This window comes from Cibotium barometz, chromosome 18 (assembly GCF_041138505.1).
Source record: "Cibotium barometz isolate CiBa-2024 chromosome 18, ASM4113850v1, whole genome shotgun sequence".
In the NCBI taxonomy this organism is placed as follows: Eukaryota; Viridiplantae; Streptophyta; class Polypodiopsida; order Cyatheales; family Cibotiaceae; genus Cibotium; species Cibotium barometz.
Window position 1 is genome coordinate 42,585,104 of NC_141063.1, and position 72,089 is coordinate 42,657,192.

Here is a 72,089-nt window from a genome sequence, read left to right on the forward strand (position 1 = left end):
TTGGTGCAGACTTTTCGCTATGAGCTTGTGAGATCAGCTCACTTTTCATTTCCCAACTTGATGACACTTCTGGTATGGTTTCTAATGTTGGCTTAAGAGAGGTTGGGCCCCGAGGGATAGGTGGAGGTGGACCCTCAAGTATTGATTGAGCTTCCCTAATGAGTTGCTGATGTACAGCTAGATTGATCTTCTCCTCACGAGGGTTTGGGTATTCTTGAAGCTTCTTGGGTAGCTCAGATAAAGCTGCAATGCGACTTCTATGAGCATCAATGATGGCATCTAGAGTCTCGTTCACCTTATCCACAAAAACAGAACCCCCAGAACTATCCTCGGTCGTACTAGCCTCATCTTGTTTAGCACTAGGCCCAGGTTGAGGTTGATGCTCCTCATGCACTTCTAGGGATGTAAAGGCTTGATCCCTCATGTTTTGTTTAGAGACTTCTTGAGAACTAGATGCACTCTTAGTTCCCTTTTTGCGGTTCTTTTTCCTCCTAGTTGTCCTTTTTCTATTGGAATGTAGGGTCTTGTCCACTAGATTTGCCTTTGCATCCCTAGTTCGAGGTGTCTCATCAGTTTGCATTTCGGCATTTTGTGTCTGTGATCTAGTCATGACTCTAAGTGGCACGACATCCTCATTCTCTGATGAAGGTGGCGATGGAACTGCCTCTACAAAGTTGAGTGAAACCTTTGGTTGAGAGGTGCCTTCCTCATGTAGTTTCAGTAAACAATCCTTTGGAAAGTGTTCTACATAACACCCTAGACAATATCTTTCAATTGGTGGAAACTGTGGTACTGTTGTATTGGATCGAGCTGCTTGCCTTGGGCGATGTGGACAATCACGAGCCCAATGGGATTCTCCGCACTCATAACAGGGGCCCATTAGTTTGGCTTCTACTTTCCTTTACTGCCATTGACCTGAGGGGCTTGGAGTCCTAGGTTGGTAGCCGCCTAGCAACATCAAAGAATTTTGTTCCCCTGGTTGAGCCTCCAGTGCTTGGCTTGGATATGTGGGACTTTCAAAGAGATTTTCCTTGGATGAATATGATGCATATTCCTCCTCCACATAGCCTGGGTTTACCAAGTCTCTACATATATTTGAATTGTCGTAGTCAACAACCCTCACAGGAGTAGTCCCAGGAGCAGAAGGTTGAGCTCCAAGTACAGGTCGTGCTTGCTCTTGTGCCATCGGTGGCTTACATTCAAAATTAGTATACTGTTGATGCATTTGTGGAGCCACTCTACCCCTTTGCTACTCACGCTCCTGTCTCATTCTTGCAATGCGAGTACACAAGCTTCTCGACTACCACTACAAGTGCTAGAGGAAGATCTAGCTCTGGCGATCTAGTTGTGGCATAATATCCTTCTAAAGAGTCCTTATAGACCTCTTGAAGTGGGTCATCCTGAAATATCTTTGTCACTGGAATTTGTCGTACAAACTCCCATTGGTTCTCAGCCCCCTGATCCATTTTGCTCTTGCCTTTCCTGTCCCTTTCCAAATTTAGATCTACAAAAAGTAAATCATCTATGGATGGCTTTAAGGACTGGGCATTGGATGGTCCAGGCATGTCTGGCTCAATGAGCCAATCATCTCTAGACTCCCTTGCTCTGGAAGGCTTTGATAAGTCTAAGAACTCACTTTTAGAGAGCTCCCCTAATTTGTCCACATTCTCAAGATGATAGGTGAATTCATAGCGAACACCATCTCCACCCATGTACATGTTACCCTGGTCATTGACTAGAGGTGCTCTATCAAGCTCTGAGAAAAAGTCTGCGATCTTAACGAGATACCGTTGTTGTGGATCCCTAAAAATCTCAGCTCCTTGAGCATTTGTGTAGACATATTGAAGTCTCACATTGAGTGGTAACCCCATGGTGTTAGCTTCAAATGGATTAAAAGATCTTGTGGGTGTCCTATTTGGGGCTAAGGGATGACTATTTGACGGCCCTAGATTGTCCATAGACAATGAGCTAGTTGTCCTGGAAAGGGTATCAGATTGGGATTCGAAAAAGGTTTCAGCAATATCTATCAAATTTCCTATCGATTGGGTCCCACTTTCCTGCGTAGGTACTCTAGAAGGTGCCCTAGGCCTAGTGTCTATATGACGTCCCGACCGCAAGTGCATAAGGTCAAATTTTAATGTTTTATTTTTTTCCAAAAAAATCCAAAAATTTTCAAGTTGGCTCAAACTTTGCCAGAACCCATTTTGAACCCCCTCGAACACATTAGGCCAAAAAAATGGCGTATTTTTTTGAATCGAAAATCGCCTAAAATTTACCAGTTTCCCATACTGAGTCACTATGGGAAAATGGGTTCGGGACCAAAATTTCGATGATGGGTGTCGTCTAACTCCTCTCGAAAAGTTAGATAACCTCCCAAATTTTTGCGACAGAAAATGAAAAATTTTCCAGACTCTTTTTTTTTGCACCCCCTTATTCGGTGCGGTGGCGGTCTTTATGGTGCAGTGTATGGGTCTCTCCGCGCGGTCTGCTGTTCACACACAACTGCCTTCTTCTTCTTTTTTTGGAAGTGCGTGTGCAGTGAACTAAATGCGTGTACAGCTGTGAGATTTGCAGCGAATTCAATGCGTGTTCAGTGAACTAAATGCATGTGCAGCAAATTCGAAATGTTCAATCTTCATGTGTGTGTGCAGATTTCAGTTTCTCTACAGGTGCAGGTTTAACAGAGAACTAAAATGCACAAAATTAATGATGCAGAAAACTAAACTAAGCTAAGAACAGAAAATAAAACGAACATGCAGAAAACTGAAACTGTAAAAATTTTCCTCAAACAGAATGACAGAAATGCAAAAACAGGCCTCTCTTTTTCACACACAAATTGAAATTTGCAGGTTTAGCACCTACCTCCAATCCTTCCCGTGTGTTGAATCCTTGTCTTGACCTCGAGGGAGAAGTGTAGCAAGACAAATAAAGAGAATTTAACAACAGATTAGTCTTAAATAAGTACCAAAATTAGTCCCAAAGCCTGCTCTCCTATCCAACAATTTTGCAACCGATTGGAGCTTAATAAGGAGTGGTAGTGTGTGTACGGTGCTTAACTAATGTAGGCACTCGCTCCCCGGCAGCGGCGCCATTGTAGAGCGGTTCTCTCTACCGTGCAATATAGTGCTCATAGAGTACTACCGATCAACAAATGTGTTAAGAAACACAATGTCAATCCCCGAGGACTCGACCCGATTAGTGCATGAAGGCTTATCCCATGAGGGAGAGTTCACATACACAAACCACCACTTGACGATTCAACCATTCAACACCTCAATCAATCTCTCAATCCCTTAAATCCACTACACTAATCAAGACAATAAGCAATGCATAGCAATCTCTTAATCCTATTCAAACATTGATTAAATCTTAGCTTTCCCTAATGCCTGCAAATCCATAAGCGTGCATCTACTAACCCACAAGCTTAAGCAAGCAGAGAATGTAACATTCACAAACCCACAAGCTCATAGAGAGAGTCTATCCATGAATAACTCATTGCCAAAGAAGTGGGCAAGAGCTTGCATCAATGGAGACTACACACACACTACAAGCATGCAGCATACACAAGAGAAAGAAAGAAGCATTCAACTAATCATAGATTAATCTACTTCAATGATGCTAAAACAGATTAAGAGAATGAAGTGGAGCTATACTCATTGGAGCTTCATGCTCATTAGAGTACAATAGAGATAGAGTTAGAGAGCTGCCATAGCTTGAGAGCTCAAGAGCTTCACTCAATAGCTTATGGGAATGGCAAAAAACGTCCTCTTTCTTTAGATAACATCTCTTTTGTAGAGATGCCACTAACCCTAACCCTAGGCCTCTTTCACATATGGGCGTACAACCCCATAAGTGAGCCTTGCTTAATACACTTAGAACTCTCATTTAGAACCCACATTGGCCTAAAACTGCACTTTGACACAAAAATATGAAAAAATTATGTGCGTCTTTATGTTCCCATGGCTACAATCCCGCTCTCTCGCATTAATTGCTTCCGGCCTCCTTCCATAATCCGTGTTCCCGTGAGTGCCGTGTTCCTGTGGAACAATCTCAAGGAACAGTTGATCTCTACAGGTGAGATTATTCCTGATCATTCTCTTGTGCAAACTATTCTTGATGCTTTACCTGAGTCATATCAGACTTTTGCTTCCATGTGGAGACTTATTACTGAGGACAGACCTGATATTGTCAAGTATGATACTTTAGTCAACAAGCTTTTGCAAGAAGCATAGTCCAGGCAAAACAGGGCTAGATAGCGTGCAGTTGATCAGGCATTTGTTGCTGCCCAACAAAGAAGAAGTGGTAAGGTAGTCCCTTCCACTGTTTCTTCTCCTATTAGTAGGTCTGTAACTTCTTCTCCTTCCACAGGTAGCAACGATAGGTCTGAGAAGGCTCTTGATAAAGGTAAGAAAAAAATCAGGTGCAACTATTATAAGACAACTGAACATGTCATTAAAAATTGCACTAAGCTAAAGGCTAAAGAGGCAAAGAAGAAAGAGTCAAATGCAGCCACAATAGCGGATGCTTCTACAAATGCAGATTCTGCAAATGTTGTGCAGGATACAGAATGGGCGTTTAGCGTGTATTGCCAGTATGACCCATCTAGACATGATGCATGTTTGGCAGTTTCTGTTGACTCTGACGTATGGTATTTTGACAGTGGTGCTACAAAGCACATTACCTCGCATCGTGATATGTTCACTTGTCTTGAGGCTATCCCTAATGGGAATACTGTCACATGTGCCAATAATGCTTCTTTACCCAGTGAAGGGCATTTGTAAAATTATGCTTACTGCTGCAAATGGCAACGCTTTCACACTTTCAGATGCTTTGTATGTGCCAGGGATAAAGAAGAATCTATTGTCTATCTCTGCGCTTGCTAGACTTGGATTTGTAGTCAAATTTGTGAATGACAGATGTATTGTTCATGATTTGACTTCTGGTGATACGATTATTGCATCTGGCACCTTGTTTCGTGGGCTGTATAGGCTCAACTCTTATGACAAGTGTGTGGAAGATTCAGCAAATGCAGTTTCTGATGAAAAGGCAGTTTCAGATGCAAAACTATGGCATGCTTGTTTTGGTCATCTGAACTATGCTAGTTTGCTGCATTTGCAGAAATTTGATATGGTTGCTTCATTGCCCCCTCTTGAGGCGCCATTGAAACATGTTTGTGAAGGCTGTATTTTGGGCAAAATGCAGTGTTTTGCGTTTCCAAAGGATGGTTCTGTGCGGGCCACTCGCAAATTGCAACTTGTACATAGTGATGTATGTGAGCCTATGCAAACTCCGTCATTTGGTAAACACTTGTACTTCGTGACTTTCATTGATGATTACTCAAGGCATGCATGGGTATCCACTGAAGGCAAAGTCCGAAGTGTTTTTGTGCTTCAAATAGTTTTTGCTTATGGTTGAAAATGTATCCAATTGTACTGTGGTGGGCACCCTCCGTTCTGATCGAGGGGGGGAGTACATGTCTAAAGAGTTTGATGCATTTCTGGCTAGTCTCGTGGGATGAAACACCAATGTACAGTGCCGTATACCCCTCAGCAAAATGGTGTTGCTGAGAGGAAAAACAGGTCACTTATGGAGATGGCACGATGTATGGTCAAGAGCCAAGCTTTGCCACATGCGTTTTCGCTTGAGGCTGTCATGTGTGCTGCATATGTACTCAACAGGTGTCCCACTAAGGCCTTGCAATCTATTACTCCATACGAAGCTTGGCATGGCAGGAAGTCTTCTATTGGTCACTTGCGTGTCTTTGGTTGCTTGGCCTATGCTTTAGTGCCTGTGCAACAACGTAGAAAATTGGATGATAAGGTTGTCAAATGTATTTTTGTTGGTTACAGTGCTGAGAGCAAGGGTTATAGATTATATCATCCGTCAGTCAAAGCGTATCTTGATTAGTCGAGATGTTGTTTTTGTGGAAGATGCTGTGCAGCCTTTGTTATCATGTACGAAAGAGATAGGTGTGATATCACGGGATGTATTTGATATGTTGTTGCCTCTATTTACAGGTGGGAATTCAAATGTAAGTCCTAATGAGGCAAATATTCAGCCTATGCAGATTTCAAACGATATCATAGATCAGCCTATTTCTGATGCAGATTTACAAGATGTAATTTATGAGGATAGGGCTGAAAATGAGCACGCTAGAGGTAAGCCTAAATGGCTGGTGCAAACCTTGCGTGATAGTAAAATTGATGCACCTATGTCTAGTCGTACTCGTTCAGGTTTTTAGCATGCCTCTTATGCATCAGATTGTTATGCTTTGGTTGTGTCTAGTATGTGTGAAGAGGAAGAACCTCTTTCATTTGATGAGGCACAAAAATTAGAAAATTGGTTGGCTGCAATGCAAAGTGAATATGATGCTATAATGAAGAATGGTACATGGTCTTTGTGTGATTTGCCTATTGGTAAAAAGGTCATTGCATGTAAGTGGGTTTTTAAGTTGAAACAAAAGCTAGATGGCAGCGTTGATCGCTATAAGGCTAGACTTGTTGCAAAGGGTTATGCTCAAGAAAAGGGCATTGATTTTGATGAGACCTTTGCTCCCACTTTGTCGTATGACTACCATTGGTGGTATTTGTGCATTGGCAGCTCATAATGGTTGGAATGTACATCAATTGGACATAAAGACTGCGTTCTTGAATGGAGATTTGCATGAGGAGGCGTATGTATCGCAGCCTCGTGGTTTTGTTCAAAGAGGGCAAGAAAACAAAGTGTGCAGGTTGAAAAAGGCTTTATATGGTTTAAAGAAAGCTCCACGAGCTTGGTATGAAAAGATACATGCATATTTGATTGCACATGGTTTTCAGAATAGTCCAACAGAAAGCACTTTGTATGTTAAACGCGTGGATGATGTACATCTAATCATTGCTCTCTATGTCAATGACATGCTACTCACACGACCAAATGAGAGTCATATTGCTGATTTTAAGGTTGATTTGAATGCCTCTTTTGAGATGTCAGATTTGGGGCATTTGCATCATTATTTGGGGATACAATTTAAGCAGTGTGATGGAGGTGTTGCTTTGTGTCAGACAAAGTATATTGAGACATTGTTGCGGAGATTTGGCCTTGAAGACTACAAGCCTATTGCTACTCCAATGGAGATAGGTTTGAAGTTGAGTCTTCATGATGCTGGAGATCACTTTAATGTCACACTCTATCAGACAGCTGTTGGTTGCCTCATTTATGTATGCATTACGAGGCGGGACATTCAGTTTTTTGCAGTCTCACATGTGAGTAGGTTTATGCATAGCCCAGGGTCTCAGCATTGGAAGGCAGTTAAACGCATCTTTCGCTACTTAAGTGGCACCATACATCTTGGGTTGTTTTATCCCAAGGGAGAATTGTTGCCGCCAGATTTACATGCTTTTTCGGACTCAGATTGGGCTGGTTGCTATGACACAAGAGTGTCCACAAGTGGTTTTTGTTTCATGCTCGATAGCTCATGCATATCTTGGTTGAGCAAGAAGCAACCTACTATGGCCACTTCTAGTTGTGAAGCTGAGAACAGGGTAGCTTTCATAGCTACGGTTAAGTGTGTGTGGCTCAGACGGCTTATGGTGGCTGACTTGGGTGTTGGACAGGAGTCTGCCACCTCTATCTACATTGATAGTCAAAGCGCATTGGCAGTTGCGAGAAACCCAGTTTTTCATACTCGCACAACGCACATTGAGGTGCATTATCACTATGTCAGGGGAGAGACTCTCAGCGGGAGAGATCAGCTTGGCCTATGTGCCAACACAGGACAACCTCGCTGATCTTTTCACAAAGGCGCTTCCTCGTGAGAAGTTCGAAGCTTTCCGCAAAGCTTTGGGCTTGCTCCCCTTTGTGAACTGATCTACTTCGGGCATGGCACTTCCCTATACATGAGTGCTAGCTCTCGTTCACACCATCACTCCTAGGGGGGGATTTGTTGCCATATATATAGGCAGTGATGTGTGTGAACACACTTAGGACCGCCGGGGCACTTTTTCTCTCTTTCGGAGGTTTTTTCCCCTGGCTTGTATATACGCCCAATATTCTAGGGCTAACTTATCTTTGTACATTGACACAATCTAATACATTGTGTGTTGTGTGCATTCTTGCTTCTTCTTCTCCAAGCTTTGTGTGCTTTCCTGCAACCCTAATTCCAACACACTAAACAAAGATACACTTTGGCATAGAGGTGATTAAGGAGTCATTATTTTGGCTAATCATATGTTTAGTGATTCTAAACTCATGTTAACACAGTGCTCTAGTTGCCTCTTAAAGCTTTTTTAAAGAAGATTTGTGAAAGGGATTCAATTTCACACACCAAGTTGACCTCTTCTTTTTATTGCAAATAGTTAATTATCTCTACTAATCAATGATTAATTAACATTAATCCTAGTATTTATGGACCATTGAGGGTTCAACCCTACCATTGGGGACTTGCTACAACTTGCCAAAGCTTCATCTTGAATAAGCCCCTTGATTTTCCCCTCCAACGGTGCTCTACAAATCAAGGTGCTCTACCATTAAGGGTTCAACGCTACCATTGGGGATTTGCTACAGCTTGCCAAAGTTTCATCTTAAAAAAGCCCCTTGATTTTCCCCTCTAACGATGCTTTATAGATCAGGGTATCCTCTGCATAGATATTAAAAAATTACTTTCACTAATATCTTAGTTGGTGCTAATCATTTGAGGTTTTTAGGACCATTAATGGGTTATATCTCACATTCAAGTGTTGCTAAACCTTTGTAAAGCATCAAATCAGATTTTGCCCTTGATTTGAGTGATCAATTTGTTAATCCAAAATTAAGTATAAATCTCTCTTAGCATTGTTCACGAGACAATGGGATTTTTGAGCTTTAATGTTTCATGTAAGTCATCTAAGATACTTATAAATCAATTGTACAAGGGCAAGACACTGGCCATTGATAAGGCTAAGATCCACTTAAGCATATTTAATGCATTATTATCTGAAAGTGATATGCATCATCATCATGTTAGGCTTCATGAACACATTGATAAAATCATCCATCTTTACTTACAAGGATTTCATTACAAATGAAATCAAGGATGAAGAAGACCGAGAGCTATCTAGATTAGGATCTACATTGACATCAAGAAGATCTTCATCCACATTTTAGTCATCGAGGGGGATTCTCCTTTATTTCTAATCCAGTTTATATGTTGAGTTAAGGGTTCTCTTTGAGGATTTTAGATTTTTTAAGGGTTTTTCTTAATGTTTTTTGGGTTTTTAAACATGACAGGGGTGCTTGAAACACTCCAATGTCATGATTTTTAACATGATAGGGGTGCTTGAAACACTCCAATGTCATGATTTTAAACATGATAGGGGTGCTTGAAACACTCTAATGTCATGATTTTTAACATGATAGGGGTGCTTAGAAATAGGGAATTTTTGCGAGCTTTTCAACGTGAGCTTTTCAGAGCATCTAGAAAGCTTTTGAGGAAGGCCTCATGTTTTTCTTCCAAATATTTTAGTAGGATACCTCGATTCAAGAAACGTAATTTAACACCATGGCACCTTTGAAGTGAATATATTTTTGCATATTGAAAAAACATGGCAATGGCAATTGGATATCTAGATCTACATAATACAAAACCTAATAACAAGGCTTATGTTATCCAAAAAATTATTAATACCATGGTACATTTGAAGTAAATATAAGATTTTTGTATTGAAAAAACATGGCAGTGGCAAGTGGATAGATCTACATAATCAAAAACATAATAACAAGGCTTATGTTATCCAAAAAAATATTCAGCTATATAAGTGTCTTAATATCAGCTCTACATTATCCAAAAAAACTGTGTAATCATAAGTGCCAAAAAATTATCCAACCAGAAGCGCAAGTGTCATGAGTAGATTTTCTCTTTTCCACCAAGCACAAAATCATGGACCACTGGGACGCGATAGAGTCATGACCCAAGAGCCATATCATGGATATGCCCCTGGATGCAATAGAGTCATGAGACCAAAGAGCCATATCATGGATAGGTCCATGGACAGGAGAGAGCCTCCCTCACATTATGATTGGGTATCTTTGGTTGGTGTATAAACATGTTTTCAAGCCCCAAAACTCGCATAAATATGTTTGTGTGCCACATAAGACATTTTCCCTTGTACACGTCTTTTAAAATATGGGCATATACACTAATGTTCCTATCTAGTCCATTTGCTTCACAAGACTGTATATGTACTTCACAAGACTTCCTATCTAGTCCATTTGCTTCTATCTTAAATATCTCATACTCATGCCAATTAACAACCTTTTCAATTAGTACTACAAGCTCCATTATTAATGTAGAATCTATTCTCTTTTCTACTTTTCTTGCAATGCATGTTTGCCATTTCATGCAAACTCCACATTAACGACATGAGATGGCCTTCTTTTACAATACATAGTTTCCATATCATCTTCTAATACTTGAATATCTTGATACACTGGAGTTGCTCCTTCCACAAGCCAAGCCACTTCGATTGCACAAGGAATATTCCTATTAGAAATCCTAGCCATCAATGTCTCTAGATTATGTCCAAATCCTACATGCCTTCCCAACATATGAGCATGCTTCTTTGCACTTTGTAATAAAGAGTCAGCCATGTATGTATGTATGCATGTATCATATAATGCTATCTTTTTCTTGTGACCACCCTCTCCTACCATCCAACTCCCATCTTTAGACTGCAAGATTTGTCCTTGACGTGTTTGCGAGCTCCTCAGTAGTAGAGAAAACCTAAAGTTTTGACATGTGTAAGTATTTCCCCCCAATGTCACCCTTCTTCTCTCTCTTTCTTTCTCTCTATCTCTTCCCCCACTTTGCCATTTCTCTTTCTTTCTCTAAACCCTAAACTTTTCCATCGCTTGTCCCTATAAACCCTAAAGTTACCGTCACCTGCCTCTCACTTTGATCTCCATCGCACTCCATTCACTGCACCACTATCAAACGTTGTGCTCCTTGTGATAACAAAGAGGTTAGTTGGAGTTCCACCAACTCCTCCTTCCACAAGCCAGAGCCACTTCGAGTGCACGAGGAACATTCCTAATAGCAATCCTAGCCATCAATGTCTCTAGATTATGTCCAAATCCTACATGCTTTCCCAACATGTATGCATGCTTCTTTGCACTTTGCAATAGAGAGTTGGCCATGTCTGATACGCATGCATCATATAATGCTATCTTTCTCTTATGACCCTCTCTTACCATCTAGCTCCCATCTTTAGAGTCTGCAAGATTTGTCCTTGGCGTGTTTGTGAGCTCCTCGGCAGAGACAACCTAAAGTTTTGACATGTGCAAGTATTAAGCTTTACTTGACATGAAAGACATTATGGTAAATCAATTCCCCCCAATCACCCTTCTTCTCTCTCTCTCTTTCTCTCTATCTCTTCCCTTGCTTTGCCATTTCTATTTCTTTCTCTAAACCCTAAACTTTACCATTGCTTGCCTCTGTAAACCCTAAAGTTACCATCACCTACCCCTCGCTTTGAACTCCATTGATCTCCGTTGCACTCCATTCACTATGCCACTATCAAATGGCATGCTCTTGGTGATAACAAAGAGGTTAGTCATCACACACAAATGTACAAGCTCAACTCTATGAAATGGTATGGTGTGTAGCAACTCACCATACAAGCTTCTCTTATCTAATCATCACACACAAAAGTTAAACTGGTTCTTATCACACACAAAAGATAAACTTGCTAGCAAGTTTCCATACAACACAAGGAAAAAAGAAGGGGTAGACTGTGCTTTGGAGGTGCAAACTGTGCTTTGGAAGCCAGCGCATGCACTAGCTTCCAAAGAGTAGTCTACCCTTTTTTAACCTTATGTTGTATGGTGCGTTTTAATTAGTACTAGATGATGGGTTTCTCAAGCAAATTTAAAGCAAAATGTTGGGGTTTTTTCTTAGCACTAGATGATGGATAGCATAAGAGTAAGGTTTGTTGGTTGCTTATGATCAAGGAAGTTGTGATGAAGAAGCTGCTATTATTATTGAATTTTTTAGTTATGTAGATGAATCTAACTTGCATGGGCCATAGTTTTATTGTGTGATGGTGGTTCCTAATTATTTGCTTGAAGAGGGAGTTTTTCAAGACTTCTTATGTAATGTAAAGATTGATTTGTAATGCATAGATTCATTCCATCTTTGATGCAATGGCCATGAGCTAGGTGTTAAAATAAAAATAATGGCTATGTATGATGCACATGGACTTGAATGTGAGATGGGTTTATATGTGGAAATACACTTTCGTGGCTTTGTAGAAGCTCATGTAGATTCACCGGATAATATAGGATGACATTATTTGGCACAAGTCAAAGATTCCACCCTATGCTTTGAGATGGTTAGATAATGAAGCGAACCTTTTGTAGGGATCATGCTAATGTTAAGCATGGGAAGCTTTGATGTATGTTTATTTATATTTTTTATTGGATAGTGTGGGGTGTAGCAAGTTTCCATACAACACAAGGCTATCAGAGCATAGTTTACCCCCTTTTTTTGCCTTGTGTTGTATGGGCAACACTCAAATGGATGGCTTTGATAGTAGGCATCATGGGGCTTCAAAGTCTTGTGTTTCAAAGTATTTAAAGGGTGTAGCAAAAACTGCCTTGGAGGATGTTTTAAAAAAATGCATCGTAAGGAAGCAATATGAAACATTCTATGGTTGACGAATCAACAATAGTCCCCATCCCTAACACTTCACAAGTGAAATTAGCAATAGTCCCTACCACTTCTCAAGTGCAAGAAGATGTGGTGGAGCTAAGACAAAAGAGACAAAGACCAAGAGCAAGCACCTCTCATTCTTCATGGGCTCGAGGCACAGATGTAGCTTGGCCTTCTTCAAGACTGCTTGTCAAAGTTCTACGTTACGATGGAGAGCGATCCACCTCTAATTTCATTGTGTCATTTGTTTGTGAATGAAGCTGTTAGGACATCACAAGTGGATGTGACCGTTCTTGTGGATAGATTTGATAGAGCCGGCCATATTGAGGCTAATGTACCATTTCTTGTTGGTTTTAAAAGGCTTGGGGAGGGCTTTATTCAAGTGAACGATGATGATATGCAACAGTGGGTCCAATGTGGACAAGAATCAACACTGTGTTTGAAGAAGAGCTCCCTAATGAGTGGTCAAATTTGAGAGGAAAAAAGTTTTTGGTATGGGATGGTAATCATCACCTCAAATCTTAGTTGTCTTGTATGAAATGAGGGTAAGTGTTAAGGTCTTCATTCTATGAACTACAAAGTACAATTTCTTGATACTATTTATCCTCAATTTTTTATAACATTAATGGATTGTGTGGAGCTTATGCAAATGAGATATCAAGATACGTAAGATTTAGGTGCAAGTTTTTGGATGTGGCCCGTGGTCAAGAGGGAGAGCTGTTACTCGCACTCATGCACCTTCCACTCTTAGGCATGAGATCTATATGTTCCAAAAGTTTGGATTAGCAAATAAAGAGAGTATAATGGTAGCTCTCCCACCAAAGACACGATCAATAATTGAAAGAGAAATGATTCTAGAGATAAGAAATACACATGTCAAGCCTTAGTGTAACAATCTGGCTTGCATGATGGCCCAATTATTCTTCAAGGTATGAGTTTAGTTGCTCGGGACGAGGTGACTCACCAAGCTTGTTCTGCTTTGTGTAACCAAAGATTTTCATGAGGACTTAATGGCTAAAACTTATGTGCTTAATCAATAAGTACTTGGAGATGAAGAATATGAAAAGCAGAACACACTTGCTTTAAGAGCAATGGAAAAGGTATGTATAGCAATATCAGCTTTCGATTATGTAAGTGAAAAACTCTAAGAGGTTGGATAAGATTTTACGTGATTAGTGCAGAGATTCATCAGTATGGCATACAAAATTGCTACTATTACTAATCCAAATAATGGCCCCGGTTTCTTTTGAGTCTTGTTTAACATTGGTTGGATTAATAACAAGGCAGTGAAGAAGGAAAACTTGCAATGGATAACGGCTTCAACAATTAGTCCTATAAGGTATATGTCTTATACTTTCACATAGTTTCTTATCCTTGTTTTTGCCTTTCTTTATTGTAGTGCATGTAAAAAAACTTTGAGTGTGTAGGAAAAAGGATATATTACAAATCTTATCAGGGCCTAAAGAAGTGTGAGATAGTTGGGGAATGCCAACTGATAATATGCCTTATGAAGAAGGAGACATATTTGTACTGTGCTTGTATGAGGGCTTTAGAGATTATCCGAGATCTAGACATTGGGGTGGTGAGCCATTGTAAGAGGGTGCTAAGGCATACTTCAAGGACATGAGGATGGGTCATTTCCAACAAGCCTTTGCATACTAAAGAATGGTGGGCTTATGGTGGGGACAAATAGCTAGAAACTCCCATCAATGTGATTGGTGTCCATTGACCTAGATTAATTGGGGATGGAACTTTAGGCAATAAACGTACAAGCCCAATCTTCCAACTTGTAGGAATGATACCTATATTCCACACTTCCTAAAAAATAGAAGTGAGAGGGACCTTCAACTCATCAACATACTTCATGAAAAGCCATTGGGGAGCCCATCCCATCCTGGACTTTTCCCTTTAGGCAAAAGCTTCAACAGGTCTTCCACCTCATCCATAGAAATATCTATTTCCAATTCATTTGCAAAAACATCTGATACCTGGTGACGAACCAAGTGAAACAAAGACTCTCTAGCTGCAATGGCATCAGGAGATATGACCTCATGCGGACTCAACACTGTGGTGATAAAAGTCCATACACATAATTAGAACACAAGTAGAATCAATAATTAATACTCCTTACCTATCTTGCATCTTGACAATATTCTCACGTGCATGCTTTTGCTGCAAACGAGCAAAGAACGTATGTGATTGACAATTAGAATCCATTGGAGCCATAAGCTTCTATCTCACATATTGATTCTCGTGCAATGCTACAACCTGATGGGATAACCAATCAATAGCTATCTCAATGTTATGGCAATAACCATCCTCTCAAACCACCTGGTTCAAATCAACCAACAACAATTCTAGGTTCCGCAACATCTTCCTAAAATATGATGCATTATGAATCCCATACTAGCGAGTAAGCTTTTGAATATTGAACATACAACACTCCCAAGCTAACACCCAAATAGAGATTACATGGCCTCTAAAGTTTTGTAACACCTGCCACATAAACTAATGGAAAACAATATGCTCCAAGAAAGTCTGGTTAACCTTAAGAGGAGCCTTTCCCACCAACAATGGCCTATAAGAATCCACAGAATGGCTATGCATCTCCAATACCAAAGAGAAATGATTTGATAAAATAATATTATATTCCGCCTGCATGGACAATATCTCTAGCAGAAACAAATCATGCTAGCAAATATACATTCGGTCCAAACGAGCTCTTGTACCCACGAACTATTGAGAGGCATATGTAAATCCTCTCTCATGTGGGTGTAGCCATGACCGCATATCTTGTTTCAAAACTTGATTGGCAAACACATTCTAGCTGAGCCTCTCCGGACCATCCATAATAGAGTGAGGTGTAGAAGCATGCTCCGGAAATTCACATACATTAAAATTGCCAACACAAAGCTAGGATTAGCGTTGCACAAACACAATAAATTTTTCCATAACTGATGATGATGTGCAACACCATTAAGCTCATATAGCCCCACAAGCCATAATGTTTCATCTATAAACTCCACTTCCACAACAATGAACTGCCCCGAACATCCTGCATAACCAATGATGGCTTAAATTGAGATTTCACTGCAATCATGAACCCTGATTGTGTAGTGGGGTGCCCACTATAGAACACACGAAATTCCTTATAATCATACACTTGTCCAGCCATGGAATGTTGTTTATGCTCCATAGCATAAAACATATCCCATTGACCTTGAAACACAGTAAGCCACATGCGATATTTCTTGGACGGTGAACACATACCTTTTACATTCCAAAGAGTAATCTTCATAATCCATAAAACAGAAAGCCAATCAATGAGAGATACCACCATTGCCCTGCTTCCTTACAATATTGTGTAGGATCCTCAATGCCTTCTCTCTCTAGCAAAACATCCACCCATTCTTTCTCACCTAAAGTATGGGCATCATTAGTGATGTATTCTATGTCCACTTGACATCTGCATACTTCTTGTCCCATGTTGAGATCATATCCCCTTTTTTATCAAATAGATAAGGAAAATTTACCTGATTTTCTTTCGTAACTCGAGGTCTCAGATTATACCGATAGTGTGCTACCCTACCTTGGTTATCTTTCTCTTGAGTCTATCTTGTGGCACTAGGACGAAATGATGAAGAGGCACCATGACCAACACCCACATTTTGATTACCACCAGAAGTAGCTGTCTCGCGAGCACCTCTCTTTGCCACCGCAAGCCAAGGTCTATCTTCTGTAAGCTGCCAAAACTTACCTTTATCTACCACTTGCTCACTTTATTTTGCTACCTTTTTTTATCTTCTCTATATTCAAACCAGATGGCAAAACAAGAGCTAATTTATCCTTATAAGTCGGACCCTAGGACACATTCGGTTGTGGCTGAGCATTCACCTCCTCTGGACACTCTGAAATGAAGTGACCCATCTCCCCACAACGGAAGCAAATGGCTTGCAAACGATCCCCACTTTAATTCGAAATACAAAGAGTCAAATCCATTCACGCATCACCTCAATTATCGAGGTCGGGGCTTCCCAGTATCCCAGAACATGCAAACCCTGATTTTATTCTCGAACGACATTATGGGCTCCACCAACACCTCCCCAATAGTCCACATGGCCAATGGTAACAATTCCCACATAGTTGATAAAAAGTCTACAACCTTAACCCAAATGAGGCATGCCTGGCGTAACATATCTCTATACTCTACCATAGGGCACCAGGGTACAACATGCACCAACAATCCATCTAGAAATAACGGGACTTTCTGCATAACCAAATCTCGAACTTCTTTGGATAGAATAGGACCTCATAGAATCCTCTGGGAAAGTTGAAGATCTTCTCCACAAAATTACCATCTAATAAATCATGTAATCAATTTGTAATCCTATTGAAGAATGGAATTCGTCTAGTAAAAAAGAAAATTGTAGCCTTGTTATATGAAAGGATTCCACTTGTGCCACAATCGCCATGTTTCCACTTGGGCATCTACCACTTCCTCTATTGGAACCTTGGTAGCCCTAACATGATTTTCCATCACATATGACTGCAAAATCTGATTAGCTTATGTAACTCGAAAGTCAAAAGCCACCTCATGGTTCTCTTCTTGAGGTGCATCAAGAAGCAAGGTATCCTAAAGCATCCGACCAGCCTCCTTCCCTCCATATTCACCTCTAATCAATCTCTGCCTTTTAGCCTAATCTTCAGGCTCAAGCTCAGGCTCTAGCCCTCCACCCTCAAACTTCTCTGCATCTTTTGTTGAGACCTGTGCCTCTACAAAATCCATATCTATGGTTCCTTGACTTATTTCCAGTACTCAACACTGAAAATCAATGCTTTACTTTCACTAAAAGAAGAAGAAGAGTTATGTTTTAGCCTTGCAAACAAAGAGGAGAAGATCCACTGCCTGGATGGAAAATCTATCTACACGAATGGCTTCAAAAGACTGGTAAAACTCTAGCATAGCTACTGGAACTGCTTCAGGCTCACCCACAGAGAAATTAGGGCAAACACAAACACTATGCATCTGTAAATCTACGCACGGCTGCGATCGTGAATTCTCCACTGCCCAGATGGAAAATTTATCTGCAACGAATGGCTCTGAAAGGGGGGTAGAATGCCAGCAAAGCTTAACATAGCTAGAGGAACCGATTCAGGCTCACCCACAGAGAAATTAGGGCAAACAAAAACACTCTCTCTCTCTCTCTATATGTGTGTGTGTGTGTGTGTGTGTGTGTGTGCACTACCACACAACATGGATATCTTTCATCCTCCAAAGCTGCTTGCCCCTAATCTACCCTACATGGTATCAAAGCTAGGCTTTCAGGCTCACCCACAGAGAAATTAGGGCAAACACAAACACTATGCATGCTATAAATCTACGCGTGGCTGCGATTGCGAATTCTCCACTGCCGAGATGGAAAATTTATCTACACAAATGGCTCTAAAAGGAGGGTAGAATGCGAGCAGAGCTTAGCATAGCTAGAGGAACCGCTTTAGGCTCACCCACAAAGAAATTAGGGCAAACAAAAACACACACACACACACACACACTCTCTCTCTATATATATATGTGTGTGTGTGTGTGTGTGTGTGTATATACATGTGTGTCTCTGAGCTAGCTACCACTATCTTATTTCGTTACTGCCCATAGGTTATTGCCTAATGATTCAAAACCCGGAGCCACTAGGAGTTGCCTACCTAGAGTCGCCGGCCATCACCAATTTTGGGCAATGCCAGTGCACCATTGCTACTCAGCCCAACGACAGTGCCGTGCTCACAAATTTCACCTTGCCAAACTTGGTTGATGCGATTGTGGAGAGATCTACCGCCTCTGCTCAGCTCCCCACCGTACCACCATGCCATGCTTCTTCACCCTCTTTGCCGCACCATCGCTTCTTTGCCCTGTTTGCCGCTTCTCCACCCTATCTATCCTCACTGCAAAGATGGGTTTCTTGAGCACAAAGAGTCAGCAGACAACCCTCTGCACATAACTTTGCCCATGGCTAGGTGATGGTCTTAGCTTTGGAGCTAGATCTCTTTCAGCAAGGCGATGATCTTAGCTTTGGAGCTAACTTTTAACACAGGAGGCGAATGGCTTTATAACCTTCCGTGAGACCATGCACAGGCTCCACATGATGATGAACATGTGTGGTGCATGTGTACGGGCACTGTGCACAGGCACTGTATGGCACAGGTACATGCACAGGCACTGTATGATGAATATGCCACATGTGTTCTCAGGTGTAAGAGTTTAAGGCCATGATGAAGAAAAATTTGATGATTGTAGATGTGAGGCCGTGCGCAGGCATCACATGATGAACATGCGGTATCTGATGTAATAGTCGATTCATCATGATGATGAAGAAAAATCTAATGACTACATGTAGGCTACAAGAGTTTTTGTCTGGAGACGGTGGTGATATTGAAGATGAAGATGTCTAGAGACAATGGGTGATATTGAAGATGAAGATGAAGATGTCTAAAGATAGTAGGTGATATATTGAAGATAAAGCTAAAGACTTTGGCCTGCACTAGAAGCCAGGCTTTTGATGTGAGATATCTCTACCCTGACACAGGCCTTAAAGCTTTCATCTTAGGGTTTTTAGAAAGTGAAGACAATGTGACTAGATCCTTCCCTACATCAAGAGCTGTTGTAGAAGCCATGCCCACCACCACGAGCCAACTCAATATGAATAGCTTTGAGTCTAAGGACATTTGGTGTGCTATCTGTAAGGAGGTTTTCTTGGCCCGTTAGTTGCAGCAAGCACGAGTCTCCCTTAGTGAGGATGGACATTCCACTTGTGTTTATAAATTTGTGTGTCGTGGATTCTCTATGTGGGGAGTCTCCATGAAATTTGAGTTAAATAATCATGTGTGTGTTTTTCCTTTATATGTTTGTACTGCCTTCACTTATAAAAGGCTCCATGTTATCTTTGATTCGTTTTAGGAGCTTAGGGGGGGGACGGGTGTGATGAAGAGCTAGACTTGCTGCTTCGGTCACTTTGTTGATTGGAGGATTGGCATGGCACGGGAGTTGCGAATGGCTAGATCGCTCCCTTGCAACATGTGATGAAGCTAGAAGGTAGCTACTTCTTTTGCATGTCGTGTCTTACCCCCTTTGCTCTGAAGGGTGTTTGTTGGGTATTCGGAGTCTTATGTGTATGTGAAACAGACCTTAGATAACTTAGTGTGTTTATGTGTGTGAATGAGCTCTTATAGCCGTTTTATGAGTGAGTGTGATAAGCAATGATGTCATATGTTTAGCCATGTGTCATTATCCCAGTGTATGTGATGTGTGAAAAGATGCAGGGGGGAAGAGAGCTTGAGCTCTTGCAAGCACACACACACACTCACAAAACCCTAATAGAGAACACACAAGGTGAGAGGCTGAAAATCTTCTTCTTCTCTACTCAACACTCAACACACCATATACAAGAATAAGAGTACACACAATATGAAAGGTACTCAACCAATACATACACGGGTTCTCTATAGTGTGAACCCGACTAAATGAGCTGGCGCTATAACTATGCCAGTCTCTAGAATGGCTGTCACACAGCCTGTCATCCCACTGGCCGCATATCACCCAAGATCTCACCAACCATGCCAGTGGTGTAAGTGCGGGGCCTATCCCCCAGGCGGGTCATCAGTGTCCACCGCCTCACTAGAGCTCGATATCTCAACACTCCCCCTCGAGCTCAACTCCATCTCATGTACACCAAGCGAAGCCCTGAATTTGCAGAGCTTCTCTGTACCCAATGCTTTGGTGAAGATGTCAGCTACCTGATCCTCTGTGCTGACATAAACAAGGTCAAGGTCTCCTGCCAAGACCTTCTCTCTGACGAAATGGTAGTGGACCTCTATGTGCTTCGTACGAGCATGGAAGACTGGGTTCCTGGCCAACTGTATACTGCTAATGTTGTCACAGAAAATGACAACTTGTCTATCCACTGATAGACCCAAATCTCCAAGTAGCTTTCTCAACCAAGCTACCTCACATGCTGCCATAGCAGCTCCTCTGTACTCGGCCTCCGTACTTGATAGAGCAACCGTAGGCTGCTTCTTGCTGCTCCAAGTCACAGCAGCACTCCCCAAAGAAAACATGAATCCACTGGTAGATCTTCTGTCTGAGATACTACCGGCCCAATCAGCATCTGTGTACCCATGTACACATATCTCTGTCCCAGTCTCATAGAATAGTCCACAATGTAAAGTAGACTTCACATACCTCAGTATGCGTCTCACAGCATCCAAATGCGGTTTCCGTGGAACCTGCATAAACTGACTCACCAACCCAACAGCATAGCTCAAATCTGGTCTGGTGATCGTCATGTAGATCAAACTTCCTACTATGCGTCTGTACATAGTAGGATCCTCCAAGATCTCTCCTGAATCTGCACTCAACTTGCCATTCTGATCCAATGGCACGGAAATAGGCTTACAGCCTGTCATACCATACTTGGACAACATGTCCAAGCCATACTGTCTCTGCAGTAATCGAATACCATGTGGTGACCTAATCACCTCAATGCCCAAGAAATATCTGAGCTCCCCCAGATCCTTCATATCGAACTTCTGTTTAAGCAAGATCTTTACATCAAAGATCTCTGCATCATGGTCCCCCGTAATGATCAAGTCATATACATAGATGACAACAAGCACAACTCCTCTATCACCATGTCTCACATACAATGAGAAATTTGCATTGGCTACATGAAAGCCAATAGTGACAAGATATTCAGAAATCTTGTCAGACCATGCTCTTGGTGCTTGCTTTAAGCCATACAAGGCTTTCTTCAACCTGCAAACATGCTCGGGGTGACCCACATCCTCATATCCAGGTGGCTGCAACATATACACCTCTTCTTGCAAATCCCCATGCAAGAATGCATTCTTTACATCCATCTGATGTAAAGACCATTGCTTTGACGCAGCCACTGCTATCACAACTCTCACCGTTGCCATCTTGGCAACTGGGCTGAAGGTTTCCTCATAATCAATCCCATATGTCTGCGCATATCCTTTGGCTACCAATCTAGCCTTGTACCTGTTTATGCTTCCATCACTATTATGTTTAACTTTGTACACCCACTTGCATCCAATGGCTTTCTTGCCTTCAGGCAATTGCACTAAATCCCAAGTTTCATTTCCATATAGTGCATCCATCTCCTCATCCATAGCTTTCTCCCAACACACATTTCCAATAGCCTCATCAATGCATGTGGGCTCAACAACCTGCACAACCTTTGCCATATATGCATAGTGATGTGCCACATAACCATCATATGCAAATCTCTGCACAGGGTTCTTCACTCTCTGTGATCTTCGCAGCTTTTCATTCATGGCTTCCATAGCCTTCTTTACACCAGGTGTTCTCATAGCTGGGATCCCAAGCTCCTCATCAAGGCTCATATCTGAGCCACTAGACTCTCCATCAACATGAGAATGCCCTACAGAAATGTCAGGCATACCAAGGGGCTCAACCACTTTCTCTTTTCCTTTACATGATGTAGTAATCACATTTGCAGGGCTGGTATTATGACGCAGCCTGCCACTTCATGGTCTATCAACAGACCCACTAGATGAGGACTCTCTTGGTCCACTCAAAGACTGTGATTGCTAACCTGCATTCTGTGCAACCACACTTCCACTCACATCAGCCCCAACAGCTTCTTTTCCAGCAGCATACCAGCTGCTCATCTCATCAAAGACAACATCCCTGCTTACCCTCAACTCACGTGTAGCAGGGTTATAACACCTGTATCCCTTTTGCTCAAGGGAATATCCAATAAACACACATTTTTCAGCTTTCGGATCCAGCTTAGTTCTCAGCTCATCTGGCACATGCACATATGCAATGCATCCAAAGACTTTCAGATGAGACAAATCTGGTTTTCTGCCAGTAAACTTCTCCTCTGGAGTTACATCATGTATGGCTGCAGTTGGAGTCCTGTTCATGATGTATACTGCTGTAGAAACAGCCTCAGCCCAATAGCAATGCGGCATATTCTTCTCTTCCATCAATGCTCGCGCAATCTCAGCAATGTGCCTGTTTTTCCGCTCAGCAACTCCATTTTGCTGCGGAGTGTATTTGCATGTATACTGTCTCCGAATACCATTCTTCTTCAAATATTCAGAGAACTCATTGGAGAAGTACTCTCCCCCTCCATCTGACCTTAGGCACTTTACATATTTCCCTGTTTGCTTTTCAACCAAAAATCTGAAATTCTGAAAGTGAGTGAACACCTCACTCTTCTCCTTCATGAAATATACCCACACTTTCCTTGTGTGGTCATCAATGAAAGTCACATAGTACCTGCAGCCTCCCATAGATATGGTCTTCGTAGGACCCCATACATCTGAATGCACAACATCTAGTGCATTTCTGCTCACATATCTGTTACGTGGAAACAGATGCTTTGTTTGCTTCCCAAATTGGCATGCTTCACATATTTTCTGCATACCTTCCACTTTAAATTTTGGCAGTCCTGTCACAATTCCTTTGTCTGCATAGACTTCAATCTCTGCACATTTACATGTCCAATTCTTTTATGCCATATGTCTGTGTCTGCAACAACTCCTGAACCATTTGCAGACATTGCAGCACTCATTTCAGGCATGTCTACATTCAACGTAAACATTCTGCCCACTCTGTTGCCTTTTGCAACCAACCTGCACTTGTCTTTAAAATCTTCAACATAACACCCATCAGGGTTAAACCGAACCTGCAAACCCTGCTCAATCATCTGGCCAACTGAAACCAGATTCTTTGTTATGTTCGGTACATGAAGTACATCTGCAAGGTACTTCACTTTGCCATCCTGCATAGACAATGGCACATCTCCAACGTGGGCAATTGGATGAGCAGTGTCATCCCCTGTTTCCACAAAACCTGGTCTTTTTGGGTTTTTCATCTCCTTGAACCACTCCACATGACTCGTCATGTGGTTCGAAGCGCCTGAGTCCACATACCATACATTATCTTTTTGTGCTGCATCAACATTTTCAGACATGGCATTCACGACATGCTGCATAACAAACAACCTCTCATTATCCTCATTATTTCTGCTTGAGGATGCATAGTTGTTTTGCTGCACTTTCCCATTTTGCATGTCAGCCTGCTTTTTATAACATTCTGACTGCACATGTCCAGGCTTACCACAATAATAGCATTCACGTGCATCATTGTACTGCCTTTGCCAATTTCCACGGCCTCTTTGACTCCCCCTGCCTCTGAATTTACCTCTTCCACCTGCGTGTTGTTGTTGTTGTTGTTGATTCTGGGACTGTTGTTGCTGCTGCTGCTGGCCATAATTCTGATTACCTGTTCGGCCACCTCCTTGACCGCGTCCACAACCTCCTCTACCTCGTCCTCTTCCTGAACTCGTGTAGAAGGCCTGTTGCTCTGAACTGTTTTTGCTTTGTGAAGACTGTTGGTCTTCACCCAAGTTCTTCTCTTCGATAATCAGCATAGACACCAAATCTGTAAAGTTGGGAATGTTTTCCCGAGTCTGAATAGACGTCTTAAACGCCTTGTATTGTGGCCCGAGAGAACGTAGACAGACTTCCACCTTGTCATCATCATCTACTGACACACCAATAGATGCAAGGGATTCCACAATACCCTTTATCTTCAGCGATAGTCATTCACAGACATGCTCTTTTTCTCCACAGTATGAAGTTCATTCTTCAACTGTATCTTGCGTGCCTTGGTATTTGTTTCATAAAGCTTTACCAAGGTGTCCCACGCCTCCTTGGGGGACTTGGCATCCTGAATGTGCCCAATCATGGTGTCCTGTATACTAATGGAAAGCCAATACATAACCTTCCTGGCTCCTTGGTTCCAGTCTTTAAACTCTTTCACATCTGCAGCAGTCGGATTTATATCCGGTATCTCCGGTGCCTCTTCATGCTCACCTTCTATGTAGTCCCAATAGCCTTTTCCCATCAGGAAATTCGTCAACCTGAACCTCCAAGCATGGAAGTTATTCTTGTCTAGCTTCTCAGCCACAATCTGTGTTATGCCATCATTAGACATCTTGCCAAACACACAATTTTACCAGAAATTGCACTCTGGTTTTTCTGCACAACTGCTGTATTTTCTGCACAGCGGTACTGCAGTACTCTCAAATGTCACCAACAGTGACTTCAATGTGCATACATACACCCAATGGCAACTGTAGACCTCTTTGCAGCACCCACAGTGTCTGCACAGTCAATCTGTCTTCCTGCAGGTCGTAAAACAGAGTTCTGCAGAGAATCGATGACTTACCCGCAGTGCTCGAAATCGCCTGCTTTCTGAAAAACGGAGGTCCAGACGCGCCCGAAACGCGTTTTCGGCCTTAAAATTTCAGTCCGTAGGACTAAATTCAGTCCGTAGGACTGTATAGTTGCCCTATAGCTTCACTCCCGCGAAGAAAGCTCCTCAATCGGAGATCGTTTGCCGGTGCCTCCCATAGAGCTCCCGACAAGGGTGTAGTCACCAACACAATAGGGAAGAGTAGTTGAAGCTCTTACCCTCGTACCACTTCCTGTGGTTCTCTTGCTTGCAGTTCAGCCCTTAGCACGAACCAGGCTCTGATACCATGAAAAGATGCAGGGGGGAAGAGAGATTGAGCTCTTGCAAGCACACACACACACTCACAAAACCCTAATAGAGAACACACAAGGTGAGAGGCTGAAAATCTTCTTCTTCTCTACTCAACACTCAACACACCATATACAAGAATAAGAGTACACACAATATGAAAGGTACTCAACCAATACATACACGGGTTCTCTATAGTGTGAACCCGACTAAATGAGCTGGCGCTATAACTATGCCAGTCTCTAGAATGGCTGTCACACAGCCTGTCATCCCACTGGCCGCATATCACCCAAGATCTCACCAACCATGCCAGTGGTGTAAGTGCGGGGCCTATCCCCCAGGCGGGTCATCAGTGTCCACCGCCTCACTAGAGCTCGATATCTCAACAATGTGTCATTGTCCCATTGTATGTGATGTGAGAGAACATGCCCTTTGGGTTTCCAGCTTCTACTTCAATGTAAGTAGGAGTAGAAGCTCATCCTAATGTGCCTATTCTTTGACAATGGACAACATAACATGCTTTGGGTTTCTACCTGCTACTCCGATGTAAGTAGAAAAGCCTCCACCATTGGCAAGAGTGCCTAATGGAAGCTTTACACAAGTGGTCTAACGAGCAAAGTTCAAGGAAAGCCCTCATAAATATTTATTCTTGCTATAACCTCACAAATGCTAGCTAACAATCCCGTTAGTTGCTTTTGTGGGCGGCTCACAAAATGAGTAGCTTTCTACTTGGAATCTAGGGAGAACTAATTGCAAGACCGTAGATGTGAAGTTAGAATCCCACCAGAAGAAGCTAGACACACAAAAATAGGGTCAATGTGAGGAGCACATTGTAGATTAAAGAATAGGATGAGGTTGAGCTACTCTTGGTAGGCTACTAGTGTACTGACATATAATAACAAAGTCGTGAGTTTAGTGGATAAAGGATGATTAGTTGCTTGCCCCTAATCTCCTCGATCGTGAACGGTATCAAAGCTAGGCTTTCAAATTGCTGCAGCGCTAGCTTATTGCTGCTAGTGACCGCCAGAGGTTATCGCCCGCCCTGCGCTGATTCAAAACCGGGAGAGCCACTAGGTGTTGCTTGCCTAGATCCGCCATGGGCCGCCACCAATTTTGAGCGGTGTGCAGAGAGTCCACTCAGCCCAACGACGGTGCCAGCCACCAATTTTGCCGCCAAACTTGGGTGGTGCGAGTACAGGGTTTCTTGCCCGAGTTTGCTGCCTCTCTGCCCTCGCCGTGCAAAGAAGGGTTTCTTGAGCAGCACAAAGATTTAGCAGAGAGCCCTCTGCACACATAACTTTGCCCATGGGTGGTCCTCTTTTTGTGGCGATGGCCTTAGCTTTGGAGCTGACTTTGGAAGAGGAGGCGAAGGGCTTCGTAGCTTCCACGAGGCCGTGCGCATAGGCACCACATGATGAACATGATGCTGCATGCATTCTCTCGTGTTGTGTAAGGGTTGATGGCCACGATGTGATGAAGAAAAAATTGATGACTGTAGACGCGAGGCCGTTTTTATGTGTGAGTGTGATAAGCGGTGATGTGGCCTTGTGTCACTGCCCCAGGGAGGGTACGTGATGTGTGAAAGAAGATAAGCCTATAAAAGGCAGTGTACTCTTTGAGGCTCATATAAGAGCAGTACAGGTGATTGCGTACACCATGTAGTAGAGTATGGAAGTCTTTTCCCCCATGCATGTCCACAAGATACTTGTAGTAGTAGAGAGAGCTTAGCTTATTCCAAGCCTCAAGGAAGTACGACTCTTTTTGAGGGTAGTGCTGCGCGTGTCGTGGGAAAGGTCCCATAAGAGGTTGGCGTGGCTGGTTGAGAGGCGCCTACTAAAGAGCGTCCACGCGCGGCTGGAAGGTATACTTACCTGGGCGGGGTCGATCGGTGATCAGGAAGGCCGATGGCCTAGGGTCGGCCTCTCCATTGCACTCCCGGACGGGCTGCACCCTAGCATCTCCCCAACGGGGAGAGTGCACGTCATAATTTGTGGTAGCGGGGGCTCGCGTTCGCGCGGCCCCCACCCAAAACCAAACTCCAAACCGCGCAGCGCCAGCAGCAGGCCATTTGGGCTACCGGCTGTTTGCATACTCTGAGACAGACCGCTGTTTGCATACCCTACGTCGGAGAAGGAGACAGAGTCCAGACCACCCTTTCCATGCTGCTGCTGTTGTTGAGGCAAAAGGCGACATGCGCTCCAGCAATGTTGGATTACGCATCCGTCATGGGATCTGTCAGCAGGAGGAGCACTTGACATGAATGAATAGCCTCTGCCTTTCTAGTCTAGAGTTCTGTGATCTTACACTTCCTACCTGCTCATATCTGCCTACTGCCAGTTACGGACAGCCACCTCGGCTAGCAGCACTGGACCGCGCAGGGGACTCCATGGACCTCATCCACATGTTTGTTCTGAACCATTGCTGCTCTTGATTTTGCCCCGGATGGTGTTCTCTCTTCCTGACATTCCTCTCTTGCTCTCCTTACAGGATAAAGGAGGAGGCTTTGGATCATCGGTTTCCACCACAACCACACATGGCAGATTCATCCCTGGTCCCCCCCAGGTTCTCCTTCTTGCTTAGTTAGTTAGCCCCACACTTCATTGGCTGTGAGATCTCTCCACTCATTTGAAGCTTCTCAATATCAGGAGGTGGACGCAACAGTGAAGCAGCAGTCAGAGCAAGGGCCAAGCCTGCAGCTGAAGGCGAAATTGCGAGGGAATCAAAGGACATGAGCATGGGGCATGTCTCTGTTTGTTTGTTGTTGTAAACTTGAGCTTGGTTTGACACCATATTGGAGGAGATACTTGTGTGTGTGTGTGTGGTAAACTTGAGCTTGGCTTGCCACCATATCGGAGGAGATACTTGTGTATGTGTGTGTGTGTTTGCGTAAGTCTTCCATTGCCATTCTCTCTTTAGACTCTGTTGGTCTACAATTGCTTAAACCCTAGCAAGTTCCCGCCATTCCATCTGTGTGTGTTGATTGTTTGGCTAGGGAAGCAGCCCGTAGAGTCAAGAGAGCACATCCGGGTTTGAAGAAAGTTCGATTTTGTGTTAGTTTGTCCCAAGGTTCTTGTGAACATTTATTTTGCAGCATCCCATGTATGTTGCCTGCATGACTAGGGTGGAACCAAGGGAACATGTAAGGGTTTGGGGAAAGTCTCTTTTACTACTCGGTACCATTTGTTTCTCTTTACAGGTGTGAAGGATCAGATGATGGTTGCCCCTTGACCCGTATGTTGACAGAGTAGATGGCTGTTAAGGCCCGCACGCAAGTCGAGCAGATGTTGGCTTTCCGTCAAGAGGTTGGTGCCTTGCGGGGCGGGAAGTTTGGACCCACGGAGCTCGAACTCTGCATCCATTGTTGCCCGCCAATCCAAGCAGGAAGGCCACCACAAGCAAGAGGTGGACCAGCCTTGAGCAACATTTGGAAGGTTGCTTTTGGTGGTTTTGGGAATGCTCGGGCTGGCATGGAGTCGTCATTCGGATGGTTGATTCGGATGTGTTCCGTGGACGGTGTTCATCATGGGATCCCTCCTTACCATGTTCCTTCTCTCCTGTTTCATCGCTTATATGTCACGGAGGGTCTGTAGGGATCCCGACCTTCTCTCACATGCAACATGAGGAGTGGCCCCCCAAGTTCAATGGAAAGATGGATGTTGAGGCAGTTACAAATTGGGTCAAGGAGATGCCTGTCAATCTTTCAACTGCGGGCAGTTCAGATGTAATAATCGTCGTCTTATCCCGACAACTTTCACGGTGCTGCTTTGTTATGGTGGGTCAGGATTATTTGCAGCATCATGCCATGGTAAATGGGGACGATTTCCATCGATTGAATTTACTAATCGAACAAACCATGTGCCCAACTGTGCTGAGTGCATGGAAAAGCTGGGTATTTCTGGCCAGTGGTTTCCTGAGGCTGTGGCGACCGAAGGAAGAAGTTTTCAGTCAGGGGACTAACACGAGTCTTCGGAGCCTTAAAGAGCTGGGTGAAGGATCTTTGGTTTCACTGTCAATTTCTTCAATGCCCGAGTGCATTGCAAAAAGTCCATGGTGGACTTGGGTGGATGTACGGAGGAGTAATTATGTAAGTGTGCTGGTGGACTTGGGTGGATGTGCAGAGGAGTTTTTCTCCCAAGTTTTGTTTGGAAGTGCCGTTGCATGTCTTGGGCATGTGGCATGTTTCCGATGGGAAAGCTCCTCCTCTGTTTTTCTCGTGTCTCGGATTCGCGTCCTTTGACATTACCCAGAGATTCTGGTTGGGTGTAGCACATGGATATTTCCATGGAGTTGGTGGATATTGGTCCGAGCATAGGGTGCTGAGGAGTTACTTGTGGATACAGGTTTGACTCAACATTACTGAGGAGTGTTGTCTACTTTTATGATTCATTCATCCATATGAGCAGATGCACTAGTGGATGTTTTTTTTTGCAACTTCTGTAAAGGAATTTCTCGGGGTGTTCTCAATGACAGGTTTTAATTGGAGCTTCTAGAGGAGGATTCTCATTAATGGCAGGTGCTTCCTCGGGAGGTGCTTGATTAGGTGTCTTCTGTGGAGATGCATTTACAAGCTTCTGTGCTTACAAGGAGAGGACTTAATGTTAGCTTCAAAGTAGGACACAAAATGGTCTCCCAGTGCTTCGGACTTTCAATTTCTTGGGTGAGACTGGAATGGAGTTTCTTGTGTGTTGCACCCATGTCTACTCTGTAGTGTCGTTTCATTCTTAGTGGTGGGTAATCGAATGCACTTACGGATTGGCCGGGCAGCCACCATCAGGGACTGGCTGCCCCAAACAATGGACATGATGGGTGCTAGTAGCCTAGTTGGCCAGGCTGGAGAGGACATGCTGGTTGTGCGTGGACTAGTAGGCAGAAGGCAGTGGGTTGGGATGCAGGGCTGGCTGGGTGATAGTCAGCCTGCAGAGCAAAGAGCATGTCGGCTAATCCTTTAATAACTGTGGTCAATCAACTAGACCCATAAAAGGGACCATAAAAGGCCCCATAAATAGGTGTGGCGTTTTCATCATGAGATATTCAGCCTTACATAGCAATGCAACAGCAAAGCAAGGGCCAACCATGCATTTGAAGGAAAAATCTATAGGAGATTGTGGATATCACATTTGTCATCAACTTGGCTGCATTTGTCGTTTGTTGAGGATTTTGTATATCTGAGGGAGTCGTCGTACATTGTTTTGTTTGTTTATTGAACTTGATTTCTTGGGGATGCACATTTGATTGGAGTAGATACTTATGTGTCTATTTGTGTTTGCGTAAGCCTTCCACTGTGATTCTCTATCTGTTAACACTCTCACAACAGTACTAGATCTACAGTTGCTATTATAGCATAGGATTCGCTACAATATGTTTTTCTTTCACAGCATCATCTCGATGTGGTGATTGTTTGGATAAGGAAGCGGCATTTGGACTTATCCAAATTCGGGGAAGTTAGATTTGTGTTAGTTTGACCCAAGGTTCTTGCAAAATTTTTGTTTCCAGCATTCCATGCGGTGGACACGATTGTGGATGGTCAGAATCTTTGCTGATTCATCCATTTGAGCAAATTCTGCAGCTTCTGGATCTTGAGAGGAATTGGTCAGGGGTGTTCTCAATGAGAGGTTTTAATTAGAGCTTTTAGAGGAGGATTCTAATCAATGGCAGGTGCTTCCTCGGGAGGTGTTTGATTTGGGATCTCATGTGAAGATGCATTTACAAGCTCTCGTGTTTATGAGGGAAGGATGTATAGTATTAAGGCATTAAAACTCCTCCAAAAGGCATCCAAAACTTTCAGATTTTGGGGGACGCCTGGGTGATAAAGTTGCACAATGCGGAAGCAAAACAGATAGGAGGGAGGGAGAGAGGAAGAGACATCAGACAATGAACATCTTTAATATGTAGCAAGAGGCTTTACAATGGCAATACTAGCTAGCAGATGGTGTAGAGCAAGTGTGCCTATGAATAGGTTCAATGATTGACAAATGAGAAGGGAAGAGGACTTCATATAGGGAGGCTTGTGGGTGGCTGACTGACCCCATGTAGCTAGCCGCCGATAGCAGCAGGTTAGCATAAATGTGAAAATACACAGGTCCAATAACAGATCTAGATCCCACATCACAATGAGATGCACAATATTCTAACACCCCCTTTGTAGCTCATAGTGTGCAAAAGTCTGAAGGAGATAAGCTGATGAGGATGCAACCAACGGACACTCCACAGTACTGCAGATACCGGACAGCCTGACTCCTCGAAACAAAATGTCACCTTGGATAGCAAAGAAATCTTCTTGGCTCCTAGTATAGAATTATGAGTCTATGGAAAACACCGCTCCCATCATCCCCCAATAGGAGCTAGTGGACACATCACGTCCAAAAAACCTCTAACAATGAACCTGGAACTTATCCACTCCATAATCTTTGATACAACAAGCAATAGACTTGGAACACATCCAGTCCATAGCTCCAAAAATGAACTCGTCTCGCCAGATATTTTACGTGCTTGAAACTTTGACACACTGGTCTCATGCACCAAAAATCAGGCTCCTCTCTTGCCCACAGGCTTCCTCTGGCTAGAAGGACATGAGGGGAAACTATCTGTATAACTATAGGAGTTGACCATCCAAGTCCTCTGTAGCTTTTCAACCTTGGGGACACTAGCAATATCAAAGTCACCATCTTGTATATGATCATTGCATTTCTTTGAAAACTTGGTCTTGGCATGGGCTTTAATGTTGTTGCAATCCTTGGCTAAATGATCGTGCTTTCCACAAGAGCAGCAGTGACACTATCGTATCTTTTGCATTGTTTGTAAGTCCTTGATCCTGTCCACTAGGAGGAAACCTTACCTTCTCCATAGAAACAAGGAGAGTCATAGTATAGGACACTTTATGGTAAGAAAACGTAGATCATAGGGCTATTAAATGAGGACAGTGTGTTTATTATAGGTTGGTTACATCATATGAAAAGAATGCACCATGCGTGTGCGTGTGAGCATCAGTATTGAAAGCGTATGGAAGATGGTTGTGTGAGCTTTTACAGGAGGAGATAACCACAGCTCATGAAGGTTGGTCAACCAACCAAGAAAACAAGGGGATTATATGTCAAAAGAGTTTCATGCATATATGGGTGAAAGAGGTATAAAACATAAATGCACGGTGTTTTACATGCCCTAGCAAAATGAGGTGGTTGAGAGAAAGAATATCTCTCTCATAGAGATGGCATGTTGCATGGTTAAAGGCCAAGATTTGCCTCACGTTCTTTGGTTGGAGGTAATTTTGTGTGCGAGTTATGTGCCAAACACATGCCCCATAAAGGCCTTGCAGAGAATTATCACTTATGAAGCTTGGAATGGTACGAAGCCCTCTATGTCTCATTTGCATATTTTTGGTTGTCTTACTTATACTCTTATTGCTAAACAACAATGCAATAGGTTAGATGATTAGATGTTAAAATACATTTTTGTGGGATACAACTCAAAAAGAAAATGATATAAACTTTGCTATCTGGCCACAAGGTAGATTTTGTTGAGTAAAGATGTTGTCTTTGTTGAAAACTTAAAAATGTATCATCGCGGAGGACATCTTTGATATACTGCTATCTGTGAACAATATCGGAGAGTCCAATGTGGAACAAATGAATGCTCAACTAGGTGCTACAAATCAACCCATATATTGGTTGTTGAAAATCAACTCAAATTTCAGTCCACAGATCAACCTATTGATGAGGCAATTGTGGATGATGCAGTGGATTACAAAAGGGCATCCATAGAGGCATGCAAGCGTATATCAAAATGGCTTGTGGTGCAAACATTGACGGATAACAAATTAGCTACTCCTTTGTCTAACAAGACACATGCAGGTTCTCATTATGCATCTTATTCATTTATGGATCATGCACTGATTGCCATCATATGTGATGAAGAGGAACCTGTTTCCTTTGAAGAAGCAAAGAAAAATGATCATTGGATGGATGCAAGCCATGCAACATGAGTACGACTCAATCCTAAAAAATGACACTTGGTATTTGCTAAATTTGCCTTATAGTAAAAAGGCCCTTGGCAGGACGCGGGTTTATATGCTTAAGTATAAAGCTAATGATAACGTCGAACACTAATTGGAAAGGGTTATGCTCAAAAGAAGGATGTAGAGTATAATGGTACCTTTGTCCCCACGTCTCGCATGACTACAATTTGGTGTATTATTGCATTTGGGTGCGTACCATGGAATATACACCAGTTGGATATCAAGACTACCTTCTTGAATGGTCATTTGATGTATGTCAACCTAGTGGTTTTGTTCAAAAGGGACATGAGTCTAATGTATGTAGGTTAACAAAAGCTTTATATGGCCTTAAGCATGCTCCCAAAGCAATGTACGAGAAGAAAAATACACACTTTATTGCAAATGGTTTTCGTAAAAGTCGAACTAAAAGTACCCTCTATGTAAAGAGGAGTAAGACTTGTTTCTTGGTCATCGTTTTATACGTTGATGACATACTACTCTCACAGGCCCTAATGAGGAGAAGATTTCAGCCTCCAAGGATGAATCACGTGTGTCATTTGAGATGACAACTTGGGCTCGTTATATTATTTTTTTGGCTATACAACTTATGTAGTATGATGATGGTATTGTGATGTTACAGTCAAAGTACATACAAAGACTGCTTACATGGTTTGGTCTTAAAGACTGCTTACATGGTTTGGTCTTAAAGACTGCTTACATACAAAGACTGCTTACATGGTTTGGTCTTAAAGACTAAGTCTGTTGCTACACCAATGGAGATAGGTGCTAGGCTTAGTCTCCAAGATGCAGGTGAACTATTTATGCAATATGAGGCCAAACATTTAGTTTAGGGTCTCTGAATTAAGCATGTTTATGGATAGTCCTAGAAGTAAGCATTGGTAGTAAGCACAGCAAGTATTCCAATACTTACAGGACAATGTTAAGAGGGGTGCTATTCATCTATATGCTTTTAGTGACTCCAATTGGGTTGGATGTTATGATACGCAGTGTCTTACACTGGTAGACTTTTCTTTCATCTTGGTCTTTCATGTATATCATGGCTTAGCAAGTAGTAGTGCATGATAGTGATGTGGATTGTGCATATGTGGGGAAATGAAAATTTTACAAAAGAAACGTATGGATTGACAGAAGGAATAACGTCGCTCAACAATGCTCGGTATTTGACCATGGATGTGCACGCTTGTTTGATGGAAGTGATGTTATTCATCAACAAATTGGGGAGTTGATGCATGATGGGGTGAACCAAATTTGTGTTTGGTTTGGTTGGCTTGCTAATGGAGAGAACGGGATAGCGATGTATATTGATACATGTGTCGAAGCTTGTAGGTGTTTATAAGGTTGCACTTTGACAAACCAATTGGTTTGTTTGTTGACATACACATGTTTAAGTATGGCCCCATACACATGTTGAAAGAAAATTGGCTAGAAAAATCCCCTTTCCATGATGATATACTCTTAATTTGAGTTTTACAAGGAAGCCACATGATTTCCTCCTCTCAAACCACAAGTAATGGTGAGCTATCGATGTTTCCTTACTTGTAAACTCTTAGTCTCATTTCAATATACAAGGGGGCAGTTTTGGAGGAGGGGCAAAGGGAATAATGGAAGTGGAGGTAGCATATACAAGGAAGCCACATGATTTCCTCCTCTCAAACCACAAGTAATGGTGAGCTATCGGTGTTTCCTTACTTGTAAACTCTTAGTCTCATTTCAATATACAAGGGGGCAGTTTTGGAGGGGGGGCAAAAGGAATAATGGAAGTGGAGGTAGCATATACATTGCAAGATTGTGTGGTTGATTAATTTCTTTTTTAATTAATCTAGTGCCTGATTTTATTTTTGAATTCATTTAGTGCCTTTTTTTTGTTAAGTTAATAATTTCCATAACACTTTCTAATATCATCATGTATATGCCCCTCCCCAATGCAAAAAACTATCACATGCTTTTTGAAACACAACACAAACTTCTTTCCTCATCAAAAAATTGTCCTTTTTTTAAGGGGGGTTCAAGCCTTGCTTTGATACCAATATTTAAGACCTAGATTAAAGTGATTATCTTTTATTAGTGCTTGTTTCTTTGATTTTTCTTAGATAGGAATTTATACATAAAACATTGGCACGATTATCCACATAAGTGCTATAGGTCCTTTGATAATCAATAATGTCTTAATTGTTAAGGGGAAAACATTGACATGATCATCCACATCAGTGCTATAGGTCCTTTGATAATCAAGAGTGTCTTAACTGTTAGGAGAAAACTCCACAAGCCTAAGGGCTTCACACTAATCTTTTAAATTTCACAGGCTACAATACTACTTTCATCGTTTTACAAGTTTATATGGAACGTTAACCATGTTTTGGTATCCTTTTCCCCTCTATCTTTCTTAGAGAGGTTGAACAAATATGTGGATTGAACTCTTGTGTTTTTCATATATATGAAAAATGGTTTTGAGTTTTGAGTTTCATTATGACTAGTGGAACCTTTGACCACTACCTGTTGTGTCAGTGGCCATTCTCTAAATGGGAGGCCACCCCACCGGTTCTTACAAATAAGCTACAAACATTGAATACATCATTATCTTTATTTTCCACATCTTATATGTGTATGATGAACCATGCCTTGGGACTAAGTCCCCTTGTATAAATTCATGGGGTTTTATTTTTAGTCCTTAGATTCATTATTCATTTCATATGCAAACCAAAGGAGTCCCCTTTCTAAGAATCTTAATCTTTAATTCTTTTCTTAACAAGGATATAAATAATATTATTAATGTCTAAATATCATTATTTTCACCCCATTGGTTCTTTTACAAACAAGTTGCAAACATTGAATACATCATTACATCATTATCTTATACATCCCTAATTTATTTCCTTCACTAGTCCTAGAGTAAATCCCCTTATAGTCATAAGACATTGAAGTAAAATCTCAATCATTCACTTAAAACTTAAAATTGAACAATTGATACCATAATTGAAAAACAATATAAAACATAGAATATAAGAACTTCCCTAAAACTATCTAAACTTAATTTCAATCCCCAATCATAATTCATATTCCCACGGAATAATTTAGCTTTATAACTAAGTCCTACATTATTCACTCTACAATTCTTCTATAAAATTCAAAATCAACTCATAATTTGACTTATCCTTAAACCTAAGATTTTACAAATCTACAATCTTAGATTTTTCAAAAGCATTTATTCAATATTTCCTTTAAAATAATAAATGCTTGTGAAAAATATACAATCTTAGATTTTTCACACGCATTTATTCAATCTTTCCTTTAAAATAATATGACTTGAACCATAAACCTACAAACATTTTATAAAACGTGCTTACTTACTAACTCAAGGCCTCTTAACACAAGGTAAAGCCATGCCGATTTCCTTATGCATAAATAAGGAAAGGCCTCTTACTAACTCAAGGCCTCTTAACACAAGGTAAAGCCATGCCGATTTCCTTATGCATAAATAAGGTGTATGTTATCCTTATATTCAAGCTTGATTTACAAGCCCAACCTATTACTAACTCAAGACCTCTTTTAACACAAGCTTGATTCACAAATCCAACCTATTACTAACTCAAGACCTCTTTTAACACAAGCTTGATTCACAAATCCAACCTATTACTAACTCAAGACCTCTTAACATAGACAACAAAAGTCAAAGCCCTGCCAACTTCCTTATGCATAAATAAGGTCTATGTTATTGTTATGAGAATATATTTTAAGTCCTCTAGAAGAATATTATTTCTTTTTTCCCTCGAGTAATTTGGGGACGCCTAGGTTACTCTTGCGTCATGCCGGCTAGGTTAATATCGTGGGTGACACCACTATAAATATTAATATGTGCGGTATATAACGTATGTTTGAGGTCGTCTATGATTATTTCAGCTAGGTTTGTATTGGCAGGGTGATCCCTAGAAGTACTTACGCCTGATAGTCATGAGTTGGTTATGATTTGTGCCTGTTTAAATATTTATGGGATTAATTTAATTATTAATTGGGCATATATTTTCAGGTGATGAAGACTATGGGAACTGAAGAGTTTACTTTGGAAGAAATGTCTTGGTTCATCACATTTCATTTTTGGCAAGCATAGTAGCTTGCAACCTTAGCAAATGATTTTTCCATTTTGAACTTTAGGAAAGATACATTTATTATGTGGAATTTAATAAAGCCTATGGCTTTACCCTAGTCCCAATATTTGACACTCTATTTTTGTAAAAGAAGAGTGTCGTGCTCTCTAAAAAGCACATCTTGTATATTTTGGGAGCTATGGCCTAATTTTGGTGAAAAGAAAGCTAATAAAGAAATACTCTTGTGTGGGGAGAGGCCACGCACAAGAGGGGGGAAGATTGCACCCAACATGGTCTATTAAGCTAAGTATTTTAATTTTGGTGAAAAGAAAGCTAATAAAGAAATACTCTTGTGTGGGGAGAGGCCACGCACAAGAGGGGGGAAGATTGCACCCAACATGGTCTATTGAGCTAAGTATTTTAATTTTGTTAAGTGTTTGAATTTCAATTGATTTGATTTAGTTGAAGCTTGCAAAGAAATGGTTTTTATGGTTGAATCAATTCTTGTGAATTCTCTACTCTTCCGCAATCTATCCTAGAATAAGACTCCGGTTGCAGTGGTATCAGAGCTTGGGCTAGGAGATTTGTGGAGAAGGTAGGAAAGGGCTTCAACTTCTCAAAAATCAAGAAAGTGCAGGAAATTATCCAGTGGACAGAAGGGTGTTTTGTATGTCTTTACCCAAAGGACAAAGATTCAAAACTAGATCTACTTTCAAACCCACTCACCACCCTGCAAAACCATCCCTCTCTATCAAAAAGTGGTTTTTCCAAATACTCAGTGAAATCAAAATCTGACCGCATGGATGAAATCCTCATAGCCAAAAACCTCACAGTATTCTCTCAAAAATCAAAAAGCTTCAAGCATTAGCAAATCCATAATGGATGGAGCACATTAATCAGTGTAAAAGCCATAAAAAAATTCTCAAAAAGAAACCCAAGAAGGAGGCGCACGACGGCAGCTTGTCGACGCAAAACGGCGAGTGGAGGTGATTGAAAAAAATCCCACAAGCTTAATTATCATAAGCTTAATCACTCCTTAATCTTAATCTTACTTTTCCCAATCCCTATGCAAGTCACATCACCTTTTTGAGCCTTTACTTCTCCTATTTTCAAATTTGAAGAGAAATACAAAAGGTTTCCAAATCTGAAATTTCTAGGTGCAGAAAAGTGATTTACAGGTTTTTAAAGGCTTAAAAATTGCATGCAAGAGGTGAAAGATTTGGATTTATGCATCAAGCCTTTAACAGAAAAGAGGGATTTCTTAGTTGCACCTTTACAAGGGGTAGATATAATTTTGGGTATGCCTTGGAGACACAAGTACAATCCTATTATAGACTATGACACTCATAGCATTGCTCTAAGAAAGGACAATGAAAATATTATCCTCCAGTGTTAAGTCAAAGGAGAAATGAGTCCTTTGTTGAGTCACACTCAAGCAAAGAGAGCTCTAAGAAAAAGAGACAAGAATTATATGGTATGGGTTAACCAGCTTGATGCTGAGTCTGACACATCCAAAGTCCAAAGTTTGATCTTTTTATCTCCAAATTTAGTGACTGTTTCATGGAAGATCTACCTCCAGGATTACCTAAGTCTAGGCCTGAGGATCATAGTATTGACTTATTGCCTGGAAATTCTCCGCCTTGTAAAGCTCCCTATAGAGTCAACAATTTAGAGCAAAAAGAAATCCAAAACCAAATAGAAGACTTGCTAGAGAGAGGCCTTATTCGACCTAGTAGTTCACCTTTTGGAGCTCCAGTACTTCTTGTTAAGAAGAAGAACGGAACTTACCGAATGTGTGTAGACTACCGTGCATTGAATAAGATTGCTGTCAAGAATAGATATCCTATTCCTAGGGTAGATGATCTTCTTGACAAGCTTAGAGGATCAAAGGTCTTTAGCAAGATTGACCTAAAGTCTGGGTATCATCAAGTTCGTATGACTCAATCTGACATTTTCAAGACAGCTTTTAGAACCCAAACTGGTCATTATGAGTTTTTGGTTATGCCATTTGGTTTGACCAATGCTCCAGCTACTTTCAGCCGTATGATGAATCGTATATTCCTTAAGTTTCAAAGTTTTGTTATAGTGTTCTTTGATGACATTCTTGTTTTCAGCAAGGATCGACAAGAGCATGAACAACACTTGGAACAAGTGTTCGACCTTTTGAGAGAAAATGAATTGTATGTCAATCCTGAAAAGAGTTCTTTTTTTCAAGAAGAGATTGAATACTTAGGTCATATAGTGTCGGCTGAAGGAAGTTCATCAAGAATTTTGCTTGTATTGCTCATTCTTTGACTGAACTCCTTAAGAAAGCTACAAATTTCAATTGGACTGAAAAGCAAGATAAATCTTTTGCAATACTCAAGAATGCTCTAACACAAGCACCAGTTCTTACACTACCTGATTTTCAAAGACCATTCTTTATAGTAGTGACTGATGCTAGTGGCAAAGGATTTGGAGCTGTTCTTATGCAAGACAACCATCCTATTGCTTATCAAAGTAGAAAGCTTAAGCCTGCAGAGTAAAATTATAGCACATATGACAAGGAATTAGCAGCAGTAGTGCATGCTTTGAAAATCTGGAAGCATTACCTAATGGGTTCTGAATTTCTTATCAAGACGGATCAACAAAGCATTAGGCATTTGCTTTCGCAACCCCTTATTTCAGATAGGCAAATCAAATGGGCATCTTTCATTCAAAGTTTCCAGAAGTTGATCCAGATTTTTCTGAAATATGGATCAAATTGCGTGAAAACAATTGGACACCTCAAGGAAGTTATTCTCATAATGATGGCTATCTTTTCTTTGAGAAAAGATTGTGTGTTACTCAACCTTATAGACAACTTGTCTTTGGAAGAGATGCACCAACCACCATTTGTGGGACATAGAGGAGTTTCCGCAACACTTCAAGTAGTTTCTCGAGAATTCTTTTGGCCTCATTTGAAGAATGATGTAGCTAAATTTGTAGCTGAATGTAACATTTGCCAAGCAATTAAAAGTTACAAAGGCAAAGCTTTAGGATTGCTTATGCCTCTACCCATTCCTGATAGACCATGGGAACAAGTGTCTATGGACTTCACTGGCTTCCCTACTACTTCCAGTCATCATGACATGATTTGGACAATAGTGGACAGGTTTAGTAAGCAAGCCTATTTCATTCCATGTAAAAAGACACTAACTTCTCAGCAAGCCGCGAACATATTTGTTAAGCAAATTTTTGTTCATCATGGACTACCCAAAGTGATAGTTTCTGATAGAGATTCTAAATTTTGTAGTCAGTTTTGGGTTGCTCTTTTCTCAAACTTAGGCACTAAGTTAGATTTTTCCACGGCTTTCCATCCGGAATCGAATGGACAGACCGAAGTCACAAATAGCACTATCTTAGATATGCTTAGAGCCTATGTTTCCCAGCAACCTAGTGCATGGGATAAGTACATACACCTACTCCAATTTGCTTATAATAATACTCCTCATTCTGCTACTGGTCGAGCACCATTTGAGATTATCTATGGTAGAGCTTTACCTATTCCAGCTACTAGACTCTCTCATAAGATTGAAGCTGCCGACCAATATGTTAGAGACTTTGATCGCATTTTATCTGAAGTGCGTGATTGTATTGCAAGAGCTCAAGAGAAGTATACATCTCAAGCAAATAGGAAGCGTAAAGATTTTTCATTTCAAGAAGGTGATTAAGTACTTTTGAGAATTGAAAAACGGCGATTAAAGAGTGTGGACAAATTCCTTACAGTTAAGCTAGCGCCTAGATATTATGGGCCATTTAAAATCCTTCAAAAGATTAATGATGTGGCCTATAGACTAGAGCTTCCATCTAATTGGAATATCCACAAATCTTTTCATATCCATCTCTTGAAACCTTTTCGAGGAACACTTCCTACTCACCCAACATATGAGGAACCACCTCTTATTGAAGGAGAGGAAGAAGCACTAGTCCTGATGCTATCATTGATCAAGAGATAACAACAACAAGAATAGGTAATCAATACTTCAAGTATCTTTTGACTTTTAAGAATCATCCTCAAGAAGATGCTAAATGGATGCCTGAGAAATTTTTTCGAGTTTACGCTGAAATTCTTCATTCTTTTCAAACCTAGCAAATCCGCAATTGAGGACAATTGCAAACTCAAGCAAGAGGGATGTTATGAGAATATATTTTAAGTCCTCTAGAAGAATATTATTTCTTTTTTCCCTCTGGAGTAATTTAGGGACGCCTAGGTTACTCTTGCGTAATGCCAGCTAGGTGAATATCGTGGGTGACACCACTATAAATATTAATACGTGCAGTATATGACGTATGTTTGAGGCCGTCTATGATTATTTCAGTTAGGTTTGTATTGGTAGGGTGATCCCTGGAAGTACTTACGCCTGATAGTCATGAGTTGGTTATGATTTGTGCCTATTTAAATATTTATGAAATTAATTTAATTATTAATTGGGCTTATATTTTCAGGTGATGAAGACTATGGGAACTAAAGAGTTTACTTTGGAAGAAATGTCTTGGTTCATCACATTTCATTTTTGGCAAGCATAGTAGCTTGCAACCTTAGCAAATGATTTTTCCATTTTTGAACTTTAGGAAAGATACATTTATTATGTAGAATTTATTAAAGCCTATGGCTTTACCCTAGTCCCAATATTTGACACTCTATTTTTGTAAAAGAAGAGTGCCGTGCTCTCTAAAAAGCACATCTTGTATATTTTGGGGGCTATGGCCTAATTTTGGTGAAAAGAAAGCTAATAAAAAAATACTCTTGTGTGGGGAGAGGCCACGCACAAGAGGGGGGAAGATTGCACCCAACATGGTCTATTGAGCTAAGTATTTTAATTTTGTTAAGTGTTTGAATTTCAATTGATTTGATTTAGTTGAAGCTTGCAAAGCAATGGTTTTTATGGTTGAATCAATTCTTGTGAATTCTCTACTCTTCCACAATCTATCCTAGAATAAGATTCCGGTTGCAGTTATCCTTATATTCAAGCTTGATTAACAAACCTATCCTATATGGTAAATCAACCTAACTCTTTATGCATGTGAATGCTCGTAAATGAAATATTCATACCATGTTTAAGTAATACTTAAATAACTCTTCTTAGTCTTACAATTACTCATAACCTAAATCTAGGTGATTCTCCACAACTTAATTATTGGTGTTCGATTCATTATTTTTAGAATGTTTTATTACCTACCGAAAAGAGGAAATTATCATGCTATTTCATGCATGTTATATACTCATGGATATAAACTAAAGCTTGGGCAAATCTAAGAAGGATATGGGGGAGAGGATGATTTTCAACTCACAGTACTGTTATTGCCTACTTTCGGCCTCCTCTAGAAACACATTCACAAGAGACTACCTTAGTAAGATATAATCACCATGGGGATCTCACCAATGGTCGAGCTCATAACCCTCATTGTCTCCAAGATCCACTATGTAAGCTATAATCACCATGGGGATATTTCCAATGGCCGAGCTTATAGCCCTCAAGGTCTCCAAGCTCCACACCTCCTTGGAGAGGAATTTCTATCACCATCTCCCACCATGATCATTATCACATTGTCGTGTTGACATGTTAGACTATGGGTCCTCATCCCTCCTTTCTCACCTCAAAACACTCATACAATCTCACTATCATGTATTATTAGAGAAAGGATTAACACAAGAGAAAGACTCTATTGCACAATGGAGAGTATGTTGTATTATAAGAGAAAGTGATTTATATACAAGGCAATAAGTATTCACACACATTTAAACTGTGGTCGATCGGGCATCCAAGGTTCATTAGTGGTCTATTGCTTGTACAATGCTTAATCTCATATTACATGCATGAAGTACATTCATAGTAGGTAATCCATTCTAGCTTATTGCCACCCACACTTAGAGCAAGAATCGTCATAAATATTCCACCATTTTTGGGTGCCCATCCAAGTTATATATTTGGAAACCATTGCTTCATAAATTGATCATACATGCTTGTGGTCTCTGTATATTCAATGTAGAATTATAGTGACAACTCTTATCAACCACAAAATGGATTGACATTCCCCCCTTCATGATGTCGTGTGACAGTGCATCCTTGTGATTGAGTTTCTAGACTTTGTTGTGGGGGAGAATTGAAATGTTGTTTTGTTAATGTTTATGATGTTGCATGATGGTCATGGTCATTGCTCCTCCGCAAGGATAGTTAGTACATGATGAAGTTAGTAAACGGGATATACATTTTGTGAGTGAATTCCCCTTTTTAAATTCTTCTTCTTCTTTTTCGCTATCATCACATGTAAGATTACATTGATTATTTTAAGTTAGCAATGAGTCTAAGGCTTATTAGCAAGGGAGGGGAAGAGGTGGGGGTTTTGGAGGAATGTTGACACAATCATTAGAATACGAGAATGAATATCAATTTCTCATTTGATACATTAAAGAGATGCAAATGTGGCTTCGTTAGTTGTTACTTTCTTTATTTTACAGGACTTTGTCAAATGATCTTAAAGTGATCTTGGAGGAGACTTGTCCTTTTACTCTTCATCCCATGTGCTTTTTATATTTTTATGTATAAATATATTATTTCTCTTACAAGTAGATATATAAAGAAGTGCATTAAAGTGAGTCAAGCAGACTCTTGATGGAGCTGCTCTATGACGACAAAATCATTGGAGAGACATGAAATAATGCTTTTAACTTGTCAGGTTACTTTAAACGTTCTCCACCTTCTTGACGGAATTATATATAGTGATGAGATTATTGATGATTTGGTTTGTTGTTTATTGGCGAGGTTTGAATAGGTGTCACACTAAGGATAACATATTTTGTTTGCACTTGTAAAGGGAATCCAAGTGATGGGTTGTACCATTGACCAGGCTTTCGCCCACCAGGTTCTCCCATCCAAAGATGTACCTAGAAGGATCCTAATGACAAGGCTATGGTGCATATAAACTTGTATTTTTCCACCAGGTGAGTATTTATGGTTACTCACGGCGCTACTGAAATAGTTAGCCAATTCAAGAAAGAATGGTAAGACAATAACCCTACCCATTATTGATGTGAGTAGATTTTAATGAAATACTTGATCTTCCATCCAAGTATTACACCTATGTAACTTGATTCTCTTTGGTGTATGACTTGACGATATGAATGAAGCATGGCTAGTAAACAGTTAATCTCTTTTTTTCTTTTTCTTGTGTGTGCGCGCGCGCGCATGCGTGCACATGCATTCAAGTGATCTACAGGCATGTAGAATGATCTGAAAGGGTTCCCTCTGGTGTGAAAAAATCAGATTTGTTTTCAAGATATTCATGTCTGAAAAATGTCACCATCTTAGGGAACAAATATGCTAACATTATTCACTTATGTTAAAGAATCTGAGCTCAATGTGAAAAGTTCCTAAACATTTTTGTTGATGTGAAAAACCAAACTAGTTTTTCATGATGTGAATTTCTTGAGATATTCATGATGTGAATTTCTTGAGATATTCTAGCAACAAAAACAATCTTGTTAATTTATGATTATGACTAGATGTGGGATTTCTTAAGCCCTATGGAAGCTTGTGATCACCTTAGTTGATGGAATTGAAGTGCTTTTTTAGGCATGAAAAACTTCAGATATTTACACACCAAATTTGGTCCTAATTTGACATAGTTGGGTTACTATTTACTTTTAGCATTTCTTGCTAAAATTAGTAGATATTCATGAAAAAGTTGGGTTCAAGCACCTCCTGAGGAAGCACCTGCCATTAATGAGAATCCTCCTCTAGAAGCTCCAATTAAAAACTGTCATTGAGAACACCCCGAGAAATCCCTTTACAGAAGTTGCAAAAAAAAACATCCACTAGTGCATCTGCTCATATGGATGAATGAATCATAAAAGTAGACAACACTCCTCAGTAATGTTGAGTCAAACCTGTATCCACAAGTAACTCCTCAGCACCCTATGCTCGGACCAATATCCACCAACTCCATGGAAATATCCATGTGCTACACCCAACCAGAATCTCTGGGTAATGTCAAAGGAGGCGAATCCGAGACACAAGAAAAACAGAGGAGGAGCTTTCCCAGGCTCTAATAGCAACTGTAGATCCAGTACTGCTGTGAGAGCATTAACAGATAGAGAACCACAGTGGAAGGCTTATCCAAACACAAACAGACAAATAACTATCTACTCCAATCAAATGTGCATCCCCAAGAAATCAAGTTCAATAAACAAACAAAACAATGTACGACGACTCCCTCAGATATACAAAATCCTCAACAAACTGACAAATGCAGCCAAGTTGATGACAAATGTGATGTCCACAATCTCCTATAGATTTTTCCTTCAAATGCATGGTTGGCCCTTGCTTTGCTGTTGGATTGCTATGTAAGGCTGAATATCTCATGATGAAAACGCCACACCTATTTATAGGGCCTTTTATGGTCCCTTTTATGGGTCTACTTGATTGACCACAGTTATTAAAGGATTAGCCAACATGCTCTTTGCTGCAGGCTGACTATCACCCAGCCAGCCCTGCATCCCAACCCACTGCCTTCTGCCTACTAGTCCACGCACAACCAGCATGTCCTCTCCAGCCTGGCCAACTAGGCTACTAGCACCCATCATGTCCATTGTCTGGGGCAGCCAGTCCCTGATGGTGGCTGCCCGGCCGATCCGTAAGTGCATTCGATTACCCACCACTAAGACTGAAACGACACTACAAAGTAGACATGGGTGCAACACACAAGAAACTCCATTCCAGTCTCACCCAAGAAAGACACCTAATCAAGCACCTCCCGAGGAAGCACCTGCCATTAATGAGAATCCTCCTCTAGAAGCTCCAATTAAAACCTGTCATTGAGAACACCCCGAGAAATTCCTTTACAGAAGTTGCAAAAAAGAACATCCACTAGTGCATCTGCTCATATGGATGAATGAATCATAAAAGTAGACAACACTCCTTAGTACTGTTGAGTCAAACCTGTATCCACAAGTAACTCCTCAACACCCTATGCTCGGACCAATATCCACCGACTCCACGGAAATATCCATGTGCTACACCCAACCAGAATCTCTGGGTAATGTCAAAGGAGGCGAATCCGAGACACGAGAAAAACAGAGGAGGAGCTTTCCCATCGGAAACATGCCACATACCCAAGACATGCAACGGCACTTCCAAACAAAACTTGGGAGAAAAACAACTCCGCACATCCACCCAAGTCCACCAGCACACTTACATAATTACTCCTCCGTACATCCACCCAAGTCCACCATGGACTTTTTGTTATGCACTCAGGCATTGAAGAAATTGACAGTGAAACCAAAGATCCTTCACCCAGCTCTTTAAGGCTCCGAAGACTCGTGGTAGTCCCCTGACTGAAAACTTCTTCCTTCCGTCGCCACAGCCTCAGGAAACCACTGGCCAGAAATACCCAGCTTTTCCATGCACTCAGCACAGTTGGGCACATGGTTTGTTCGATTAGTAAATTCAATCGATGGAAATCGTCCCCATTTACCATGGCATGATGCTGCAAATAATCCTGACCCACCATAACAAAGCAGCACCGTGAAAGTTGTCGAGATAAGACGACAATTATTACATCTGAACTGCCCGCAGTTGAAAGATTGACAGGCATCTCCTTGACCCAATTTGTAACTGCCTCAACATCCATCTTTCCATTGAACTTGGGGGGCCACTCCTCATGTTGCATGTGAGAGAAGGTTGGGATCCCTACAGACCCTCCGTGACATATAAGCGATGAAACAGGAGAGAAGGAACATGGTAAGGAGGGATCCCATGATGAAAACCGTCCACGGAATACATCCGAATCACCCATCCGAATGACGACTCCATGCCAGCCCGAGCATTCCCAAAACCATCAAAAGCAACCTTCCAAATGTTGCTCAATCACCATGCTTAGGCTGGTCCACCTCTTGCTTGTGGTGGCCTTCCTGCTTGGATTGGCGGGCAACAATGGATGCAGAGTTCGAGCTCCATGGGTCCAAATTTCCCGGCCCGCAAGGCACCAACCTCTTGACGGAAAGCCAACATCTGCTCGACTTGCATGCGGGCCTTAACAGCCATCTACTCTGTCAACATACGGGTCAAGGGGCAACCATCATCTGATCCTTCACACCTGTAAAGAGAAACAAATGGTACCGAGTAGTAAAAGAGACTTTCCCCAAACCCTTACATGTTCCCTTGGTTCCACCCTAGTCATGCAGGCAACATACATGGGATGCTGCAAAATAAATGTTCACAAGAACCTTGGGACAAACTAACACAAAATCGAACTTTCTTCAAACCCGGATGTGCTCTCTTGACTCTACGGGCTGCTTCCCTAGCCAAACAATCAACACACACAGATGGAATGGCGGGAACTTGCTAGGGTTTAAGCAATTGTAGACCAACAGAGTCTAAAGAGAGAATGGCAATGGAAGACTTACGCAAACACACACACACACAAGTATCTCCTCCAATATGGTGGCAAGCCAAGCTCAAGTTTACCACACACACACACACGAGTATCTCCTCCAATATGGTGTCAAGCCAAGCTCAAGTTTACAACAAACAATTTCGACGAGTGTATGGGAAAAAAATGATCAACAAACAGAGAGATGCCCCATGCTCATGTCCTTTGATTCCCTCGCAATTTCGCCTTCAGCTGCAGATGAAGATGCCATTAATGAGAATCCTCCTCTAGACGCTCCAATTAAAGCCTGTCATTGAGAACACATTCGAGAAATTCCTTTACAGAAGTTGCAAAAAAAAACATCCACTAGTGCATCTGCTCGTATGGATGAATGAATCATAAAAGTAGACAACACTCCTCAGTAATGTTGAGTCAAACCTGTATCCACAAGTAACTCCTCAGCACCCTATGCTCGGACCAATATCCACCAACTCCACGGAAATATCCATGTGCTACACCCAACCAGAATCTCTGGGTAATGTCAAAGGAGGCGAATCCGAGACACAAGAAAAACAGAGGAGGAGCTTTCCCAGGCTCTAATAGCAACTGTAGATCCAGTACTGCTGTGAGAGTGTTAACAGATAGAGAATCACAGTGGAAGGCTTATCCAAACACAAACAGACAAATAAGTATCTACTCCAATCAAATGTGCATCCCCAAGAAATCAAGTTCAATAAACAAACAAAACAATGTACGACGACTCCCTCAGATATATAAAATCCTCAACAAACTGACAAATGCAGCCAAGTTGATGACAAATGTGATGTCCACAATCTCCTATAGATTTTTCCTTCAAATGCATGGTTGGCCCTTGCTTTGCTGTTGGATTGCTATGTAAGGCTGAATATCTCATGATGAAAACGCCACACCTATTTATAGGGCCTTTTATGGTCCCTTTTATGGGTCTACTTGATTGACCACAGTTATTAAAGGATTAGCCGACATGCTCTTTGCTGCAGGCTGACTATCACCCAGCCAGCCCTGCATCCCAACCCACTGCCTTCTTCCTACTAGTCCACGCACAACCAGCATGTCCTCTCCAGCCTAGCCAACTAGGCTACTAGCACCCAACCTATTGCTAGCACCCATCATGTCTATTGTCTGGGGCAGCCAGTCCCTGATGGTGGCTGCCCGGCCGATCCGTAAGTGCATTGGATTACCCACCACTAAGACTGAAACGACACTACAAAGTAGACATGGGTGCAACACACAAGAAACTTCATTCCAGTCTCACCCAAGAAATTGAAAGTCCAAAGCACTGGGAGACCATTTTGTGTCCTACTTTGAAGCTCCTCGCCTTGTAAGCACAGAAGCTTGTAAATGCATCTCCACAGAAGACACCTAATCAAGCACCTCCCGAGGAAGCACCTGCCATTAATGAGAATCCTCCTCTAGAAGCTCCAATTAAAACCTGTCATTGAGAACACCCCGAGAAATTCCTTTACAGAAGTTGCAAAAAAAAACATCCACTAGTGCATCTGCTCATATGGATGAATGAATCATAAAAGTAGACAACACTCCTTAGTACTGTTGAGTCAAACCTGTATCCACAAGTAACTCCTCAGCACCCTATGCTCGGACCAATTTTGTCAAAGGAGGCGAATCCGAGACACAAGAAAAACAGAGGAGGAGCTTTCCCATCGGAAACATGCCACATGCCCAAGACATGCAACGGCACTTCCAAACAAAACTTGGGAGAAAAACTCCTCCGCACATCCACCCAAGTCCACCAGCACACTTACATAATTACTCCTCCGTTCATCCACCCAAGTCCACCATGGACTTTTTGCAATGCACTCAGGCATTGAAGAAATTGACAGTGAAACCAAAGATCCTTCACCCAGCTCTTTAAGGCTCCGAAGACTCGTGGTAGTCCCCTGACTGAAAACTTCTTCCTTCCGTCGCCACAGCCTCGGGAAACCACTGGCCAGAAATACCCAGCTTTTCCATGCACTCAGCACAGTTGGGCACATGGTTTGTTCGATTAGTAAATTCAATCGATGGAAATCGTCACCATTTACCATGGCATGATGCTGCAAATAATCCTGACCCACCATAACAAAGCAGCACCGTGAAAGTTGTCGAGATAAGACGACGATTATTACATCTGAACTGCCCGCAGTTGAAAGATTGACAGGGATCTCCTTGACCCAATTTGTAACTGCCTCAACATCCATCTTTCCATTGAACTTGGGGGGCCACTCCTCATATTGCATGTGAGAGAAGGTCGGGATCCCTACAGACCCTCCGTGACATATAAGTGATGAAACAGGAGAGAAGGAACATGGTAAGGAGGGATCCCATGATGAACACCGTCCACGGAACACATCCGAATCACCCATCCGAATGACGACTCCATGCCAGCCCGAGCATTCCCAAAACCACCAAAAGCAACCTTCCAAATGTTGCTCAAGGCTGGTCCACCTCTTGCTTGTGGTGGCCTTCCTGCTTGGATTGGCGGGCAACAATGGATGCAGAGTTCGAGCTCCGTGGGTCCAAATTTCCCGCCCCGCAAGGCACCGACCTCTTGACGGAAAGCCAACATCTGCTCGACTTGCGTGCGGGCCTTAACAGCCATCTACTCTGTCAACATACGGGTCAAGGGGCAACCATCATCTGATCCTTCACACCTGTAAAGAGAAACAAATGGTACCGAGTAGTAAAAGAGACTTTCCCCAAACCCTTACATGTTCCCTTGGTTCCACCCTAGTCATGCAGGCAACATACATGGGATGCTGCAAAATAAATGTTCACAAGAACCTTGGGACAAACTAACACAAAATCGAACTTTCTTCAAACCCGGATGTGCTCTCTTGACTCTACGGGCTGCTTCCCTAGCCAAACAATCAACACACACAGATGGAATGGCGGGAACTTGCTAGGGTTTAAGCAATTGTAGACCAACAGAGTCTAAAGAGAGAATGGCAATGGAGGACTTACGCAAACACACACACACACACACAAGTATCTCCTCCGATATGGTGGCAAGCCAAGCTCAAGTTTACCACACACACACACACAAGTATCTCCTCCAATATGGTGTCAAGCCAAGCTCAAGTTTACAACAACAAACAATTTCGACGAGTGTATGGGAAAAAAATGATCAACAAACAGAGAGATGCCCCATGCTCATGTCCTTTGATTCCCTCGCAATTTCGCCTTCAGCTGCAGGCTTGGCCCTTGCTCTGACTGCTGCTTCACTGTTGCGTCCACCTCCTGATATTGAGAAGCTTCAAATGAGTGGAGAGATCTCACAGCCAATGAAGTGTGGGGCTAACTAACTAAGCAAGAAGGAGAACCTGGGGGGGACCAGGGATGAATCTGCCATGTGTGGTTGTGGTGGAAACCGATGATCCAAAGCCTCCTCCTTTATCCTGTAAGGAGAGCAAGAGAGGAATGTCAGGAAGAGAGAACACCATCCGGGGCAAAATCAAGAGCAGCAATGGTTCAGAACAAACATGTGGATGAGGTCCATGGAGTCCCCTGCGCGGTCCAGTGCTGCTAGCCGAGGTGGCTGTCCGTAACTGGCAGTAGGCAGATATGAGCAGGTAGGAAGTGTAAGATCACAGAACTCTAGACTAGAAAGGCAGAGGCTATTCATTCATGTCAAGTGCTCCTCCTGCTGACAGATCCCATGACGGATGCGTAATCCAACATTGCTGGAGCTCATGTCGCCTTTTACCTCAACAACAGCAGCAGCATGGAAAGGGTGGTCTGGACTCTGTATGCAAACAGCCGGTAGCCAAATGGCCTGCTGCTGGCGCTGCGCGGTTTGGAGTTTGGTTTTGGGCGGGGGCCGCGCGAACGCGAGCCCCCGCTACCACAAATTATGACGTGCACTCTCCCCGTTGGGGAGATGCTAGGGTGCAGCCCGTCCGGGAGTGCAATGGAGAGGCCGACCCTAGGCCATCGGCCTTCCTGATCACCGATCGACCCCGCCCAGGTAAGTATACCTTCCAGCCGCGCGTGGACGCTCTTTAGTAGGCGCCTCTCAACCAGCCACGCCAACCTCTTATGGGACCTTTCCCACGACACGCGCAGCACTACCCTCAAAAAGAGTCGTACTTCCTTGAGGCTTGGAATAAGCTAAGCTCTCTCTACTACTACAAGTATCTTGTGGACATGCATGGGGGAAAAGACTTCCATACTCTACTACATGGTGTACGCAATCACCTGTACTGCTCTTATATGAGCCTCAAAGAGTACACTGCCTTTTATAGGCTTATCTTCTTTCACACATCACGTACCCTCCCTGGGGCAGTGACACAAGGCCACATCACCGCTTATCACACTCACACATAAAAACGGCCTCGCGTCTACAGTCATCAATTTTTTCTTCATCACATCGCGGCCATCAACCCTTACACAACACGAGAGAACGCATGCAGCATCATGTTCATCATGTGGTGCCTATGCGCACGGCCTCGTGGAAGCTACGAAGCCCTTCGCCTCCTCTTCCAAAGTCAGCTCCAAAGCTAAGGCCATCGCCACAAAAAGAGGACCACCCATGGGCAAAGTTATGTGTGCAGAGGGCTCTCTGCTAAATCTTTGTGCTGCTCAAGAAACCCTTCTTTGCACGGCGAGGGCAGAGAGGCAGCAAACTCGGGCAAGAAACCCTGTACTCGCACCACCCAAGTTTGGCGGCAAAATTGGTGGCTGGCACCGTCGTTGGGCTGAGTGGACTCTCTGCACACCGCTCAAAATTGGTGGCGGCCCATGGCGGATCTAGGCAAGCAACACCTAGTGGCTCTCCCGGTTTTGAATCAGCGCGGGGCGGGCAATAACCTCTGGTGGTCACTAGCAGCAATAAGCTAGCGCTGCAGCAATTTGAAAGCCTAGCTTTGATACCGTTCACGATCGAGGAGATTAGGGGCAAGCAACTAATCATCCTTTATCCACTAAACTCACGACTTTGTTATTATATGTCACTACACTAGTAGCCTACCAAGAGTAGCTCAACCTCATCCTATTCTCTTCAATCTACAATGTGCTCCTCACATTGACCCTATTTTTGTGTGTCTAGCTTCTTCTGGTGGGATTCTAACTTCACATCTACGGTCTTGCAATTAGTTCTCCCTAGATTCCAAGTAGAAAGCTACTCATTTTGTGAGCCGCCCACAAAAGCAACTAACGGGATTGTTAGCTATTTGTGAGGTTATAGCAAGAATAAATATTTATGAGGGCTTTCCTTGAACTTTGCTCGTTAGACCACTTGTGTAAAGCTTCCATTAGGCACTCTTGCCAATGGTGGAGGCTTTTCTACTTACATCGGAGTAGCAGGTAGAAACCCAAAGCATGTTATGTTGTCCATTGTCAAAGAATAGGCACATTAGGACAAGCTTCTACTCCTACTTACATTGAAGTAGAAGCTGGAAACCCAAAGGACATGTTCTCTCACATCACATACAATGGGACAATGACACATCACATACACTGGGATAATGACACATGGCTAAACATATGACATCACTGCTTAGCACACTCACTCATAAAACGGCTATAAGAGCTCATTCACACACATAAACACACTAAGTTATCTAAGGGCTGTTTCACATACACATAAGACTCCGAATACCCAACAAACCCCCCTTCAGAGCAAAGGGGGTAAGACCCAACATGCAAAAGAAGTAGCTATCTTGCAAGGGAGTGATCTAGCCATTCGCAACTCCCGTGTCATGCCAATCCTCCAATCAACAAAGTGACCGAAGCAGCAAGTCTAGCTCTTCATCACACCCCAAGCTCCTAACACAGATAAAAGATAACATGGAGCCTTTTATAAGTGAAGGCAGTACAAACATATAAAGGAATAACATACACATGATTATTTAACTCAGATTTCATGGGGGAGACTCCCCACGTAGAGAACCCGCGACACACAAACACATAAAAACAAGTGGAATGCCCAACCATACACTGAGGGAGACTTGTGCTTACTGCAACTAACGGGCCTAGAAAACCTTCTTGTTGCAAATAGCACACTAAATGTCCTCGAACTCAAAGTTGTTCTTACACTGAGTTGGCTCGTGGTGGGCATGGCTTCTACAATAGCTCTAGATGCAGGCAAGGATCTAGTCACATTGTCTTCACTTTCTAAAAACCCTAAGATGAAAGATTTAAGGCCTGTGTTAGGGTAGAGATATCTCACATCAAAAGCCTAGCTTCTAGTGCAGGCCAAAGTCATCATCTTTATCTGCAATATCACCCACTATCTTTAGACATCTTCATCTTCATCTTCATCTTCAATATCACCCATTGTTTCTAGACATCTTCATCTTCAATATCACCCACCGTCTCCAGACAAAAACTCTTGTAGCCTACATGTAGTCATTAGATTTTTCTTCATCATCATGATGAATCGACTCTTACATCAGATACCGCATGTTCATCATGTGATGCCTGCACACGGCCTCGCATCTACAATCATCAAATTTTTTTTCATCGTGGCCTTAAACTCTTACACCAGAGAACACATGTGGCATGTTCATCATACGGTGCCTGTGCATGTACCTATGCCATACAGTGCCTGTGCAGTACCTGTATGGCATGTACCTATGCCATACAGTGCCTGTGCAGTGCCCGTACACATGCACCGTACATGTTCATCATCATGTGGAGCCTGTGCATGGTCTCACGGAAGGTTATAAAGCCATTCGCCTCCTGTGTTAAAAGTTAGCTCCAAAGCTAAGATCATCGCCTTGCTGAAAGAGATCTAGCTCCAAAGCTAAGACCATCACCTAGCCATGGGAAAAGTTATGTGCAGAGGGCTGTCTACTGACTCTTTGTGCTCAAGAAACCCATCTTTGCAGCGAGGATAAATAGGGTGGAGAAACGGCAAACTAGGCAAAGAAGCGATGGTGCGGCAAAGAGGGTGAAGAAGCATGGCATGGTGGCACGGTGGGGAGCTGAGCAGAGGCGGTAGATCTCTCCACAATCGCATCAACCAAGTTTGGCAAGGTGAAATTTGTGAGCACGGCACTGTCGTTGGGCTGAGTAGCAATGGTGCACTGGCATTGCCCAAAATTGGTGATGGCCGGCGACTCTAGGTAGGCAACTCCTAGTGGCTCCGGGTTTTGAATCATTAGGCAATAACCTATGGGCAGTAACGAAATAAGCTAGTGGTAGCTAGCTTTGATACCATGTAGGGTAGATTAGGGGGGGGGCAAGCAGCTTTGGAGGATGAAAGATATCCATCTTGTATGGTAGTGCAGAGACACACATGTATACACACACACACACACACACACACATATATATAGAGAGAGAGAGAGAGTGTGTGTGTGTGTGTGTTTTTGTTTGCCCTAATTTCTTTGTGGGTGAGCCTAAAGCGGTTCCTCTAGCTATGCTAAGCTCTGCTAGCATTCTACCCTCCTTTTAGAGCCATTTGTGTAGACAAATTTTCCATCTGGGCAGTGGAGAATTTGCGATCGCAGCCACGCGTAGATTTACAGCATGCATAGTGTTTGTGTTTGCCCTAATTTCTCTGTGGGTGAGCCTGAAAGCCTAGCTTTGATACCATGTAGGGTAGATTAGGGGCAAGTAGCTTTGGAGGATGAAAGATATCCATGTTGTGGTGGTAGTGCAGAGACACACACACATGTGTGTGTGTGTGTGTGTGTGTGTATATATATATATATATGTATATATATATATATATATATATATATGTATATGTATATATATATATATATATATGTATATGTATATATATATATACATATATATATATATAGAGAGAGAGAGAGAGAGTGCTTTTGTTTGCCCTAATTTCTCTGTGGGTGAGCCTGAAGCGGTTCCTCTAGCTATGTTAAGCTTTGCTGGAATTCTACCCCCCTTTCAGAGCCATTCGTTTGCAGACAAATTTTCCAACTGGGCAGTGGAGAATTCACAATCACAGTCGCACGTAGATTTACAGCATGCATAGTGTTTGTGTTTGCCCTAATTTCTCTGTGGGTGAGCCTGAAGCGGTTCCACCAACTATGCTAGAGTTTTACCCTTCTTTTGAAGCCATTTGTGCATATAGATTTTCCATCCGGGTAGTGGATCTTCTCCTCTTTGTTTACAAGGTTGAAACATAACTCTTCTTCTTCTTCTTTTGGTGAAAGCATTAATTTTCAATGTTGAGTAGTGGAAATAAGTCAAGGAACCATAGATATGGATTTTATAGAGGCACAGGTCTCAACAAAAGATGTAGAGAAGTTTGAGGGTGGAGGGCCAGATCCTGAGCCTAAACATCAGGCTAAAAGGCAGAGATTGATCAGAGGTGAATGATGGAGGGCCAGAGGTGAATATGGAGGGATGGAGGCTAGTCAAATGCTTCAGGATATGTTGCTTCTTGATGCACCTCAAGAAGAGATGAATATGGAGGGATGGAGGCTGGTCGAATGCTTCAGGATATGTTGCTTCTTGATGCACCTCATCAAGAAGAGAACCATGAGAGGTGGCTTTTGACTTTCAAGTTGCATAAGCTAATGAGATTTGGCAACCATATGTGATGGCAAATCATGTTAGGGCTACCAAGGTTCCAATAGAGGAAGTGGTAAATGGCCGAGTGGAAACATGGCGATTGTGGCACAAGTGGAATCCTTTCATAACAAGGCTGCAATTTTCTTTTTTACTGGACGAATTCCATTCTTCAATAGGATTATAAATTGATTACATGATTTATTAGATGGTAATTTTGTGGAGAAGATCTTCGACGTTCCTAGAGGATTCTATGAGGTCCTATTCTCATCCAAAGAAGTTCAAGATTTGGTTATGCAAAAAGGCATGTTATTTCTAGATGGACAGTTGGTGCATGTTATTTCTAGATGGATAGTTGGTGCATGTTGTACCTTGGCACCTTATGGTAGAGTATAGAGATATGTTGCATAGGCATGCCTTATTTGGGTTAAGGTTGTAGACTTTTCATCAACTATGTGGGAATACTTACCATTGGCCATGCGTACTATTGGTGAGGTGTTGGTGGAGCCCATAATGTCATCCGAGAATAAAAACAGGGTTTGCATGTTGTGGGATATTGGGAAGCCCCAACCTCAATAATTGAGGTTATGTATGGATGGATTTGACTCTTTGTATTTCGAATTAAAGTGGGGATCATTTGCAGGCCATTGCTTCCGTTGTGGGGAGATGGGTCACTTCATTTCAGAGTGTCCAGAGGAGGCCTAGCTCCAAAGCTAAGACCATCGCCTAGCCATGGGCAAAGTTATGTGCAAAGGGATCTCTATTGACTCTTTGTGGTCAAGAAACCTGTCTTTGTAGAGCGAGGGAAGACAAGGTGGAGAAGCGGCAAACTAGGCAAATAAGCGGCAAACTAGGCAAATAAGCGGCAAAGACGGTAGAGAAGCCCTTCTCCTGTGCACGGCCTCACAGAACTACGAAGCCCTTCGCCTCCTCTTTCAAAGTCAACTCCATAGCTAAGACCATTGCCGAAAAGATTCCCAACCGTGGGCAAAGTTACGTGCAGAGGGCTCTCTGCTAACTCTTTGTGCTCAGGGCGCAGAGAAGGAGCAAACTAGGCAAAGAATCAATGGCACGACAAAGAGGGCAAAGAAGTGTGGTGTGATGACACAGTGGTGAACTGGGCGGAGGTGGCATATCTCTCAACACTTTCAACACCCAAGTTTGGCAACGACATTAGTAAGCGTCAGTGCTGTTGGGCTGAGTGGAGGTGGTGCACTCTACACTAGCACCGTCCAAAATTGGTGCAACCCACGAGATAGCTCTGGGAAGCCAACTCCTAGTGGCTCCCGGTTTTAAATTAGCGGGGAAATAACCTCTGGGTAGTCGCAAATAAGCTAGCAATAACAATTTGAAAGCCTAGCTTTGATACCATGTAGGGGAGATTAGGGGCAAGCAGCAATGGAGGATGAAAGATATTTATGTTGTGTGGCAATGCAAATAAGCTAGCAATAACGATTTGAAAGCCTAGCTTTGATACCATGTAGGGGAGATTAGGGGCAAGCAGCAATGGAGGATGAAAGATATTTATGTTGTGTGGCAGTGCAAAGAGAGAGAGAGAGAGAGAGAAAGAGAGAGAGAGAGAGAGAGAAAGAGAGAGAGAGAGAGAGAGAGAGAGAGAGAGAGAGAGAGAGAGAGAGAGAGAGAGAGTATCTAAGAGAGAGAGTATCTAAGAGAGAGAGAACTATTGCATGACTCAATAATATCTTCTATTTATTGATGTTATATGAGCTTTAAAGAGAACAATACCTTTTATAGGCTTAAAAGCTTTATCTATGACACATCACATACATTGGGACAATGACACATTGCTAAACATATGACATCACTACTTTCACACTCACACATAAAATGGCTATAAGAGGTTGTTCACACACTCATGAGGCTCCAAATACCCAAGAATTGTAAGCCAAGTCTATCATCCTTTGTCCACTAAAATCAAGACTTTGTTATTCTATGTCACTACATTAGTAACCAAGAGTAGGTCAACCTCATGCTGTTCTTCAATCTAGAATGTTCTCCTTACATTGATCCTATTTTTTGTGTGTGTATTTTCTCTAATGGATTCTGACTCCACATCTACGGTGTTGCAATTATCTCTCCCTCTTCTTGCTTCCCTCCACATTAAGCACTTCTATATAAGAATGGATTTGGGGATCTATGTTGGTTATAATAGATTCCAAGTAGAATGCTTGTGAGCCACAAAAGCAACTAACATGATTCTTAGCTAGCATTTGTGTGGTTATAGTAAGAATAAATGTTTATGAGAGTTTTTCCTGAACTTTTCTTGTTGGACCACTTGTAAAGCTTCAATTAGGCACTCTTTCCAGTGGAGTCTTGTCCTACTTACATCGGAGTAGAAGCTGCAAACCCAAAGGATGTTATGTCCATTATCAAATAATAGGTGCATGAGGACAAGCTTCTACTCCTACTTACATCAGAGTAGAATGTGGAAACCCAAGGGATGTTATGTCCATTGTCAAAGAATACACAAATGAGGATGATCTTACATCGGAGTAGAAGGTGGAAACCCAAAGGGCGTGTTCTATCCACCATCATCAAAGAATAGGTGCAATAGTATCACCTAGGACCAGGAGGTAAGAGGCACAATGCAGGTGGTTTTTCCCCGATGATGTAGTACACTATTGGGACTGAGATATTAATATCTCACCCATACCAATTTTACCTTCTATTTGGCCCATTGAGGAGGAAACAAAATTGACTCAGGAAGAGATAAATACATTGGTCCATGCTGGATTTAGGTTAGGCACAACAAATAGCATAGCTCTTGAAATGTTACACATCTTGGGATATGGAAACATCAAACATCATAGATGAAGGCACGTGGGAAGGTATTGCGAGTGTTACATCAAAGACTCTTGTGAATGAATTTAACAAGTTGGGCATGGAATCAGTTTTGGGAGAAGTGGAGTTTACATGAAATGGTGAACATGCATTTCAAGAAAAGCAGAAAAGAGAATAGATTCTGCATTAATAATGGACCGAGGAGTACTGATTGAAAAGGTTGTTAATTAGTATGAGTATGAGATATTTAAGATAGAAGCAAATGGACTAGATAGGAAGTCTTATGAAGTACATATACAGTCTCAACCTTGGTGTACATGCCCAGATTTTTAGAAATGTGTACAAGGGAAAAAGTCTTATGTGGCATGCAAACATATTTATACATATTTATGTGAGTTTTGGGGCTTTATCAAAAATGAAAAACATGTTTATACACTAGCCAAAGATACCCAATCTCACAATGTGAGGGAGGCTCTCTCCTGTCCATGGACCTATCTATGATATGGCTCTTGGGTCATGACTCTATCGCAATGTGAGAGAGCCTCCCTCACAATGTGAGGGAGGCTCTCTCCTGTCCATGGACCTATCTATGATATGGCTCTTGGGTCATGACTCTATCACATCAAGGGCCTATCCGTGATTTTGTGCTTGGTGGAAAAGAGAAAATCTACTCATGACACTTACGCTTATGGTTGGATAATTTTTTTGGTACTTATGGTTGCATAATTTTTGGGATAATGTAGAGCTCATATTGTAACAGTTATAGTTGAATATTTTTTTGGGATAACATAAGCCTTGTTATTATGTTTTTGATTATGTAGATCTGTCCACTTGTCGTTGCCATGTTTTTTCAATACAAAAATAATATATTTACTTCAAATGTACCATGGTATTAATAAAATTTTGGATAACATAAGCCTTGTTATTAGGTTCTTTATTATGTAGATCTAGATTACCATTGCCATGTTTTTTCAATATGTAAAAATATATTCGCTTCAAAGGTGCCATGGTGTTAAATAATGTTTCTTTAATCGAGGTATCCTACTTAAATATTTGGAAGATAATCATGAGGCCTTCCGCAAAAGCTCGTTAGATCCTCTTAAAAAGCTTGCATTGAAAAGCTCTAAAAAATTCCCTGTTTCTAAGCACCCCTATCATGTTAAAGATCATGACTTGGAGTGTTGCTAAGCACCCCTATCATGTTAAAAAACCCAAAAAAACATTAACAAAAACCTTGAAAAAAATCGAAAATCCTCAAAGAGAACCCTTAACTCAACATATAAGCTAAATTAGAAATAAAGGGAGAATCCCCCTCGATGACTAAAATGCAGATGAAGAGCTTCTGGATGTCAATGTAGATCCTGATCTAGATGTAGCTTTGGGTCTTCTTCATCCTTGATTTCATTGTGTAATGAAATCCATGTAGGAAAAGATGGACCATTTTATCAATGTGTTCATGAAGCCCAACATGATGCTGATGCATATCCCTTTCAGATGATAGTGAGTCTTAGCCTTATCAATGGCCAGTGTCTTGCCCTTGTACAATTGATTTACGAGCATGTTGGATGAGTTAGATAAAGCATTCAAGCTCAAAAATCCCATTGTCCTGAACAATGCTAATAGAGATTTATACCCAGTCTTGGATTAACAAATCGATCACTCAAATCAAGGGGAAATTTTGTATTAATGCTTTAAAGAGGCTTAACAACACTTGAATGTGATATATGACCCATTAATGGCTCTAAAAACCTCTAATGATTAGTACTAGTCAAGGTATTAGGTGAAAGCAATTTTTTGATAACCGTGTAGAGGATATCCTGATCTATAGAATATTGCCGAAAGGGAAAATCAAGGGGCCTTTTCAAGATGAAGCTTTGGCAAGCTATAGCAAACCCCCAATGGTAGCGTTAAACCCTCAATGGTAGAGAACCTTGATTTATAGAGCAGTGTTGTTGGGACAAATCAAGGGACTTTTTCAAGATGAAGCTTTGGCAAGTTGTAGCAAGTAACCAATGGTAGGGTTGAACCCTCAATGGTCCATCAATACTAGGATTAATGTTGATTAATCATTGATTAATAGAGGTCAACCTGGTGTGTAAAATTAAAGCCCTTTTTCACAAATCTTCTTCAAAAAAGCTTCAAGAGGCAACTAGAGCACTGAGTTAACATGAGTTTAGAATCACTAAACATATGATTAGCCAAAATATGGAGGATGAAATCTCTCCATGATTGAGGAGTGTGAAGAAAAGACAGAAGAGGAAGGTTGAGCATACAATGAAGAGAAAATTGGGAAAATACAAGATGATTGTATTATGATTGAGATGAATGAACCACCAAGTACAATACCCTTTTATAGGCACCAAACCCTATCTTGACTCTAACTAAGAGGTAGTTCACACTTGAAGTGTTCACACCAAGTTGGCTATAGATCTAATGAGCCATATGCTCATATCCCCAATGTCACATGATATTTTGGTGTATTTCTAACAGTCTCTATGGTTTTTCTCAATTCTAGACTTAGAAATATTTTTGGCTTTTTTCCCAAAAAGAAGCTACAAAAGGCTTTTAACTCAGACTTGATAAGTGGGCTTCTTGGAGTACCAGGCACATTGTAAATGTTTCATGAATATCTGCTAATTTTAGCAAGAAATGCTAAAAGTAAATAGTAACCCAACTATGTCAGTTTAGGACCAAATTTGTTGGTGTGTAGGTGGTTTGAGGTGTCGTAACACATGTGTATGCTTAGAATTTCATATCGGTCCAAGGCGGAGGAATTAGAAGCAGGCATGGAAACCTAGCTAGTTTCTGAATCTGGTCCACATGCAAATTGTATTACACTGATCCAGAATGTAAGTTGTCTACAAAGGGTCCTGTGTGGTATGGACCACCTCTATGCAAAACCTTGGTTGGTTCTTTTGAGATCAATAGTTTGTAAGTTATAGCCAAGCCAAGAATAGTCTTCTCCTAGTGGTTTAAGAGTTGCAGACTCGGATTTGCCTTTTCTTTTAAGATCAAAAGAGACCAAAAAAGGCCCCTAACCGTCGCTCTCTATAACTTGCCCAAATGCACCAAATTTGACAAGTTGGATGTTGAGAATGTGTCACAAGATCTTTAAATACTTGATGAAGAATAATACAAAACTCAAATAATACAAAGAATATGACCATTCAATTGAATACAAATTGACTAAAGTATGCATGAAATAAATTTTCAACAAGAAATAGAGTAGAAGGTACCACACAAGAGACCAATGCTGGGTGCAATCTCCCCCCTCAAGCATGTAGCTCCCACTTCCATGACTTGAGTATTTATAGAATTCTATTTCATAAAAATAGCCCAAGGAGCTAATAATAGTGGTGCGTACAATTTTAGGCTTGCTTTTTCCACTTTCGGGCTTTTCTTTACGTTTTAATAACCATATCAAGGTTCCTAAGGTTTGTACATATCAAAACCTTTGCCCAAATATAAATACCCATGGGCCTTTACACATGAAATAACCTTGTGCACACTTTCACATAACCTAGCTACATGAAAGGCTATAAATAATTTATGAAATTCTAATACATGATTTAACAAAATTATCTCCATCTACACACTACCGCTCAATCCACCATCCATATGACACCTTAATCGGTACCCTCGTTTAGTGCAACACCTCAACCGGTACCCTCGCACATCTCATGCCATGCGACACCTAAATTGGTATCCTTGCATATCTCGGTACCTATACTCATAGACACAATCCGTGTTAGTTAAAAAATTAATTAAACACATCAATTAATCCCAACGTCGTCGTGAGATAGCAACCATAAAAATCAAATTACACATATCAATAGGAACGACACACATTAAAGGCATAAGAAAGTTCCCTAACACCCATGAAAGACAAGATGCGCACAAAACATCTATGTAATTCTCATGTTTGAACTTCATAAGATAATCATGCCATGAGTATCTCAAGATAAACATTCTTAGAACTTAAAAGTTAGGGGAATAATAAAGGCCACTCAAAAGCATGAAATTCAGAAAATCAGTTTGGCGTAAAAAACCAGTGGACATATTCACACCGTGAAAAACTCAAAATTTTCACGACTAAGAAATTGGCCTCAGCAACAATAGTTATCATTCTTAGATCTTCACAATGATTAGGTGAACCATAAAATCACCTCAAAAATAGGCAATGCAAAAGTTCATTTACGTGAAAAACTAGTGGAAACTGATGACCCTAAGTATTTCAAGTTTTTCAAGCCAAAAAATGATGTTCCAAAACCAATGAAAACCATATCCTATCCTTTTTAACAAACCACTTGAACAATGAGAGAACCTCAAAGGAAAAAAACTTAAAAGTTCAATTACTAACGTGAAAAACCAGTCAAAGTTCATGGCTTCAAAAAATCAGCTCAGCAACATGAACTTCAAAAGTTTTTTTGACGTGAAAAAGCACTTAGATGTTCAAGAAGCATGAATATCTCAAGTTTTTCACACCTAAAAAAGCGCTTCAATTCCATCAACTAAGGTGATCACAAGCTTCCACAGGGCTTAAAGAAATCCTACATCTAGTCAGAATCATAAATTAACAAGATTGTTTTGCCATAATATCTCAAGATATTCACGACATGAATATCTCAAGAAATTCACGTCATGAAAAACTAGTTTTGTTTTTCACGTGTCAAAAAAAATGTTCACCGATGAATGGCACTTTTCACATTGAGCTCAGATTCTTTAACATAAGCAAACCATGTTAGCATATTTGTTCCTTAAGATGGTGATGTTTTTCAGACATGAATATCTTAAAAACCAATATGGTTTTTTCCACACCAGAGGGAACCCTTTCAGATCATTATACAGGCCTGTAGATCACTTGAATGCACGCGCGCGCACGCGCACACAAACACAAGGAAGAAAAAAAAGAAAAGGGAAAAAAAAGAAGAAAAAAAAAAGAGATTGATCATTTACTAGCCATGCTTCATTCATATCGCCCAAGTCATACACCAAAGAGAATCAAGTTACATAGGTGCAATACTTAGATGCAAGGTTAAGTATTTCATTAAAATCCAATCGCATCAATAATAGGTAGGCTTATTATCTTACCATTCTTTCTTCAATTGGCTAACTATTTTAGTAGCTCCGTGAGTAACCATAAATACTCACCTGGTGAAAAAATACAAGTTAATATGCACCATAGCCTTGTCACTGGGATCCTTCTAGGTACATCTTTGGATGGGGGAACATGGTGGGTGAAAGCCTGGTCAATGGTACAACCCATCACTTGGATTCCCTTTATAAGTGCAAACAAAATATGTTATCCTTAGTGACACTTATTCAAACCTTGCCAGCAAACAACGAACCATATAATTCCGTTTCCCTCAAGAAGGTGGAGAACATTTTAAGTAACCTGACAAGTAAAAAAAATTATTTCATGTCTCTCCAATGATTTTGTCTTCATAGCAGCTACATCAAGAGTCTGCTTGACTTACTTTAATGCACTTCATTGTATATCTACTTTTGTAAGAGAAATAATATCTTTATACATAAAAATATAAAAGCACATGGGATGAAGAGTACAAGGATAAGTCCCCTTCAAGATCACTTTAAGATCATCTGACAAAGTCCTGTAAAATAAGGAAAGTAATAACTATGAAGCTACATTTACATCTCTTTAATGTATCAAATGAGAAATTGATATTTGTTCTCTTATTATGATGATTGTGTCAACATTCCTCCAAAACCCCCACCTCTTCCCCTCCCTTTCTAATAAGCCTTGGACTCACTGCTAACTTAAAATAATCAATGTAATCCTGCCTGCGATTGAGAAAAAAAAAGAAGAATTAAAAAAGAGGAAATCACTCACAAAATGTATATCCCGTTTACTAACTTCATCATGTACTAACTATCCTTTGCGGAGGAGCAATGACCATGAACATTCATGCAACATCATAAACATTAAGAAAAAGAGGAAATCACTCACAAAATGTATATCCCGTTTACTAACTTCATCATGTACTAACTATCCTTTGCGGAGGAGCAATGACCATGAACATTCATGCAACATCATAAACATTAACAAAACAACATCTCAATTCTCCCCACAACAAAGTCTTCTACTCAATCACAAGGATGCAGTCACTCACGACATCATAAAGGGGAGAATGTTAGTCCATTTTGTGGTTGATAAGAGTTGTCACTATAATTCTACATTGAACATACAGACACCACAAGCATGTATGATCAATTTATGAAGCAATTGTTTTCAAATCTATAAATGGGATGGGCACCCAAAAATGGTGGAATATTTATGACGATTCCCGCTCTAAGTGTGGGTGGCAACAAGCTAGAATGGATTACCCATGAATCTACTTCATGCATGTAATATGAGCTTAAACATTGTACAAGGAAATAGACCATTTATGAACCTTGGTTGCCCGATCGACCATAGTTTGAATGTGTGTGAATACTCATTGCCTTGTATATAAGTTAGTTTTCTCTTACAATACAACATACTCTCCATTGTGCAATAGAGTCTTTCTCTTGTACTAATTCTTTCTCTAATCTTCTTCTCTAATGCATGATAGTGAGATTGAATGAGTGTTTTGAGGCGAGAAAGGAGGGATGAGTACCCATAGTCTAACATGACAACACGATAATGTGATAATGCTCATGGTGGGGGATGCTGACATAAATTCCTCTCCAAGGAGGTGTGGAGCTTGGAGACCTTGAGGGCTGTGAGCTCGGCCATTGGAAAGATCCCCATGGTGATTATAGCTTACATAGGTAGTCTCTTGTGGATCTTGGAGACCTTGAGGGTTATGAGCTCGACCATTGGAAAGATACCCATGGTGATTATAGCTTACTAAGGTAGTCTCTTGTGAATTTGTTTCTAGAAGAGGCCAAAAGTAGGCAATAATAGTACTGTGAGTCGAAATCATCCCCTCCCCCATATCCTTCTCAGATTTGTCCAAGATTTAGTATATAGCATGCATGAAATAGCATAATAATTCCCTCTTGCCGGTAGGTATTAAAACATTCTAAATAATGAACCGAACACCAGTAATTAAGTTATGGGGAATCACCTAGCTTTAGGTTATGTTATGGGGAATCACCTAGCTTGAGGTTATGTTATGGGGAATCACGTAGCTTTAGGTTATGAGTATTTAAGTTATGGGGAATCACCTAGCTTTAGGTTATGAGTAATTGTAAGACTAAGAAGAGTTATTTAAGTATTACTTAAATGTGGTTATGAATATTTACTTTATGAGCATTCGCATGCATAAAGAGTTAGGTTGACTTACCATGTAGGATAGGTTTGTAAATCAAGCTTAAATATAAGGCTAACATAGACCTTATTTATGCATAAGAAAGTCGGCAGGGCTTTGGCTTCTGTTATGCCTATGTTAAGAGGTCTTGAGTTAGTAATAGGTTTGATTTGTAAATCAAGCTTGTGTTAAAAGAGTTCTTGAGTTAGTAATAGGTTGGGTTTGTAAATCAAGCTTGAATATAAGGATAAAATAGACCTTATTTATGCATAAGGAAGTTGGCATGGATTTACCTTGGGTAAAGAGGTCTTGAGTTATAAGTAAGCATGTTTTATAAAATATTTGTAGGTTTATGGTTCAGGTCACATATTATTTTAAAGGAAAGATTGAATAAATTCTTGTGAAAAAACTAAGATTTTAGATTTTTCACAAGAATTTATTATTTTAAAGGAAAGATTGAATAAATGTTTTTGAAAAATCTAAGATTGTAGATTTGTAAAATCTTAGCTTTAAGGATAAGTCAAATTATGAGTTGATTCTAAATTTTATAGAAGGATTATAGAGTGACTTAGTTATAAAGCCAAATAGTTCCATGGGGGGAATGTGAATTATGATTAGGAATTGAAATTAAGTTTAGGGAAGTTCCTATATTCTATGTTTTATACTGTTTTTCAATTATGGTATCAATTATTCAATTGTAAGTTTTGTGTTAAGTGAATGATTGGAGATTTTACTTCAATATCTTATGACTATAAGGGGATTTATTCAAGGACTAGTGAAGGAAATAAATTGGAGTCCATGGTCAAATACCGAGCATGGTTGAGCCACGTTATTCCTTCTATCAATCCATACATTTCTTTTGTAAAATTTTCATTTCCCCACAAATATGCACAATCCAATGTCATTAACGTATAAAACAATGACCAAGAAACAAGTCTTGCTCCTCTTTACATAGAGGGTACTTTTAGTTTGACTTTTACAAAAACCATTTGCAATCAAGTATCTTCTCGTACATGCTTAAGGCCATATAAAGCTTTTCTTAACCTACATACTTTAGACTCATGTCCCTTTTGAACAAAACCATGAGGTTGAGATACATTAAATGACCATTCAAGAAGGTAGTCTTGATATCCAACTGGTGTATATTCCATGGTACGCAGCCAAATGCAATAATACACCAAATTATAGTCATGCGAGACGTGGGGGCAAAGGTACCATCATAATCTACATCCTTCTTTTGAGCATAACCCTTTGCAATTAGTGGTCAACATTATCATTAGCTTTATGCTTAAGCATATAAACCCACATCATACCAAAGGCCTTTTTAGTATAAGGCAAATTTACCAAATACCAAGTGTCATTTTTTAGGATTGAGTCGTACTCATGTTGCATGGATTGCATCCATCCAATGATTATTTTTCTTTGCTTCCTCAAAGGAAATAGGTTCCTCTTCACCACATATGATGGAAATCAGTGCATGATCCATAAAAGAATAAGATGCATAATGAGAACTTGCATGTGTCTTGTTAGACAAAGGAGTAGCTAATTTGTTATCCCTCGATGTTTGCACCACTAGCCATTTTGATATATGCTTGGATGCCTCTATGGATGACCTTTTTGTAATCCACTACATCATCCACAAATGCCTCATCAATAGGTTGATCTGTGGACTGAAATTTGAGTTGATTTTGAACTGATATATGGGTTGATTTGTAGCACCTAGTTGAGCATTCATTTGCTCCACAGAGGACTCTCCGGTATTGTTCACAGATAGCAGTATATCAAAGATGGCCTCCGCGAGACGATACATTTTTATGTTTTTTTGCATAAAAGCATGGGCTAAATCGAGTTTCCATTAAAGACAAAATCTCTACTCAACAAAATCTACCTTGTGGCCAAATAGCAAAGTTGAGATCATTTTCCAAATGGGAGGCCACCCCACCGGTTCTTACAGACAAGTTGTAAACATTGAATACATTATTCTCTTTATTTCCCACATCTTATATGTGTATGACAAACCATCCCTTGGGACTAAGCTTGTATAAATTCAATGGGGTTTATTTTTAGTCCTTAGATTCATTCTTCATTTCATGATGTAAACCAAAGGAATCCCCTTTTTGAGAATCTTATTCTTTGATTCTCTGCTTAACAAGGATATAAATCATATTATTAATATCTAAATCTCATTATTTACACCCCACTGGTTCTTACAAACAAGTTGCAAACATTGAATACATCATTCTCTTAAATTGGTTTTCCCCCACATCTTATATGTGTATGAGGAACCTTTCCTTGGGACTTAGATTCATTACAAACCAAAGGAATCCCCTTTCTCAGATCTTATTCTTTAATTCTGTTCTTATGAAGGATATAAATCATATTATTAATGTCTAAATCTCATTCTTTACAGGGACTTACACCCAAGGGAACTAAACTAGTATTACATGATTGGTGATCATTCTTTATAGGGATTTACACCTAACCAAGGGATATTACAGGATTGGTGATCATTCTTTATAGGGATTTACACCCAAGGGATATTATAGGATTGGTTATTATACATACCCAATTCATTTCCTTCACTAGTCCTTGAATAAATCACCTTAAAGTCATAAGACAATCACAAAACTTACAACACTTGATACCATAATTGGAAAACAATTTGAAACATAGAATATAAGAACTTCCCCAAAACTATCTAAACTTAATTCCAATCCCTAATCATAATTCACATTCTCAAGGAACTATTTGGATTTATAACTAAGTCCTACATTATTCACCCTACAATCCTTCTATAACTTTGGAAAATTAAGAATCAACTCAAAATTTGACTTATCCTTAAACCTAGGATTACAAATCCACAATCTTAGCTTTTTCACAAGCCTTATTTAATCTTTCCTTTCAAATAATATGACTCCAACTATAAACCTAGAAATATTTTATAAAACGTGCTTAGTTACTAACTCAAGACCTCTTAACGCAAGCTAAAGCCATGCCGACTTCCTTATGCATAAATAAGGTCTATGTTATCCTTATATTCAAGCTTAATTTACAAACCCAACCTATCACTAATAACTAGAGACATGCTCTGAACACAAGTTTAACTTAAGACCTCTTAAAACAAGCTTAATAAAAGCTAAAGAAAAGCTTAACTCAAGACCTCATAACACAAGCTTAACACACACTTAACTTAAGGTAAAGATAAGCTTAACTCAAGGCCTCTTAACACAAGCTAAAGACATGTTGACTTCCTTATGCGTAATAAGGTCTATGTTATCCTTATGCATAAATAAGGTCTATGTTAGCCTCATGCATACATAGGATGATGGAGATTTGTCTCCATCATCTGCAAAGAGGTAAACTTGCCATGCACACTTCCCGTGCTGTGCTATTCCCTCAAACAACTTATGACCGAAGCTGAGATTTTTGCTTAGTCACCTCCCCGACTCCTAGTTGGGATACGAATACATCTTTATCTTTTATAGTATTAAGGCATTACAACTCCTCCAAACTTTTGGATTTTGGGGGACGACCTAAGCAGAGAACCCTTGACTCATACATAGATAAGATCTAGAAGTTGTGGGAGAATCCCTCCTTCTCGATGGCAGTGAAGATCCTTTTATGGTGTCATTTCTAAGCAATGGATGCTTGGGTCATCCTTTTAGGCTTATGGGTAAGGGACAAGCACCCCCCGAAAGTGGATGTGCTTGATAAAGAAGTGAGTGTCGATGCTAAACACATATGGCTTGAGACAAGCATCCATGCTGAAAGATCCAATATCTCCATGAAAGAAGCATAGGATTTAAACCTTGTGGTGGTCTTAGCATCATAGGTGGAAGTACCTCTTGGTGCAACCTATGCCTCCTCCTTTAAGGAAGTAAAACATTGATAGAAATATTGACCCGTTGAACATCTTACCACCATAGAGTCATCTAACAATTACAATGCACATGTTGAAGAAGTAGAAGATATTGCTGATGGAAACACACATGTTGCCTTTGCATATCTTTATGCTATAGATTAGTGTAGAGGCCCCTTGTTGATGATGACTTTAAAAGGCATCATCAACACACATGTTGCCTTTATGCTATCGATTAGTAGAGGCCCCTTGTTGATGATAAAAACACACATGTTGCCTTTGTATGCATTTATGCTATAGATTAGTGTAGAGGCCCCTTATTGATGATGACTGTAGAAGGCATCCATGTGTGAAAAACACATGACAAAATGACTATTATGGCTATAGGTTTATGTCATTTCTGATGAAAACACACATGTTGCCTTTGTATGCCTTTATGCTATAGACTAGTGTAGAGGCCCCTTGTTGATGATGACTTTAAAAGGCATCCCATGATCAGAAAAAAAATGTTGATTGTATGCTAGTCATAGTATGAGACACTTTATGGGAAGAAAACGTAGATCAGAAAGCTATTAAATGAGGAAAGAGCATTGATAATAGGCTAGTTATAGCATATGAAAAAATTGCACCATACATGGCTCATAGGAGACAGACACATGGGTGAGAAAATGGAGCCCATAAGGTGACTATACGAGCTATGTGTGAGCATCATTATTGAAAATGCATGGAAGATGGCTGTGTGAGCTTCTATAAGAGGAGATAAACATAGCTCGTCAAGGTTGGTCAACCAACCAAGAAAACATGGGGATTATATGTCAAAAGAGTTTCATGCATATATGGGTGAAAGAGGTAGAAAACATCAATGCACGATGTTTTACACACCCTAGCAAAATGATGTGGCTAAGAGAAAGAATATATCTCTCATAGAGATGGCACAGTGTATGGTTAAAGGCCAAGATTTGCCTCATGTTCTTTGGTTGGAGGTAATTTTGTATGCCAGTTATGTGCCAAACACATTCCCCACCAAGGCCTTGCAGGACAATTATCATTTATGAAGCTTGAAATGGTGCGAAGCCCTCTATGCCTCATTTGCATATTTTTGGCTATCTTACTTATACTCTTGTTCCTAAGCAATGATGAAATAGGTTAGATGATTAGATGTCAAACTAAATTTTTGTGGATACAACTCAGAAAGAAAAGGATATAAAGTGTACCGTTTGGCCACATGCTTTTGCCCACCATGTTCCGCCATTGAAAGATGTACCTAGAAGGATCCAAATGACAAGGCTATGGTGCATATAAACTTGTATTTTTCCACCAGGTGAGTATTTATGGTTACTCACGGAGCTACTAAAATAGTAAGCCAATTGAAGAAAGAATGGTAAGACAATAATCTTACCCATTATTGATGTGATTGTCTTTTGATGAAATACTTAACCTTGCATCCAAGTATTGCACCTATGTAACTTGATTCTCTTTGGTGTATGACCTGGCGATATGAATGAAACATGGCTAGTAAATGGTCAATCTCTTTTTTCTTTTTTTCTTTTTCTTTTTTTTCCCTTTTCTTTTTTCCTTTTTGTGCGTGCGTGCGCACATGCGTGCATGCATTCAAGTGATCTACAGGCGTGTATAATGACTTGGAAGGGTTCCCTCTAGTGTGAAAAAACCAGATTGGTTTTTCACGATCGTGAATATCTTGAGATATTCATGTTTGAGAAACATCACCATCTTAAGAAACAAATATGCTAACATGGTTCACTTATGTAGTCCAAGCATGGAAGTTTAGGATAACCAATTTCCTTATACAAAAAGGATATTGGAGTTCATCACAGGTGATGAAAAGGAGCCAGATATTGGTGATGAAAAGGAGCCAGATATTGGTGAAGAAAATCCCACCCCTCAGTAAGTGTAGGC

At 41.0% G+C, this 72,089-nt stretch overlaps 2 protein-coding genes and 2 non-coding genes across 12 annotated transcripts; 2 read left to right on the forward strand and 2 right to left on the reverse strand.

The window, feature by feature from the left end:
* The first annotated feature begins 27,033 nt into the window (after positions 1 to 27,033).
* LOC147629370 (uncharacterized) lies at positions 27,034 to 30,427 on the forward strand. 3 transcript variants are annotated; one of them, XR_015267931.1, is made up of 4 exons: positions 27,034 to 27,656; positions 27,741 to 27,815; positions 27,915 to 29,593; positions 29,724 to 30,427. XR_015267931.1 is itself a non-coding variant. In XM_086812605.1 (3 exons), exons 1-3 carry the CDS (start codon positions 27,514 to 27,516, stop codon positions 28,018 to 28,020), a joined length of 324 nt encoding a protein of 107 aa, XP_086668731.1. In that variant the 5' UTR covers positions 27,034 to 27,513; the 3' UTR covers positions 28,021 to 29,740. The 3 variants fall into 3 exon arrangements, 2 of the variants coding, with proteins under 2 accessions (XP_086668731.1, XP_086668732.1); XM_086812605.1 differs by having other exon boundaries at positions 27,915 to 29,740; XM_086812606.1 differs by having other exon boundaries at positions 27,039 to 27,656; positions 27,899 to 29,740.
* On the forward strand, positions 27,117 to 27,278 carry LOC147629371 (U1 spliceosomal RNA). The gene has a single exon (XR_015268026.1). It is a non-coding gene; the product is annotated as a U1 spliceosomal RNA (small nuclear RNA).
* A 14,425-nt stretch (positions 30,428 to 44,852) lies between the features above and the next one.
* LOC147629372 (uncharacterized) lies at positions 44,853 to 51,900 on the reverse strand. 7 transcript variants are annotated; one of them, XR_015267927.1, is made up of 6 exons: positions 51,257 to 51,900; positions 49,033 to 51,172; positions 48,177 to 48,250; positions 46,307 to 47,990; positions 45,256 to 46,176; positions 44,897 to 45,125 (listed from the first exon to the last, which is right to left on the reverse strand). XR_015267927.1 is itself a non-coding variant. In XM_086812601.1 (5 exons), the coding sequence occupies exons 2-4, from the start codon at positions 49,066 to 49,068 to the stop codon at positions 47,929 to 47,931; spliced, it is 321 nt and encodes a 106-aa protein (XP_086668727.1). In that variant the 5' UTR covers positions 49,069 to 51,172; positions 51,257 to 51,900; the 3' UTR covers positions 46,140 to 46,176; positions 46,307 to 47,928. The 7 variants fall into 7 exon arrangements, 3 of the variants coding, with proteins under 3 accessions (XP_086668726.1, XP_086668727.1, XP_086668725.1); XR_015267925.1 differs by having other exon boundaries at positions 44,898 to 45,125; positions 46,307 to 48,045; XR_015267928.1 differs by lacking the exon at positions 46,307 to 47,990 and having other exon boundaries at positions 44,879 to 45,125.
* LOC147629373 (U1 spliceosomal RNA) lies at positions 51,588 to 51,749 on the reverse strand. The gene has a single exon (XR_015268037.1). It is a non-coding gene; the product is annotated as a U1 spliceosomal RNA (small nuclear RNA).
* Positions 51,901 to 72,089: the final 20,189 nt, after the last annotated feature.

Coding starts and splice junctions, on each gene's coding strand:
- LOC147629370 (XM_086812605.1), top strand. CDS start 27,514: ATGAATAGCCTCTGCCTTTCTAGTCTAGAGTTCTGTGATCTTACACTT. Junction 27,657..27,740: donor TCCATGGACCTCATCCACAT/GTTTGTTCTGAA, acceptor CTCTCCTTACAG/GATAAAGGAGGAGGCTTTGG. Junction 27,816..27,914: donor TCATCCCTGGTCCCCCCCAG/GTTCTCCTTCTT, acceptor TGGACGCAACAG/TGAAGCAGCAGTCAGAGCAA.
- LOC147629372 (XM_086812599.1), bottom strand. CDS start 51,217: ATGGTGTTCTCTCTTCCTGACATTCCTCTCTTGCTCTCCTTACAGGAT. Junction 48,345..51,097: donor TCATCCCTGGTCCCCCCCAG/GTTCTCCTTCTT, acceptor CTGGATCTACAG/TTGCTATTAGAGCCTGGGAA. Junction 48,046..48,176: donor GGAGTTACTTGTGGATACAG/GTTTGACTCAAC, acceptor TCTCAATGACAG/GCTTTAATTGGAGCGTCTAG.